Consider the following 69,271-nt stretch of genomic DNA (forward strand, 5'->3'; position numbering starts at 1 on the left):
GGCCACAGTCCCGTTCCTTCAAATGAGCTCAGTTATCACCTTGTCTACACAGCATTTTCACGGCCCAGCGGTCTCAGCCCAACCATGGCCAAGAAAATACGCAGAAAAAGGTCTGGGCTGGGCACTGTCAAAGTCAATGCCGACGGCCCAGCGCTCTGATACCAGGTTGCGCTTTGCACAAACCACAGCGAGGCTGGACCCAAAGGTGAGGCAAGCTGGGCCATGGCACCGTGTGGCCCCGGAGGGTCTGGCGGCAAGGCAGGTGGGGGAGAGCTATCAAAGGATGGCGTGAGAACTCTAAAAGTAAAGGAGGCTGGCTGGTCAGTGAGGGGGGGGGTCAGGTACCCCATGGCAAGTGGCCAGCCCTCCGGGGCATCACGGCAGAGTCAGCAACAGTGAGAAGCCTGGGACACAGCAGAGGGCGGCGGTTCCAGCAGCAGGCAAACAGGCTCACATTTCAGCGCTTGAGGGCCTCAGCTTCTGAAGGATGACTCTGGGAGCTCCAAGGGACAAACCTGCTCTATAGCCACTGGCCCTGGGTGGAGACTATTCTTGGAAGTGTTGCAGGTCTCATAAAATAGGAGAAAATTCCAAGGACCGCCTCCCACCCCTTAACCACTGTACCTCCAGGTAAGTCCAGGGTCTGAGTATGATTAATAACTGTATCAATACATTTGAAAACTTAGATGAAATGGTCCAAAACTTGGAAAAAATATAACCTACCAAGATGGGATCAGGAAGTAGAACACTTGAATACAACTATGTTTAAAGTACTTTGTTTATTTTGTTACTTTTGTTTAGTAAATTTTGTTATTTTGTTATTGTTCTGTGCTGAGTCTTCATTGTTGCTCAGGCTTTTCTCTCCTGGTTCTTCAAGGGCTTCTCACTGTGGTGGCTTTTTTTTTTCCAGAGCACCGGCCCTAGAGCACGCGGGGTCAGTATTAGTGGCTCTGCGGCAAGTGGGATCCTCCCCGACCAGGGATCAAACCTGTGTCTCCCGCACTGCCAGGCAGATTCTTTACCACTGAGCCACTAGGGAAGCCCCAAACAAAACTATGAAAAAGAATTAAATATCCTTTTAAGTATTAAGGAGTAAGAGAGAGAGAGAAAACACCAGGAGTTGATGATCTGTAGGTGAATTCTAGTGAACATCTAAGGAACAAATCCTTCTAATATCACACCAGGTTTCCCAGGAAATAAATGAGGGTGATTCACTCCACCAGGCTGATATGGAAACAGACAAGAACAGTACAATAAAGAAAAATTAGGGACACATGTCACTCAAAAACATAAGGATACTAAAGTACTAAATCTCTAGGTCAGTCCATGCCGCTGCAAATGGTATTATTTCATTTTTTTTTGATGGCTGAGCAATATTCCATCCTATATATGTTCCTCATCTACTTTATCTATTCCTCTGTTGATGGACATCTAGTTTTTTTTTTTTTTCTATGTCTTGGCTACTGTAAACAGTGCTGCAATGAACATTGTCATACTCAGTGAAGTCAAGTCAGACAGAGAAGCAGACATATCATATGACATCCTTGTACATGGCATCTAAAAAGATATGGTTCAAATGGACTTATTTACAAAAGAGAAGCAGACACATAGACCTAGAGAATGAACTTATGGCTGCTGGCGGGGGGGATGGGGTGAAGGGATAGGGAGTTTGGGATAGACATGCACACATGGCTGTATTTGAAATGTTTAACCAACAAGGACCTACCGTATAGTCAGGGAACTCTGATCAATGCTATGTGCAGCCTGGACGGGCAGGGAATTCGGGGGGAATGGATACATGTATATGCATGGGTGAGTCCCTTCACTGTTCACCAGAAACTATCGCAGCATTGTGAATTGGCTATCAGTTCAGTGCAGTCGCTCAGTCGTGTCCAACTCTTTGTGACCCCATGGACTGCAGCATGCCAGGCCTCGCTGTCCATCACCAACTCCCGGAGCTTACTCAAACTCATGTCCATCGAGTCGGTAATGCCATCCAACCATCTCATCCTCTGTCGTCCCCCTCTTCTCCTGCCCTCAGTCTTTCCCAGCTTCAGGGTCTTTCCAAATGAATCAGCTCTTTGCATCAGGTGGCCAAGGTATTGGAGTTTCAGCTTCAGCATCAGTCCTTCCAGTGAATATTCAGGACTGATTTCCTCTAGGATGGACCGGTTGGATCTTCTTGCTGTCGGCTATACTCCAATACAAAATAAAATGTTAAAAAAATACTACCTAAAATATTAGTAGGCTGAATACAGTAGTGTATAAAAAAGTGTAATACACATGATGGAATGAGCTTTATGCCAAGATTGCAAGGGATAGTTTAATGCTAGAGAAATCAATGGCATTTAACACATTAACTGATTAAAGGAGGAAACAACTACAGGATCATTTTAATAGATGCTGAAGAAGTATTTTCAAAAGTTCAGCATAAATTCGTGGTAGGAAACTTCTCAGTAAATCAGAAATAGAAGGGAATTTCCTTGGCTGATAAATGGGTAAACATTAGCAACATTTCCTCTGAGATTAGACATAAGAAACATCATGTTTCAGACTTCCTTGGCAACCCAGCAGTTAGGACTCTGTGCTTCCACTGCAGGGGGCGTGGATTTGATTTCAGGTCAGGGAACTAAGATCCCACATGCAGCATGGTGAGGCCAAAGACAGAAAAGAAACGTTATGCTTCCCATTATTGCTCTTGTTCAACAATGAGATTGGAAATCCTCCCTTAACAATAATACTGTAAAAAATTCATTAAAAAACACAAAGGTTGGGAAAGAGAAAACAAAACACATTATCTTCAGATATGCTCACCGACATAGGAAACCAAAAAGAAGAGTTTAGCAAGACACCTAGATACAAGAACAATACACAAAATATAACTGCATTTCTAGATACTAGGACTCTGGAAAATGTACTTTAAAAAAGGGGGTAGGGCCAGTCCTAAGAGTGCAAAAATTTTAAGTATCCAAGAATAAGTCTATGGGCTTCCCAGGTGGCATAGTGGTAAAGTGTCCACCTGCCAATGCAGGAAATGAAAGTTCAATCCCTGGGTTGGGAAGATCCCCTGGAGGGAGAAATGGCAGCTGATTCCAGAATTCTTGCCTGAAAAATCCATGGGCAGAGGATCCTGGTGGTATATAATAGTCCATGCGGTCACAAAGAGCTGGACACAACTGAGCAATTGAGCACTCAGATGCAAGAATACGTCTAATGAAATGAAGGTAAGAATTAGGCAGAAAATTATACTAGTCCATGAAAATAAGTTGAGGCTTAAAAGGACAGATATCCCATGCTTAAGGACAGGAGGGCCAGTTAGCATAAAAATGACAATTCTCCACAGATTGATCTGTGGACTCAATGCAATTCCAACTGAAGTCTTAATGGGGGCTTTTTTAGAATTTGAGTCTTCCCTGGTGGCTCAGTCTGTAAAGAGTCGGCCTGCAATGCGGGAGACCCAGGTTCAATTTGACCAGTGATTCTAAAGTTTAATATGAGCAAGCAAAGAATTGTGCTACTCCAAAAGAGGAGGAATACAGACAGGAATGTATCCCATCCGATATCAGGACTTATAAAGCTATGACACTTGCTGCTGCTGCTGCTAAGTCGCTTCAGTCATGTCTGACTCTGTGACCCCAGAGACGGCAGCCCATCAGGCTCCCCTGTTCCTAGGATTCTCCAGGCAGGAACACTGGAGTGGGTTGCCATTTCCTTCTCCAAGGCATGAAAGTGAAAAGTGCAAGTGAAGTCGCTCAGTCGTGTCCAACGCTATGACACTTGGGCAGCAGTAAATAAAATAATCAACAACCAAAAGCTGCAAACACACAGACGTCCATCAGGGGAGGAGTGGACAGCTGACTGTGGTCCGTCCACACAATGGAGTGTTGTTGTTAGTTGCTCAGTCGCGTCTGACTCTTCTGTGACCCCATGGATTGTAGCCTGCCAGGCTCCTTTGTCCATGAGTTTTTCTAGACAAGAATATTGGAATGGGTTGCCGTTTCCTCCTCCAGGTAATCTTCTGAACCCAGGGATGGAACCTGAGTCTCCTGCATTGCACTGAGCCACCAGGGAAGCCTCATTAGAATATTATTCAGTCATAAAAAGTAATGAAGTACTGATCTCTACCACAGCACGGTTGAACCTTGAAGACGTTATGCTAATTGAAAGAAGCCAGACACAAGAACTTGCGTAGTCTGTGGTTCCATCCATGTGAAATGCCCAGAACAGGCAAATCCATGGAGACAGAGAACAGACCGTGTCTTCCAGGGGCTGGGGGGAGGGAGGGCGAGGACAAACAGCCCTCCTGGGTTTCCTTTTTGGGTGATGAAAATACTTTGGAACTAGGTGGTGGTTGCACAACCTGATGAATGTGAGAAACGCCACCAAATTGTACCCTTTAAACTGGCTAATCTTATATTATGTGAATTTCACTGCAATTAAAAACAAACTGGTAGCCATCTAAATGTCGGAAAAGAAAAAGAGAGTCTCTTCCATACAAGGAATCACTGGAGGCTGCTCTCAGTCAGGATGGAGATGTTGAATTATTGATGCAGAAAGGTGATTCACAATATGTTATACAGGATAAAAGCAGGTCACAAAGCTAAGGCGTGCAGTGACTTTTGGGTCAAAATCACGTCACTGTTTTTAGGAAGGTAGAGAAAAATGTCTGCAAGGAAAAAGAAAAAAAAATTTTTTTTTGCTTTTGGTTTTCCATGAAATAATGAAAATGTCTTCTTATGTAACCAAAAAAACACAAGATAACCAGATACTTCCTTAGAAAAATTCATCCTGTTCTTTGTGAGGCTCTCGGGAGACTCATCACACATCTGCCGGCCCCGGGCTCAGGACGAGAATTCCTCTCTTGTCTGGGAGTGGGCGGGAGGCCGGCCAGGTCACGTGGGGAGGGGCAGGTCTGGGTCTTTCCCCAGGGACCCCCTCTCCCAGAGCTAAGCCCCTCCTAGGGCCTTGCCCGATCCTGTCCCTCTACAGACCTTTCTGGCTGAAGGACTTAAGCGGAAGAAACAGGATGTCAAGACCCTCTTGCCCTGTCTCGTCTCCCAGCAGTAGAAGCAGCCCCAGAATGGAGCAGCAGCCAAGCCGGCCTCAAGGGCCTCACGTTGCTTCTCTGACCCCAGCTGGACGTCCCTCCTCAAGTCCTGGCCCTACGATAACCGGGCTAGGGTGGGGTTCCCAGGGCTTGGCCGCTGCTGCCAGATCTCACAGCTGGGCTGTTGGTGAGAGGAGCTTTCCCAGGGTCCCAGCAAGCCGCCCCCGCTGGCGCGCTGCTCCTGCTGGAAGCCCTGCCTCTCCCCACTAGCAAGCCGGGTCCTGGGCTAGGTTGTTGAAAGCCGTAACTGGGGACCTGGAGCTCTGCTGAGGCCAGAGCTGGGCTCTAATGACCAGACTCAGAGAAGGTCTTAGAGGGTCTCCCAGGGAAACAGCATGTCCTGGACTGGGCCTCATGATGGCCTCATGAATTCATGTGTATGTGTGTGTGTGTGAATCTATACTACATATTAGGGTTGGGTTGCCAGATAAAATAGACACCTTGGTTACATATGTCAGATAAACGCAGTTTTTGAGTATCACTATATCCTAAAGATTGAATCCTCTATTAAAAAATTTTTTTAAGATGTAATAGAATTTATTCATATTTTTAATGTGTTTGACTGCATTGGGCCCTAGTTGCAGCACATGGCAATCTGTGTTGGCACACACAGGGTCCTTCATTGTGGTGTCTGGGCTTAGTTGCCCCGCAGCACGTGGGATCTTAGTTCCTGGACCAGGGATGGAACCTGTGCCTCCTGCATTGGATAGCAGATTCTAAACCGCTGGACCACTGGGGAAGTCCCTGATCCTTTATTTTTATTTGCTTAATCTGGTGAGCCTGATACCTGTCAACAATGGACATGCAGAGAAATTAGATGTGGTTAAGTGTGTACACCCTGCAAGAGCACACACGTGTGTGTATCAACATATGCAAGGCCAGGTGTGTACATCGTCACCAGGGTGCACGCACACCAGAAGACATGTGTAGAGAGATTTCACTGCGTGTTTGAGCCGGTGCACGACTGTGAAGTGTTTGGGATATGGAAGTGAATGTATAAATGTATCTGTGTGCAAAGATGATCATGTGTGTGTTTTCCTGTTTTGCATGCACATGTGTGACACCCAAGCACATGAAGTGTCCGCTGTGCGAGTGTCCACAGACACGCACATCACAGAACATTAGAACTGAAAGGAGGCTTGGAGATCTCCCGCACGTAATTGTACATGTGAGAACGTGGAGGCCAGCCAGTCTGCCCACGTGTCTGTGTGTCTGTGCGTGTGTGTCCGAGCTGGGGCTGGGGGCTGGGATGCATGGGGAGGGCTCCCTGGCTGTCAGCTCATGCCAGCCTGGTGTCGTCGCAGGCTCATGACAGCTCTCTCCCTACGAGGACCGTTTCCCAAGGGGAAGGTCAGATGGAGCGCGGCCCGGGCCCAGGCCCAGCCTCGCCTGCCTGCCTGGCGAGCCACGTGTGTCTGCACGCGGGTTACATAAATGCCGGGCCCAGCGCTGCGGCCAGATGTTCTGTCTCTTACTGGAGCCAGATGGGGGCTGATCCTGGAGTTCATGCATTTTTTGAGCTCCTGCTGTCCCCTTCTCCTGCCCCTTCTGGAGTTTTCCCCAGGCAGGGCAGGGGCTGGGACCTGGGGACTTTGAACTGGACCAATTGCCTCGGCCCGGAAGTGGCCTCCCCCTGGCAGGGGCTCAGGACAAGGTGACGGTGTCTTGAGAGGAGCCGCCCCCAGGGCAGCTCCTAGTTCAGTGGTCTCCCCATGTCGCCCAGAAGCAGCCTGTCACACCCGATCCCCAACTCACCTGACCTGTGTCCCATTCTCCCCTGAGGCTTGCTCTTCCTGTGGTGACAGGTGATGGCCAGCTGACCTGATAAACCAGAGCTGCCACCATAAGGGACCACAGACTGGGTGGCTGTAACCACAGAAATTCTTTCCCTCAATTTCCTGGAGGCTGGAAGTCCATGCTGGAGGCCTCTCCCTGGTGGCTCAGATGATAAAGAGTCTGCCTGCAATGCAGGAGACCAGGGTTCGATCCCTGGGTCAGGAAGATCCCCTGGAGTAAGGGAATGGCAACCCACTCCAATATTCTGGCCTGGGAAATCCCGTGGACAGAGGAGCCTGGTGGGCTACAGTCCACAGGTCCCAAAGAGTTGGACACAACTGAGCAACTAACAGTCTCGCTTTCTCCTTGGCTCGTGGAGGTCTGTGCTCTCCCTATGTCTTCACAGGGTCGTCCCTCCGAATGTCTATGTCCAACTTTCCTTCTTATAAGGACACCTGTGCTATTGGACAAGGGCCCTCCTAATGACCTCATTTTAAGTTAATTGCCTCTTTAAAGGTCCTGTCTTCAAATAGAATCACATTCTGAGGTCCTGGGGGTTAAGCTTTTGACATATGAATTGCGGTGAGGGGGCACAGTTCAGTCTGTTAACACCACAATAGTGTGTTCTTGGCAGTGGGCTTTTCCCAGGCCAGTTCGCCATCGCCAGGCCATAGCTGCCAGGGGTCTTCAGAGCCCCAACTTACTGTTCTTTATTTTACAACTAGGAATCCAGTAGAGACCCTACCAAGATGCAGAGTCAGCAGGGGTGACCTCCTTGGCCCTAAATCCCAGCTCTGTTGGAAGGAGGTTTTGGGCAACCTGGAGGAGAAATGAGACAGACTCAGGGTGGGAGGGGTCAGTTCACACGCCCTTCGCCCGCCCACAGCCTGAAGCCGGGGAGCACGAGGTGGGTGGTGGGGTTCAGAGCAGGCTGCATAGTGCTTGCATACTTGGTGTGGGCCGGACACCCCTCCTGGGCCTCAGTGCCCCCATCTGTGAAAAGAAGCCACTGGGTCCGCCGTGACACGGATAGGTGCCCATCTCTTGGTTCCAGTTCATCCGATCCCCAGAGTACCCTGCCCTGTGCCTGAGTGCCCAGCAGGGACATGTGGTTCTTGGGCGGGGGCGGGTGCAGCCCAAGAAGCTCTGTCTTCCTTTCTTGACCCTTCAGTGTGCCCGCCTGGGCCACACAGCTCTGGATGCTCCAGCGTTATGCAAGGTAGCATTATCCCCATTTTAGAGAGGGGGAAACTGAGGCTCAGAAGGGCTCAACAACTTAGGGCCCTTAGGGTCTGACTCCCATGTGTGCACTCCTTCCTCAAAATCACTCTTCCCAGACCACCCCCAGCCTGTCCCCGAGCCCCTCTTGGCTCACTATCCCAGTGACCTTGACAAAAGAAACCCAGGTGAACTTCTGTGTTCTGGGAAGTGGTCACATTGCCCATGACACCTGGGGATGATGCCAGGAGGCAGGAGGGCGCTGGGCAAGTTCAGGACTGACTCTGGGCTCGGGGAGGGGCAGGTAGGGGCGCACAGGGCTGGGGGTGGGTGTGGGTCGGAGTGAGGAAGCGGGGAGGACACACCGAGGCTGAGCTTTGCGGCTGCACCGGGGCCGGTGGGCCTTGTTCCCGTCTTACCCAACATCCAGTCTGGACGGGGCCCACAGAGTCTGGCCAAGGGCAAGCTCAGACAGCACCAGCGGCCATCCGGCACAGTGGGACTGGACTCTCTGTTGCAAAAAGAAGAAAGCAGGGGGCTTTCTTGGTGGTCTAGTGGCTAAGGCTCCAAGTTCCCCATGCAGGGGGCGTAGGTTCAATCCCTGGTCAGGGAACTAGATCCTGCATGTTGACTGAGACCTGGTGCAGCCAAATAAATAAACATAAATATATATATTTAAAAAGAGTGATAAAAGCCATCCCACCCCTGTGCCCAACACTTCAGCAGTCCAAGCCTCACTCCAAGGTTGGTGGGGTGCCCTGTGTTTCTGTTTTCCAGAGGATTCTCTGCTCCTAGGCCACTGGGTCCTGGGTTCCGATCCTGACTTGGCCAAGTCCTAGCTGAGTGATCTTGGAGAAATGACTTTCCCTCTCAGAGCCTCAGTCTCCTCACTTGTGAAGTAGGGACAAGGTCATGATGAGGAATCAGTGAAATGAGGCAGGTGAAGGACTTAGGAAGCCATAAACTCCCTCCTCGCCTCGCCCCAAGTCACGAGCTTGAATGCCAGTTTCACGGACAAGCTGATCTCTGAGAGGTTAAGAATGAGGGACAGATACAGAGGAGTGAAAAGAGATAAAACCAACTCGATACAAACTTCACCCTGGTAACCGAAGTGGACACGAACAAATCAAGGAGACAACGTGAACATCCCCTGTGGATAGACATTTTTAACAAATTCTTTTTTTTTGCCATGTGGGATCTTAGCTCTCACCCCTCCCCGCTCCAGGAATCAAAACTGTATCCCCTGCACTGGGAGTATGGAGCCTTAACCACTGGACCGCCAGGGACGTCCCAACAGAATCTTTATCTAATCCCATGCGGTGATATTTATTTTTTTAAGATTTTTTTTTTTTTGATGTGGACCATTTTTAAAGTCTTTATTGAATTTGCTACAACATTGTTTCTGCTTTATGTTTTGGTTTCTTTAGCCCCAAGGTATGTGGCCTCTTAGCTCCTCCACCAGGGATGAAAGCTGCAGCCCCTGGATTAGAAGGTGGAGCCTTAACCACTGGACAACCAGGGACGTCCCAAGGCGGTGATATTTAGAAAAGGTTAGGGCTTCCCTGGTGACTTAGAGGATAAAGTGTCCGCCCACAACGCGGGAGACCCGGGTTCGATCCCTGGGTAGGGAAGATCCCCTGGAGAAGGAAATGGCAACCTACTCCAGTACTCTTGCCTGGAAACTCCCATGGACGGAGGAGCCTGATAGGCTGTAGTCCATGGGGTTGTAAAGAGTCGGCCACGACTGAGCGACTTCACTTCACTTCACTTCACTTCACTTAGGGTAACCCCACGTGGGGTTTATCCCAGGTATGCAGGATGGGCTTACCATTAAGAACCAAATATTATAATTCACCATAAGAAAGTGAGAACGGCTGTTGGCTTCCATCACTGAAGTGCGTTAACCATAGGCGAGTGAGCATTCGCGTCTCTCCAGGAATGGGGTGTTCCTGAAGGAGTCACAGGCCCCTCCCTGCCCCCCATGCCCGGCTCTGCTCCTGCGGGCTCCCCCCGGCCGGCAGGATCCTTCCGGGATGGCAGGGTGGACCCTGCACCAGGTGCCCCTCCTCGGGGAGCACCCCTGGGTCACACACGACCCCACAGGGACCCCTGTCAGCCCTGTCTGATAGTTCAGGACACCAGGCTCGGAGAGGTGACTGCTGTGTCAGTGCTGGCTCTGGCCCGAGCCCCCGGTGCTGCTAACACTTTGCAGGACAGGATGTTTCTCCTGGGCAAGCTGCCCACTGCCTCTCCAGGGAGATTATCCTCCTAACTGTCTGTTAGGCACTTGGATTCTAATACCCACCCTGAGCTTAGGAGGTCTGCCGAGAGCCCTCCGTTCTTCAGAAAACCCTTCCTCATCCTAAAGACTCTAAAGGCCACCACCCACCCCTGCAGAGGCAGAGGCCCTGGGGGCCCATTGGAGGCGTGGGCCTTGCACAGCGGGAGTGTGTCCCCTGTCCAAAGCTGGAGCCAGATTCGCCCCATTGACAGGCTCCCAGGTTCCCAAGGGTGGGGGCGAGGGGCAAAGGAAGCCATCCTCACCCCTTCTGCTCAGCATCGCATGGACGCGCCCCCCAGGAGCGTCTGTGGGAGCATGCAGAATGTATTTTGAAGACCCCGGATCAGCCAGCATTCAAGAGATTGGAAGTTGAGGGTCTTCATCATAGTAGTCATGTATGGATGTGAGGGTTGGACCATAAAGAAGACTAAGCGCTGAAGAATGATGCTTTTGAATTGCAGTGTTGGAGAAGATGCTTGAGAGTCAAACCAGGCAATCTTAAAGGAAATCAACCCTGAATACTCATTGGAAGGACTGATGCTGAAGCTGAAGCTCCAGTACTTGGCCACCTGATATGAAGAGTCGACTCATTGGAAAAGACCCTGATGCTGGGAAAGACTGAAGAGGAGAAGGGGACATAAGAGGATGAGATGGTTGGATGGCATCACTGGCTCAATGAACATGAGTTTGAGCAAACTCTGGGAGATAGTGGAGGACAGGGGAGGCTGGCATGCTGTAGTCTATGGGATCGCAGAGGGTCGGACACCACTGAGCCACCGAACAACAACAACGATATCATGGTGGCCGGCCGAGTCTGGCCTCCCTGAGCTCCTTTAGGGCAGAGACTAGGGGCAGAGCTCTTGCACCCCCAGCAGGTCTGGATGAAAAGGAGGCTCCAGAGAGAAGCCTTGGGAGGGTGAGCAGGGGCAGCTTGGGGCCTGCCTACAGGGGATTGGCCCTGGGGAACCGTGACCCCTGAGGGTGTGGGATCTAGAGAAGAAGGTATTCAGGCTGGAGGGTTGGGCCTAGCAGAGGGGGTGGTGCTCTGGGCCCAGGAGACCCCGCCCTTCATCATCAGCAGCTTGTCCCTTAGGTAGGCTTGGGCCACATCTCTATCCACTCCCAGCGGGGCGGCGGGGAGAGGAAGTTGTCTCTCCCCCAGAGGATCCTGCCTCTTATGGTTCAATCGTGTCTTCCTGAGATATTGCAATCCTGACTCCCAGCACCTACGGACGTGACCATGTCCGGAAAGGGCCTTTGCAGACATGATTAAGATGTAAGTTAGGATGAGGCCATTCTGAGTGGGGTGGGCCCTAGTCCAAGAGGAAGAGAAGACGGACAACAGACGAGGGCAGAACGCCCCGAAATGACAGAGGCATGGGTTGCAGTGATGTAGCCACCACCAGAAACCGGAAGAGGTCAAAGTGAAGGGTTAGTCGCTGGGTCGTGTCTGACTCTTTGCCCCCCTACAGACTGTAGCCCACCAGGCTTCTCTGTCCATGGACTTTTCCAGGCAAGAATACTGGAGTGGGTAGCCATTCCTTTCTCCAGGGGATCTTCTCGACCCAGGGATTGAACCCCGGTCTCTTGCATTGCAGGCGGATTCTTTACGGTCTGAGCCTCCACGGAAGAGGTGGGGAAGGATTCTACCCAGAGTCTCAGAGGCAACGTGGCCCTCTCGACACCTTGAGTTTGGACTCCTAACCTCCAGAACTGAGAGAGAGCACGCTATGGTTGTTTTAAGCCGCCAGTCTGTGGCTCTTCCTTAACGGCAGCCAGGACAGGAATCCACGGTTGGTTGGCACTGATGTCTCCCTCGTCCCGCCTCCCCTGTCCTGGTACCGACCACATCCTTGGGTCAGGGCTCTGGCCAGCAGGGGATAAGGGGGCGTCTTGGCCCCCAGGGGAGATCTCCCTTGGCACCACGGTGGGGGCTTCCCAAACTGATCAGAACCAGGCCCTGGGGCAGAGTGGCCAGTGCAGGGCCTGGGGATGGAGGGAACCCTAGCACAGACCTCAGGGAGAAGGGCAACTCAGCCCTAGGAGCCCACTGCTCCCTGACCACCTGACCCTGTGGCCTGACTGGGGGTAAAGGAATCGGCTCCCCTACCTTCAAGTTAACAGGGACTCTCCCACCTGGAAACTTGCATCAGAGAAGGAAAAACACCCACACAGGCGAGATGGCTGCATGTCATCTGTATTGTCATGTGAATTGCACATCCGGCACGGCTGACCTGGACACGACCTATTAGGTCACACAGAGTCTGGCCCCTGGGGGCCAAAGCGGCACTGCTGCCCAAGGCTTTTCCTGGGCAGCAGCCCGGACACCTGGTCTCCCTGGGCTCCGGGGCCCAGCACCGGGAGAGGCCAGCTCATGCCTCAGGCCCTTCTGCTCCTGGGCAGCGTCTCCCCAAATGCCCCTGGAGCAACGCGGTTCCTTGGAGGGTTCCTAGCTGTTCCGTGAGAAAAGGGTTCTGTGGTCAAATAAGTTTAGGAAACAGGGATTAAACAGGGTTTGACAAGAAGCTTTTCTGCAGGACTTGTCAGAGCCTTTATGCCAGTCCCGGCCCCCGGGGACGTCCAGCGTGTATGCAGCATTTCCCAAATTTGTTTGACCACAAGACCATTTTTCCTCCCAAGGCGTCTTGCAGGCTGGTGTCCGGTGGGGCACCCTTTGGAAAGCGCTGCCCTAAGTAAGCTGTCGGTGACTGTTAATGGTGATGGCACCTGCGTTGGGCGGTGGGCCGTGGGTATTTCATCAGGCATCGTGCTACAGTGAGGTGGGCACAGCCAGGAACTCAACGGTCGTGGTGATGAAAGGACAAGACGAGACTTGGCCCCCCGCGTGGTTCTGGCCTGGTACCCTCCAGAGCAGAAGCCCAGCAGGGCTGCCCCACGGCTGGGCCCCAGCTCGTCTACAGAGGGACTCAGAGTCTGATTAAGGGGGCAGGGGGCGCCCCGCACAGTGGGAGGGATGGGATGGTCGCTGGCGGGTCGGCCTGACGTCACCAGCCTCCAACCACGATGGGGGTGAGGGGATGAGCTGGGGCGGCCCGGTTCCCCCCTCCCTTGCCAGCCCCGTTTCCTCCGACGGGCCACCCCGCGGACGGGTGGCTCACCAGGCGGAGATGAGCATCTGGCAGGTGTTGGAGGACATCCACACCAGCTCAACCAGGCGGAACTGGAAGTAGCCGATGGCGAAGCCGGAGAGGACATCGGTGATGTGGTGGCGGCCAATCATGACCCGCGACAGCCCCACGCACAGGGCCCAGAGCACCAGCAGGACGCGCAGCGGCACGGCCAGCACCAGGTGGCTCAGGAAGAACTTGGACACCATGGCCGCGCGGCTGGCGTGCCCGGCGGGGAAGGCATATACGTCCATGGTGAGGTAGTCCAGGAGGCTGGGGCTCGACTCGAACGGGCCACGCCGCTTGATGAGCTTCTGCACGCCGGCCACCGTCATGATGTCCAGGAGCAGGGCTGCGGGTGGGAGAGAGGGGGGCCCCCAGGTCGTCAGCGCCACCCTGCCCCCTCCCACCCTACCCCCTCCTCACTTGGGCCACTTGGACCTCCCAGCAAGGTTTCCACCTCGGGGCCTTCGCCTGTGGCTGTTCCCTCTCCCTGGAACACACTTCCCTGGGATATGGCGGTGGTGGTTTAGTCCCTAAGTCATGTCTGACACTTGCCACCCCATGGGCTGTAGCCCGCCAGGCTCCTCTGTCTGTGGGATTCTCCAGGCAACCATACCGGGGTGGGTTGCCATGCCCTCCTCCAGGGGATCTTCCCAACCCAGGGATCAAACCCATGTCTCCTGCATCTCCTGCATTGGCAGGTGGATTCTTTCCCATTGAGCAACTAGCGAAGCCCTCCCTGGGGTGTTTGGACAGGTAAAGGTGCTGAATGAGAGAGTGGTGAGCAGGGGTCTTGTGGGCCACTGTGGGCACCTTGGAGAATCTCATCCTGACCAAAGGGGCTCTGGACTGCTGGTTTTTCCCTAAGAACTTCAGTGAAGTCCCCTCCAGTACCAAGAACAGGATGTCACCATACCTATCTTTTCTAAGTTGAAGTGAGATTCATGTGTACAATTGCCTCCCTGGTGGCTCGGACTTTAAAGAATCTCCTTGCATGGCAGGAGATCTGGGTTCAATTCCTGGGTTGGGAAAATCCCCTGGAGGAGGAAGTGGCAACCCACTCCAGTATTTTTGCCTGGAGAATCCCATGGACAGAAGAGCCTGGTGGGCTACTGCAAAGAGTTGGACATGACTGAGCAACTAACACTAACTATTAATACAACTAACCATCCACAATGTTGGGCAAACACCCTCCTCCATCGAGTTCCAAAGCATTTTCATCATCCAAAAGGAAACCCAGTCCCCATTAAGCCATCGGTCCCCATCCGCCCTCCCCCAGCCTCTGGCAACTCCTGAGTTGCCTTCGGCTCTGTGGACTTGCCTGTTCCCTACATTTCATACGAATGGAGTCGTACAATGTGAGACCTTTTGAGTCTGGCTTCTTTCCCGTACCATAATGTTTTTGAGGCCCATATATGTTGCAGCTGGCATCAAAACTTCCACTCCTTTTTTATGGCTGCCTATTATTCCATTGTCTGGACCTGCCACAATTTTTTTTTATCCATTCATCTGTTGGTGGCATCTGGGTGGTCTGCCCCTTTCGGCTGTGGTGAATAATGCTGCTATGAACATTTGTGGACGAGGATTGGTTGAGAACCTGTTTGCAGTTCTTTGGGGGCACATTCCTACGGGTGGAATTGCTCCATCATGCAGTGAAGTGAAAGTCACTCAATTGTATCCGACTCTTTGTGACCCCATGGACTGTACAGTCCATGGAATTCTCCAGGCCAGAGTACTGGAGTGGGTAGCCGTTCCCTTCTCCAGGGAATCTTCCCAACCTGGGGATCGAATCCAGGTCTCCTGCATTGCAGGCGGATTCTTTACCAGCTGAGCCACCAGGGAAGCCCCCCAATCGTGCAGTAACGATGTGTAACTTTCTGAGAAGCCACCAAACTGTTTCCCACGGCAGCGGAGCCCTGTTGCCCTCCCTTTACAGGGACGAGACGGAGCCCCGGAGGTTGAGCATCCTACTCTGCTCCTCTTTCTTTCTGGATGCTCCCTTTCCCCTCCCTCTGACTTCCTCTCCGTCATCCTCACCGTGCTTCCCTGATGGGCAGTGAGCAGCTCCTCGTCAGCTCTCACTCCCTCCCTTGCATCATCCCTTCGTGGAAATGGGGCCAAGCCGTGTCTGTTTTGTTCACTGGCTTCTGCCCAGCATCAGACACAGAAGGCAGGTCTCCACGTGTTAGCTGAGTCCTGGCCGGGGGCAGAGGGGTGGGCTCTTTCCCATTTGGGGAGCCTAGGGGAGACATGAATCTGTCCATTCGGCCCCCGCCAGCACCCCGCTGTGTGGCCTTGGAGAGGATGCCCTGCCTCTCTGGGCCGTTAGACGACGGCCCCAAGCCAAGGCCCCCGTTTCACCCAGGCAGCCAAGGTGGGGGCCCACAAGTGTCCCAGAGACCCAGATTTGAGCCCCAGCCTTGGAGCCTCCTGTGACCTTGGGCAAGTCACCTAACTTCTTTCACCTCTAAGACAAGATCACAACCATCTGCACCCAGAGGAGGTCTGGCGCGGTGCCTGCAGGGCAACTGCCTGTCCCGGGTTTGCTTGGGACGGAAGGGCTTGGGGGACGTAAGAGGTTCAGGGCTACAACAGGGATTCCCCGGAAGACCAGACGAGGTGGTCCCCCCAGTGCCTGGCACACAGGGGGCGCCAGTGAAAAGTGCAAGATTAGTATCAAACGACAGATCAGGGCAGCCTGGCACTGACAGCTTTCCTGGAAACTTCGCAGGAGATAACTGAAATTGTTGCCCTGCAATCGTTCTTGTTCAGAAACGGGAAAAAAAAATCGTTGGGAAAAAAATGACACAATTGATGTTCACTGTAGAAAACTTACAAAACAGGAGACAAAATAAAATTTTAAATCGCCTGTAATTCTGCCACCCAGAGATAGCCACTATCCCAGAACCTTCTCTCCACCTACAGAGTGTTGATTTAATAAAAGCTGTGACGTGCTCCACACACACCGTTCTGTAACCTGCTTTTGAAACTGGCCAGCTGCAGTGTCTGGAGTGTCCCGGGGTATTTATCCGGTGGTCCCTGGGCTGGAAGTCCAGGCACCCGGTAACACTGCGCTCCCTGGGCAGAGCAGGAATCCTCTCTCCCTGCCCTCTGCAGGGTTGCTGCTTGCAGTCTGGGCTCTTGGTTGGGGATTTGAAGCCCTGCCCTCCCTGGGGGCTGCCCCTCTCATTAGCCATAGGGCCAGCTGATATCTGCCCATCCTGGACCACCCAGGGAGGGGGCAGAAGCAGGAAGTGGTGGATGCAGAGGCTGCCGGTCCATGAGAGGGGGAGGAGTCTAACAGAGGGAGCCCACCTTGTTGCATGCCCCGCCCCCTCCGCGTGGCAACTTGTTCCCAGGAGCTCAGACCTTCCAGTATGCAGGCTGCTAACCCAGGTTGAGGCTGGGAGAATCTGGAGCCCACACGACATGGAGGCCACAGTCCCAGCAGGACATAGGGGACCAAAAGGGCAGGTGGAAGTTGGAGGAAGGTGGTGGCATCTGAGCCCCGGGGACCTTGAGCCCAACGGAGCAGCGAAGGGACGAGGCCAGGCCGAGAGGAGGCAGCCAGTCCTCTCCAGTCCGGAAAGACCACTCCCCGACCTCATGACAGGCTGTCGCCACCTGGGGAGGAGGCAGTTCACAGGTAAGGGGTTAAACTTGCAGGTTTCAGAGTCACAGGTGGGGTTCCAGTCCCAGCTCCTTGGCTCAACAAGTGCCTTCACCTGTCGGAGCCTCAGTCTGCCCACCTGTAACAAGGGTTCTCGCAGGATGAGATGAGCTCCTAGTGCCTACCAAGTACTTAGAACAGCCCGGTACGTGCTGGTTGAGGGCACAACTGCTCTTGTTACTCCAAAGCCCCAGCCTGGCCTGAGCCAGGCATTCAGACCCTGGAGGCTGGGTGGTATTGAGCAGGTGCATCAGCAAAAGGACTTCCTTCTCTGAGGTCCCATCAGTGTCAAAATGATCTGGCCCAGGTTCCAAGACCCTCAGCACCTGAAGGAAGGCCACAGCATCCTGGGCTGGTGGCTTGGGGGTGGGACTGATGTGGACCAGGATGGGGTCCCTAGACAGAACCATGACACTGGCCACTACGAAGATGTGGGGGGTGTGTGTGTGTATGTGTGTGTATTAGTCACTCAGTTGTGTCTGACTCTTTGTGAGCCCATGGACTGTAGTCTGCCAGGCTCTTCTGTCCATGGAATTCTCCAGGCAAGAATACTGGAATGGGCTGCCATTCCCTTCTCCAGGGGATCTTCCCAACCCAAGGACTGAACCCAGGTCTCCCACATTGCAGGCAGATTCTTTACCATCTAAGCCATGTGGGCCATCTATCTAATTAGTGACCAAGTTTCTCAGCTGCAAACCAGGGCTCAGCAAGTTGGCAAACTCTCGCTGGCAGGAATCTGCTTTCCCAGACAAGTGTGAACTGCAGCAGAGGTGCCCAGAGGGAGCCTCTGGGTTCCAGGAGGAAGTAGGTGGGACGGACAGCATCTGCTTCTCCATGGGCTGCCTGGGACCGGGGAGCTGGGCTCAGGGCTTCAGTCTGATGTGGAGGCTGGAGGCCAGGTGGGCTTCTGCCTCGCTGCCCGCTGCCCCCAGGCCAGGTGTCCCAGCTCTCCTCGAGGACTGTCGAGACCAATGGGCCAGGAATCGAGCTAGACCCACACCTTTCAAACTTTTTTAGCAGCAAAACATTTTTTCCCAATGTAAGACAAAGCTATGATTTTTCCAGTAGTCATGTAATCAATGGGATGTGAGAGCTGGACCATAAAGAAGGCTGAGTGCCAGAAAATTGATGCTTTCAAATTGTGGTGCTGAAGGACTCTTAAGAGTCCCTTGGATTGCAAGATCAAACCAGTCAATCCTAAAGGAAATCAATCCTGAATATTCACTGGAAGGACTGATGCTGAAGCTGAAGCTCCAATATTTTGGCCACTTGAGGCAAAGAGCCAACTCATTGGAAAGGACCCTGATGCTGGGAAAGACTGAGGGCAGGAGGAGAAGGGAGAAACAGGATGACAGGGTTGGATGGCATCACCAATTCAATGGACACGAGTTTGAGCAACTCTGGGAGATGGTGCAGGACAGGGAAGCCTGGCATGCTGCAGTCCAGGGTCGCAAAGAATCAGACATAAGTTTGAGCAAACTCTGGGAGATGGTGAAGGACAGGGAAGCCTGGCGTGCTGTAGCCCAGGGTCGCAAAGAGTCTGAGCGACTGAACAACAGAGACTCAGGATATGAACGGATAAGAGAAGTAGCCCCATGGCTGTCACTGGGGCTATTGGAAATGGGGGACCCTCCTCTGTCCCCTGAGAGGCTTCTGAGGCTGGCTGTGTGCCATGATTTGAAAACCCCACATCTGGGCCTTTGGAAATCTGCTATTTTTGGCTGGCTCTGTCCCTTGAGGCCATAATGAGGTGAAAACTGCCCCTCCACCCTGGGCTTCTCGGGTCCTTCATTCATTCACTTGACCTATAGATCTTGGGTCCCACTGCTTCCTGAGTATGTTAGGCTAGGGCCAGGCCTGGGGCTGGTGCCCCAGGCTGGCAGGGTACCAGATGACTGGGGGCAGGTGGGGTGCAGAGATGGGCAGTAAATTAGACAGGGGGCTTCTCTACAGGTGTGATGAGCCCGTGGTCTCTCCCCCTACTATTGCCTGCTGCCAGGTTTTGAGGGTTGGGTGTAGAGGAGGCTGTGGGGGGATGGCTCCCCAGCAGAGCCGATGGCCCTGGGGCCTCCCCCACAAGCTCCTCCCACTGCCTCCCCAGGCTGCCTTCCCCTCCCCCAGCACCGTGGCCAGCCCTCTTATGACTGATTCTAACACGTCAGCACATACTCTGGCGCCCAGAAATAGAAGCAAATGGCTCCGTCACTCAAGGTTCCGTGAATTCTGCTCACATGGCAGGTCGAGGTCCCTGACCTATATTTCTTTCTGGACCGGGAGGGAGGCAGGGCGCCCCGCCTGTGGGGACAGGTCTGCTTGGCAGCAAGTTCAGGGGCCAGAACTGCAGCGCTGTGTGACCCAGGCTGGTGGCCTAACCTCCCTGGGCCTCTGCTCACCGCCATCAAGTAGGGCAGAGGCTGCGCACCTGGGCTCCAGGATCAGAGGCAGGCCTCAAGGTTGGCTGCTTGTGAATTTCATGACCTTGGCACAGCTCTCCCGCTGAGCTTCCTCCCTTCATTGATAGAATGGGGGTCATTCCAGAAGCTACTCTAAAGGCTGCCTGGTCTGCAGGGCTGGGCCCCACCAACAATCTCCACTCCCTGCCCCTCTCACCAGGCGGATGGCTCAGATGCCTAAATCCCCTTGCAGGAAGCACAACTATTACCTGCTGTGCGGATGCCTCAGAGGTGAAAAGAATCTGCCTTGGCGCTCACTTTCTCTCCCACTCTGGTGGGCAGGAGCGGGGGGTGCTGCTGGGGTGGTCCCTCCTGGTCCCTCGAGCTTGGCTGCTCCCCCTGAGATGCCCACCATGGGACTAGTTCAGCAGCAGGGCAGGCCGGGGACGGGTGGGGAAGGGGCAGCTGTGGACCCCGCAAGGAACAGACAGTACCGACATCTCTTACTGCCTGGAGCTGGGAGGAGGGGTACCCACTCCTCTGGCCTCTGCTCTCCCATTCCATTCCCTCTAGGAATCTGGGAAACAGCCCGGTTAGCGTTCTAGGATGGTGGTGGTGGTGTAAATTGGTCTAAACTTTCTGAAGGGCTTTGGATTCAGACTCAGAAGTCTCTATGGCAGGCCTCCCTTGACTCAGCCCTTCCATGGGTAGGACTGTCTCCCTGGGAAATAGTTAGGGATGTGCCCCACGATTCATGGTCAAGATGTCCACTGCAGCATCCTTCGTGATGCTGAAAACCCCAAACCAACCCGATGCCCTTGAGTCGGAGACAGATGGGCCAGACTGCGGCCAAGTCTAGACGACGGAGCGCTCTGGGGCCGCTGCGAATGATGAAGCAGATGTGTATTTATAGCCACGGAAGGACAGCTCTGGGGTTTAAGTGGAAAAGGCCAATGACCACACCGGATTTACAGTAGGATAATGCTGTTTTTGTAAAATTAAGATGTAAATGTGTCTATACGTGGTGAAAAAAGTCTGGAAGTCACCGCACTAAATGTTAACTAACTGTGATTCTCACTGGGTGGGAGGATGAGGCTCATTTTTGTTGTCTTTTTGTAATTCTGCATTAACATTTTTTTTCTGACCGTGAAGAGGCATGATCTGTGTGCGTTTTTAAAAAGTTATTTTTACAAAAGGACAAATACTGCATGATTCCACTTTCATGAGGTCCTTAGGACGGGCAGATTCATAGAGAGAGAAGATAGATTAGAGGATGCCAGGGGCTGGGGAGTTAGTGCTTAATGGGTGCAGAATTTCAGCTGGGGAAGATGAAAGAAATTCAGGATATGGGTGGTGGGCATGGTTGTACAACTTAATGCCATTGAACTGGACACTTATGGCAAATTTTATGCCTTGTGTGTTTTAGGGCGTGCGTACGCGCACACAACAGTTATTTTAAAAACCAGCGCACTGTTCTAGAAGAACACAGCTCTGGGGACGTGGGCAGTGAGCAGAGAGGTTGATGGAAGGGAAACCCTGAGAAGAGGCAGAAACACTCCAGGCATTTGGCACTGGGACCTCTGCTATGTTGGTGTGAGCAGTGTGTGTGTGTGTGTGTGTGTGTGTACAAACCAGGCATCTCTCCTGACCACAGTGGCCCTGTCTTCAGTCACACACCCTGCCCCAGCCCTCGGTGCCCAGGGTTGGGGGGCTGACAGGAGTGTCCCGGTCTGTCCCTAACTCCCCTGGCCGGCATGACTCTAAGCGAGTTCTAGAACTTTGCAGGTTTCCCTAATTCTCACCTGAAGAACCCAGATATTAAAGTGGCTTGATTCATCTCAGAAGACCTCCTGGGTGCAAGGAAAGCAAAACCATGGGTATAGATAGAAGTCGAAGGGCACCAGGCTTGGCTGGGGGAGTGCGGTGACACAGAAGAGGACCCCCCAGTGGCTCCCTCCCAACAAGGGGGCCCTGACCCCATCTGGGGGTGGCCAGAGGCCAACTGGAGGGACCTTTTAGCTGAGCCGCACTGAGATGATGAGACAGGAAGGGTGGAGAATGTTCTCTCTCTGTGGAGCTGAGCTGGCGTCTCTAGCCGGAGTGCTCCCGACAGTGAGGGTTTAGGATCAGTCTAAATATCCATCAACTAGGGACAGGCTATGCAAGCCTCGCAGAGGGCTTGTCACCTAAGCTGTCCCCCAGAGCAGGGCTTGGGGGCTGGAGGTGGGGGAGCTGACAGAACAGATTATTGGGGGGGGGTGAGCAGGGGCTGGGTGGGGGGAGGGGATGCTGTGAGATGCTTGTGGGGAGTTGGCGGGGGAGTGCTGCTAGGCTGAAGGAGTTGGTTCTGGTTTCTCAACCCCTCATGCTTGATGTGAAGGGATTCAGGGGGCCCAGATGGGAGGTACGTGGCCCAGCAGGCCTGAAAGGGCCGTGAGAACGAGGCCAAGCTGGGCAAAACACGGCAGGAGGTCATTTTAGAAGCAAAGAGAAACATCCAGAGGCTCATGACCCAAACCGCAGCGGTGGTTATTCCTGAGGAAGGGGCTTAAGGGAGACATTCTTTTTTTTTTTTAACTAAAATTTTTTTCTGGCCTCAAGGCATGCAGGATCTTAGTTCCCTGACCAGGTATTGAACCTTCATCCCCTGGTTTGAATTTTCCTCATCGTAAGGATATATAATGAAAAGGCGTTCAACACCACTTATCACTGCTGCTGCTGCTGCTAAGTCGCTTCAGTCCTGTCTTACTCTGTGTGGCCCTATAGACAGCAGCCCACCAGGCTCCCCCATCCCTGGGATTCTCCAGGCAAGAACACTGGAGTGGGTTGCCATTTCCTTCTCCAATGCATGAAAGTGAAAAGTGAAAGTGAAGTTGCTCAGTCATGTCTGACTCTTAGCAACCCCATGGACTGCAGCCCACCAGGCTCCTCCGTCCATGGGATTTTCCAGGCGAGAGTACTAGAGTGGGGTGCCACTGCCTTCTCCATATTTATCACTAAGGAAGCATGAGACACCACTTTTCACATCCATTAAAACAGCTATTTTTTTTTTTTTTTTAAGTGCTGGCCAAGAACACTTGTGGAGAAATTGGAGCTTTTGTGCACAGGTGGCAGGAATGTAAAACAGTTCTTCTGCTGTGGAAAACAGCCTGGGGGGTTCTTCAAAAATTAAACCTGGGGTTACCATCTGTTCCAGCAATTACATCCTGGGTGTACACCCATAAGAATCAAAAGCGTGGGCTTGTACAGATATTTGTACCCTCGTGTTCAGAGCAGCATTATTCACAATAGCCAGAAGATAGAAGCAACCCAAGGGTCCACTAACAGATGTTGGAGAAACAAAACGTGGTCCATCCACACCATGGAGCATCATTCAGCCTTAAAGAAGGAGACGCTGACATCTGCTACAGTACGGATTCACCCTGCGGACAGGGTACTTAGGGAAACAAGTCAGACACTAGACAGATGCTGTGTGGTGCCACCGACACAAGGTCCCTAGGTGAATCAGATTCACAGAAACAGAAAGTGTGGGTGCTGGGTGCTGGGGCAGGGGGAGTGGGGAGTTGGTGTTCATGGACATAGAGGTTCAGTTTGGGAAGATGGTCAGGCTCTGGAGATGATGGTGGTGGCTGCTCAACATGAATGTGCTGGAAGTTCCGGCCGTTTAGTCGCTAAGTCATCTCTGACTCTATGGACTGTAGCCCTGCTGGGCTCCTCTGTCATTGGGGTTCTCAGGGCAAGAATATTCCTTCTCCCGGGGATCTTCCCGACCCAGGGATGGAAGCCAGGTCCTCTGCGTTGGCAGGTAGGTTCTTCACCGCTGAGCCACCTCGGAAGCCTGTACTGCAAACTGGTGTACACTTAAAAATGGCTGGAACGCTAAGTTCTAGGTTATGTCTATTTTCCCACAATGAAAAATGACATAGAAAAAAAGGAATATACAATTTTCATAATCAGGGACATTTCAATTAAGATTATTTTATAGATCATGGAAGTAAGACATGGAAACCATTTCCTGCTGAGGATGGGCCCAGGGGGAAACCAGGATAGGTCTGGTGAACGGGAATGGCCCAGGTCCCCTATTACCTGCCTGCTTTGGGATCATCGAGCTGGGCATTGCAGAGAGAGGACAAAGCGGGGAATCAGGTCACGTCACAGGTGCCTGAAGCTTGGAGGGGACCTGGATCGCCCCTGGACCTGGGACTTCTTTTGACTATGGCAATAGTGATGAGGTTGCTAATGCTGATTGCGTTCCACAAGCATTAACTGGCGTGGGTATGTGCCATGTGTAATTCTTCAGGGAAGTATCCTAGCAACCCATTAGACAGATGAGGAAAATGAGGCTCAGAGAGGCCAAGTCACTTGTCCCAGTTGCCACAGCAGGGCTGGGATGTGCCCCCGGGTCTGGCCAACTCTGGAGCCAAGCCCGTGCCAGCTGCTAAGACCCCTTTTGGCTTTGAGGCTTCCAGAGTCTGTGTAACACATCACAGCCCCCGGCAAGGGAGGCGGATTTCAGGGAGCAGAAGGGAGGACTTCCTCCCGGCCCAGTTGGGACTCTCCCAGGTCCAGTGGCTGGAGTTCCATTTCCCAAGGCTCCTGAGTTTTCCCCTTTGGGGCCAAGGAGAGCCCAGGTCCCAGTGGTACTGTGGAGGCTCTGCCCCTAGGATTCTGCTGGATCCCTGGTGCTCAGAGTAGGCAGGCAGGACCAGGCTGGGCCCCTCATCCCTCTGGACCCTGCAGTGTCCACGTCCACCTGCCACCCACTGTCCCTGGTCCTTGGCCAGCTCCTCTTGAATCCCCACCACAGGCCTGATGCCCCATGTACAGATGAAGAAACTGAGGCTCAGCGATGGGACCTGACTTGACCAGAGTGAGTAAGGGTCAGAGTGAGGACCAGGACAAGTCCATTCCAACCTCAGAGCTCCAGGGTTGAAAGCCCCTGCCCCTATGCCCAGGGTCCCAAAGACTAAAGAATAGACTGACCTGTGCAGTTTTTCCCTCAAGGTTGGTCTGTCATCCCTGGGCAGAAGGCAGTGTGGGCAGCCGCTCTTGGCAGGCCAGGTCAGAGCCGTGGGATCAACCCACCTTAGTTATTTGCTGCTTTTCTGGGTCCACATCCCCACCAAGAATGCAGGTCTACAGACCACCCTGCCTGCTCTGAGCAGTTTCTCTAGGCCGGGCTCTTTTTTCCTCCGTGGTCTTGGTACCTGGATACGCCAGCAAAAGTGCTGGTAAAAGGGAGACCTCTCTGCAGGTAACTCCTCAATGTGCACTGGTCTGCCCGGCCTGCAGACCAAAAGTGAGCGGGAAGGCAAGGGGTTTGCAGCCTAGAGGACTTGTCTTGGTTCCTGGGTCTACCACTTACAGATATGTGGGGTTGGACAAATCCCTCGACTCCCCTGAGCCTCAGTTAACTCATCTGTGTAGTGGGTATATTGAAATTTACATTATACGGTCATTAAAAAGATTTTAACATCATAAAATACAAGACATCCATAGCATAGTACTTGGTATCTAAGTGGAGCTCACTAAATGATGTTTTAAAAACTGAGAGACAACTGTCCTTGTTCAAGAAGGGAGATTTCTCGAATCCTGCTCTCTGTCCTACGAAACAAACAACTTTGTGTCCATAGAATCTGGTTGCTGGTAAAAGCCAGAAGCCTCGTCCCGACCAGCCAGAGTTATGTCAGCTCCAGTACTGGCTCCATCACCAACTAGCCACATGGTTGAGGGCAAAGCATCTCTGTGTGCCTCAGTTTCTCCCTCTTTAAACAGGGAGCATAGCAGCTTCTCCCTGGGGGTTGTGGTGAGGATGATACATGATGATGTGGTTTATGAAAAACCAGGCATATAGTAAGTGCTGAATGAATCACCAGTACAGCTTCACCACTTCCAGCATCACACACGGACGAACCGTGCAGGTGGGTCTAGGGAGCGGGGTTGAGAGAGAAGCTCAAGGACACTTTCCCACGCTCGTCCTTGGACACCAGGCAACCTGACCGCACCCCCTTCCCAGTTTTCTTGAGTCACCGCTCTGTCTGAGGCTTCAACGGGCACTAGATGACAAGACCACGGTTATGCACTGCCCCCCAAAGCCCCCCGGCCTGGCACCTGGGCCACCGTGCTCTGCCCCTCCATCCCAAGCCCAGGGCTTTCCAGGTGCCCAGAAAGAGCACAGGCCAGGATGTCAGGCAGGACTTGGTGCAAATCTCAAGTTCTGAAGTCTTGGCCAGGTTGCTTTATTTACAGGAGCCTCAGTTTCCTCATCTGTGAAGTGGGAACGGTAAGAGCAGCAGCCACGTTGCGACTGCTTATTTGGGAATAACAGCAAGTAACATGGATCATTTAGGAATAAGAACAAGAAAACACTGATGTACCAGACCTGGCATCTCCTGCACGAACGTCTGCTACTTCTCCCTCCCCACATCCCACCAGCAGCACCCACCCCAGATGCTCTGAGACCCGAGCGGGAAGACTCACAGTTACTGTAACTTCCCCTGGATGGCAGTTCTCAGGGGCCCAACCCACACCCCTTCGGTACTGGGACCCCTTGTCAGTGTTGGCTTAGCCTGAGCCATGCCCCCTCGCCCCCCACTTGTGTCCCAAATGGTGGCTGTGCTGAGAAGGGCCCGGAGATTAACATGGCCCAGCTTGGAGGGTGGCAGCAGAGGGGCCCAAGCACCTCGGGGATCTGGAGGTGCCTGGAGGGTGGGCCAGATGGGGGCTGGGCATCACCTCCTGGGTAGAGGGGAGGGCCTGCCTTCCACATGGGCCCACGTGGCACCTGGCACGGGGCAGTGCTCGACTGAAAGACGCCGGTGGCAAAGACTTTGCAAACAAACCAAAGCTCCCCAGGTCCTCTCCTCCAGCGACTCGCCAAGGGAAGGGGCAGGTAAGCACTCCAGGAGGCCCTGAGCGGGTGGGAGCCCCAGACTGGACCCCTGCACCCACCAGGGATCCTGGGAAACTTTCAGGGTCCCTGAGCCAAGCAGGGTGGGGGGGTGGGCAGCTCCCAACTGCTGCCTGAAAGCAGCCTAGGAACTCAAGGACCTATCCATGGGATGGGAGTGACAGGGTTAGACACCCCACTCCAGAGCACCCGCCAGACTCCCAGACACATCCCTCAAGGCCTCCGGCACCCACTCCAAGTTGCTTCTGGGCAGCGATGTGCTTTGCCCAGGGCAGGGCTCTTCCTCAGAAGTTCCCGCTGGGGCTCTGCATTCTCAAGGCTCCCACTTTGCAGGGGACTATGGTCTGGACATCCTCAGCTCCCTCTTTCCCCAAGCCAGAGGCTTGCCTGTTTCTGGGGCACCCTTCCTGCTAACCTCATTAGATTGTTCCAGTCAGTTTCTGAGGGGCACCGCTGGCCCTGGCAGGGGCGGGGTGGGTCCAGCTCCCTCCACAAGGCCTGGCTGGGTGGGTGGTGGACGACGGGCGGGTGCACTCACCCAGAAGCAGGTTCATGAGCACCTCCTGGCCGGCCAGCGTGCTGCTCTTCACCAGGCAGAGGATGGTGCCCCCGATCCAGGGGATGCCGTGGCCCGTGATGCCGATGAGCTTGACCATGGAGCGGGCGCTGGCCCAGGACGCGGCCCGGCCGGCACACACCCCCAGGCGCTTGGACATGCAGATGTCAATGGCCAGCAGGGAGTTGAAGGCGATGCCCTTGAAGGAGGGGTTCAGCTGCATGCAGTCCTCCTCAGGCAACTGCTGGGACTGGCGCCGCTCGCGGGCCCCGTCCCCAGGGGCTGGGGGCTGCGTCGAGGGGCCCGAGGCCTTCCTGCCCGAGCTGCGGGGCTCCGGGGCTCCCTTGGGGGGCTGGTTCAGGGACAGGAACTCGGCTCGGTTGAGGACGTTGCTGCGGTCCCGGGCCCGGGCCCGGCTCTGGGAGGCGGGCATTGTTGACGATCTCCTGGCAAGGGCCGGTACCAGCCTGGCCGTGAGGCCCTTCTCCCCCAAAGACGCCGGAGCCGCCCCTGCTCTCTGCCTCCCTGCCGGCTCCTCAGCAGCTGTTAAATATAGAGAGCAGGCCTGCACATGGCTGTTTACCTCCGGCTGCCACCGGGCTCCTGGGGAATGTCAGTGCCAGCTGGGCAGCCAATCGAGCCCCCCAGTGCCGGCCAGCGCCAATGGAGCCACCGGGAGGCAGACGCGTCCACAGCTGGGGCCTGGCTGCCTCGGGCCTGGGCTATTTAAATCTCCCAATGGCTCGCTCTGGGCGGGGGCGGGGGGGGGGTACCTGGGGGACTCTGGGAAATGTAGTCCTCCTACAGGTCTGGCCTTGGCTGAGCCCCCAGCCAGAGGCCCAGAGGTGGGCCCCTGACTCACCCCTGCTTTGACCAGCTTCCCTCTGAGCAGCCCAGAGCCCGGGGAGCCAGGCCCACCTGCCCCACTGGCCTGGATGGCTTGGATCTGGTCCCATGGACCAGACAGCGGAGCCCAGGCCAGAGGCTTCTCCGGACACCCGATGGGGTGAATGACGTCACTGACAGCATCATTCTGGGTCTGCTGGGGGCGGGGCTGAGCCCAGCCCCTCCCCTCCGTGCCAGCATTTCATTAAGCTGGCAGGCTGGGCTTTGACATTTTTCAGTCTTGAATTTGGCTTCAGTGCACGACTGTTCAATCTGTAAGACTTGATTTCAGGGAGGGGTAATGAATTGGTTGGTAATGGATCTGCCCCTTGGAGGTGGCCTCCGCTGCCTGGAGCTTTGTGGAGGATGGGATCACTGTAGCAGCTTCGGGCAACCTGTAAATAGTTCCCAAGCTCCTGGTGCCACACGAGGTGCCTGGCACTGTAGCGAAGGGAACACACCACGTGCATCCCTGTCCCCCCGGAAAAAGTTATAGTTCAGCAGGGATTAAATGAATGACATGTGTGAATGATTGCAAGCATCACGCGGATGTGTTTCCGGGTCATACAACGGGGCTCCAGGCCTGGCCTGCGGGTCGTGGGGGGCTTTCCCCCAGAAGGAAGAGCAGGTGAGAGGCCCCGGATAGGGGAGAGCCTTCTGCTTCCTGTGAGGTCTGGGAGCCCGTGTGGTGGTACATGGACCGAGGGGGCAAGAGAGGCTGCCAACCCAGAGAGGAGCAGGCCAAGAGGGATTTGAGTTCAAGGATTCGGGGTTTGAGTTGGGCTTCCCCTGCTGCAGAAACCCAATCTGACAGCCCTTTAAGGTCTGACCGGGCCTGGACTCAAACGGAAGCCGCTGGTTTAGGGCAACCAGCAGAGTTAGAAGTGAATGCCCTGGTGTCATGATTTATTATAGCAGCCAAGGCCTTGGATGAAGACAGGTTTCCTCCCAAGCATGGAGCCCCCTCCTGTCCCTGGGAAGCCCCAGATCCACCCTGCAGCCTCCCAGGGAGCAGGTCCATAGACTCCCAAAGACAGGAAGCTGCCTGGGTGGGGTGCGTGCTCTCTGGTCGCCTGGAACCAGCCTGGGGGCTCCAGAGTCAGACAGATGGGGGATGACCTGCGGCTCTGCCACCAACTAGCTGTAGGACCTAGCAAGTCACTTGGTGTCTCTGGGCCTAGTCTTTTTTGTTTTTCCTCTTGTAACACAGAAATACTAGTGTCCACCTTCCAAGGGCTATTGTGAAGTCAAAGAGATGATGTCTCACTGACGCAAAATGCTGAGCAGGGTCCCTGCTATGTAGCGAGCCTTCAAGCTTCTGGATTAGGAACTGGTCTGTTTAACATATGAGGCAAAGACCTCTCTCCCTCTGAGTGACTCTTTCAGAAGCACCCACCTGCCCCCCGAAGTCTTGCCCCTCCTCCATACCTCGCTGGTGAGAAGCCAGACACCAGGAATCCTTAGTCTGGGGTTCCTTGTGGATTCCTGGCACTTCTCTTCCAGAATGTTCCACTCAGCCCATGCAGCCACAGAGGAGGATGTCCCAGACTGTGTCACATCCCACCTTCTTGGGTGTGGCCATGATGACCTGTGCGGCCCTGTCCTGAACTCAGACAGATGCACATGAAGTTGGGTGCAGAACGCATGGAGAGTGAGCAGTATACTGTGGTCTCTCTGTGTTCTAGCTTACTGATACCATGTAACCAGCCTTCCAGCAAAGTCATGATATCGTGCCCACTTTACAGATGAGGAAGCTGAGGCTCAGTGGGGTGAAATCCAGAAGAGGTGAGGCCCAAATCCCAAGAAGTCCCTGGGGCCTCCAGACTCAGATGTTGCAGACCACAGGGACTGGGATGTGCCCACTCAGCTTTCCAGCAGGGCATTCCCCCCACTCTTCCTGGGTGGGGCCCATGATCCAGGCTGACCTCAGGAGGGGAGGAGGAGCCCAGCCCAGAGAGGGGCTATTAATATCCAGAGGCCTGTGTCAGCATCTTGGCCTGGCAAGAGCTGCCGGCAGGTTCCCAGGGCTACAATGGGCTCCATGTCGGGGAGGGCCATGGAGTCCAACTGGACTTTGGCCCAGGAGTGGTGAAAAGTGGGCTTTGGATTGGGTCAACCTTGGGTTCAAACCCTAGCTCAGCTTCCTCTACTTTACTGACCACAGGCACATCCTGCCAGTGCTCCTGGCTTCTCTTTCTCCCTCAGGCGGCTCACTCAGACTGAGACCTGCCCCTCCATCTGTAAGCTGGGGTGACCCAGTTCACCTTCTCAGGCAACTGAGAAGCAGGCACCAATCCTTTATGAGCTCCTACCACAGGCTACACTGTCCCACTTCTGAGCATCTTAGAATTCATTTATCCACTGAATTGATGCTTTCATTGATCTCTTCCTGCTTATAGTTCTGTATAGTTGGGGAGATAGTATATACACCTGTGAAATAACTAGCCAGTTTCCAAAACAGTATATTTTTACCAATAGCCTTATTTTTTCTTATCATCAAATGTTACAGTCTTACAGCAATAAATTCAATGAATACAGATGATATAACATAGGTGTAACCCTGGACTTCCTTGGTGGTCCTGTGGTTTAGACTCTGTGCTTCCACTGCAGGGGGTACAGGTTCCATCCCTGGTCAGGGCACTAAGATCCTACACGCTGCATGTTGCTGCAAAAAAAAAAAAAAAGAAATTCTATTGCCTGGGTGCCACGCCTGTTAGCATGAGAACGGTCAGGTTACAAAGGAATTCGCACTTCTCATTTCCAATTATTGAAATGTTTTATGACAACCAAGTATTACTTTAACAATCAGAAAGAATATCTATTAAACTGTATCTATGTATAGCAAATACAGAGATAAACAAATATGCATTTAAAGTATGACTGTATTTATATATCCTTTTAACCTCTCCCTTTCCATATAACAATATGGACCTGGCAATGTCTCCATGACAACCCATCAGTCTTCAACCACTGCTTGGTATTTTTTCATGTGGCTGGGCCAAACTTTGTAGAAGCAATTCTCTGTTTTTAGACATGTAGATTGTTTCTATTTTGTGACTGTTCAAAACTATTAAGTATTAGGTGGCATAGCCATCCTTACACACACACCCCTGTGCACTGAGGCAGAATGTAAATAAGTGGCTATAGCAGCGAGTACCAGATAAAACGGTGTTTGGATGCAACCCCGTGAGATCTGATGAGTCAACCTAAGCCACCTACTGCAGCGCCCAGACCCAGAAAACCAGGACAGGGTCAGAGACACTTCTAGCCAACATGGCAAGTCTAACCACACTCTTCTAGAGCCGAGGAAGAAAAGGCTAGAGTGGTGACATCACCTATAAGGCCACAGAGCTGATCAAGCAAGACCAGAGTTAAGATGTGGGCTGGCCGATCCCTATAACTCTGAGCCAGAAGGCTGTCTTCCCAGCCATGAGTTTTTCCGTTTCCCACAGTTTTTCTGTTCCCTACCCACTTGGCCTCATTTGTCACTCACTCATTCGCTCTCTCCCTCTTCGAACATTTAATTTTTTTTTTTTCTGACTTTGTGGCAGGAGGGATCTTAGTTCCCTGACTAGGGATTGAACCTGTGCCCCCTGCACTGGAAGCATGGTGTCTTAACCACTGGACCACCAGAGAAGCCCCTGGAACACTTTTTGGGGTCTGCTATGTGTCAGGCCCCCCTCCCCATGCAAGACCAACGGGCAGGACAAAGGTGGTCGCATGCCTGCAGACCACCTGGCCTCTCTGAACCATCGCCTCACCTGGCCCTTGGTCCATATAACTTCTCTCTTCTAGCACTGTCCGTTACTGAGAGAGGAGTGTGTGGTGTGCAATGAAGTGTCTCAGGACTCAGCCTAAAGTCCTTGCCCCAACCGCTTGGCTACACTGCCTGTCACTTGAAGGCAGGAGAGATTTTCTGGCAACATCCTGGGGCCTAGAGCTGTTTATACATCATAGACCCTTGTTATTCATTGTCTTTAAATGTTTAAGATAGATCAGCTGCTACTACTGAGCTGATAATACTCAGTTATGATATGATAAATATGATAAATACTACTACTATTTATCATTAACTTGTACTTAACATTGCTCCTTGGCAGACTCAGAGCTAAACCCGCGTCTCAACTGTTGCCGCAGCTTCATAGGCTTTTAGTCCCTGAGGCACAAACGAGAACACCAGAGCTCAGAGGTGAACGGGTTCTCTCTGAATCATTGCGTGAGCCAGCAGGATACCTCGGAGTTCAAACATCACCCCAATACCCCTTACCTTCTCCTGCCCTTTAATTCTCTCCTTGGTCAGTTTCCTTTCTAACACGTCATACACTTACTTGCTCTGCATGGGTTTAGCAGAGTGAGAGCCCGTGAGGCAGGGCCTGTTGTCTGTTTGTTCCTTTGGGGGCACAAGTTGTCCAGGGAGCCTGGAATCTAGGTGGTGTTATTGCTTAGTCGCTCAGTCGTGTCCAGCTCTTTGTGACCCCATGGATTGTAGCTCGCCAGGCTCCTCTGTCCATGGCATTTTCCAGGCAAGAATACTGCAGTGGGTTGCCATTTCCCTCTCCAAGGATCTTCCCGACCCAGGGATCGAACCCACGTCTCCTGAATTGGCAGGCAGATTCTTTACCACTGAGCCACCTGGGAAGCCCATCTGGCACCTAGTAGCTCAATAAACGTATATGGAATGACTGGCTGGCTGGGCTCTGATCTACAAATCTTGCTGTTAAAGATAGATGGCCAAGCGGAGGCGGGCTATTTGGGGGTGATGGCCCCAAAAAGAGGAGGGGAGGGGTGAGAAGCTCCACTCTGGGGAGAGGCAGAGCTGGCGGGGAGAGGAGGGAGAGGCAGACTTGCGAAAAGCATCTTTCATCACCGCCTCCCCCAACCCCGCCAGCTCCCGCCCCGGATCGCTTTCTCAGTTCGCATTTCCAAGGCCGCTCCTGGGTTATTTCGGTCGGGAAACCTGATCCTTCGCTGGGTTTATTTTAGCACCTTGGAGAACTCCCAGTGCCGCACCCGATCCGAGGCCGCACCCAGCCTGCTGACCACGCCTCCGTCCCCGTTGCTCGCGGCGGCGGGGCGCGCGCGGGGAGCCGGGCCGAGCAAGCCTCGGAGGCGCGGCGTCCGCGTCCTCCCGCACCTGCGGCGCGCGGGACGGTGATGCCCAACCCCGCCGCCGCGAGGATGCCCGGGCGGGGTGGGGGCGCCGGGGGACAGTGCCAGGTGACCGGTGGCAGGCACCAGTGCTCGCTGCCCAGGCCGCTGCCAGGACCCGGGCGCCGCTGCTCCCTCCTGCCGGGACGGGGTACGTTCGAGAGACCTGAGAAGGCGTTTGTTGCACCGAACTGCGGCTCCGATGGCGAAGCCGGGGACACGGACTGGCCCTTGCGCTCCAGGCTGGAAGAAGCAAGCCCTCCCCCGCCCTCCCTGCTCATCCCACAGGCTCATTAAGGATCCTCTCCAGCCCCAAAATAACATCCTGCACGCACACGTGCACAGACATGCACACTCACACACGCCCCTACGGCCCACCCACTCACACCCCAAACGTGCTCCCCCCTACACTCACCGTCACACACACATCCGCACAGACACACACTCTCACCCACAGACACAGGGGCTCACATCCACCCCCACGCATGAACGTGCGCCATCGTGCACACTCACACAGACATACACTCGCACAACCAGCAAACTGCCCTCTGCACTCACACACTCACACACTTGTGTGACATACATCGTCACACAAGGCACACACCTCCATACACAATATACACACAATCTCATCTGCACCCACACCACTTGTGGTCACTCACATGACTACACACCTCATACACACACCCACATGGACACACGACGTACATACCCCTCCCAGACACAAAAACGCACCCCACAGTTATACACAACTGTCACATATACCAACTCACACTGTCACACACACCCATTTACACACACAGTCACCCACACACTCTGCCTGACACACCATCACACCCCTCACACCCCTGGAACATGCATCCTTCACCCTCCCCTCCCCAAGCTCGCTACTGGACACGCTCATCAAAGCAACTTACTCATATACGTCGTAATTTATAGCAATCAATACTTACTCATAACTGTTTCAAGTATGAATTTGTACCTATTTATTATTCATGTTAATTAATACCTCCATTCATCATTCTTGGCATCTCTGGGGCCCACGGGGATGTGAGTGCTGAGGGGAGCAGGTCTGTTGTCTGTCTGGGCCCTGGCTGTGTTCCCTGGTGCCTTCTGAGCGCCCAGCCCAGGTGTCCAGTCAATATGGGGGAGGGAATACACGGGCCTGAGATGGTGGGGAGGCCAGCTGATCAGACCTAGAAGAAATGTGTGCCTGAGCCTTTGGCTGGAAATATTTGCGGCCACCCTAGACACCTGGCTTTATGCAAGGCCCCATGACGCACATTTGCCCCTGCAGAGAGAGTGAGGCTATCACGGACCTGGGGGCCAGGAGGCCTGGCTTCTAGTCCTAGAGCCCTCCCTGTGTGACCTTGCCGGGCCCGTGTCTCCCTCTGTAGGGGAGGCTAGCTCAGAGCCTGCTCTGAGATCCTAGCTGTGCCGGCTTGGCCAGTCTGAGCCCACTCCCTGCAGAGGTGAGGTGTCTCAGTCATGCCAGGTGGGCCCTGTAGCCTCCTCACCTCTTGACATGTCCCCCTCCAGCCACCTGCCTGGCCCACCAACCCTGCCTGCCTGTCTCCCAGGTGGACATTTCAAGCCTCACCATTGGCTTCCTGTCTGGTCCCGAACAGTTAAGGATAGAACCCTGTCTCCCAGGGCAACAGAATTCCAGCACTTAACATTTCCATCTGCAAAACAAGGGCTTTCCCACCTGTGAAATGCCTTTCTGTTCTCATGATGACTGCACCCTTGAGGCTGAGAGCCCTTGGAGGACCAGCTGTGGCCTTGTGGATGGTGCCTGCAGCCATGAAATTAAAAGACGCTTGCTCCTTGGAAGGAAATCTATGACAAACCTAGACAGTGTATTCAAAAGTAGACACATCACTTTGCCAACAAAGGTCAGTATAGTCAAAACTATGGTTTTTCCAGTAGTCATGCATGGATGTGAGAGTTGGACCATCAAGAAGGCTGAGCGCTGAAGAACTGATGCTTTCAAACTGTGGTGCTGAAGAAGACTCTTGAGAGTCCCTTGGACTGCAATGAGATCAAACCAGTCAATCCTAAAGGAAATCAACCCTGAATATTCATTGGAAGGACTGATGCTGAAGCTGAAGCTCCAATACTTTGGCCACCTGATATGAAGAGCTGACTCATTGGAAAAGACCCTGATGCTGGTCTGAAGAGTGAAGGCAGGAGGAGAAGGGGACGACAGAGGATAAGATGGTTGGATGGCATCACTGACTCAATGGACATGAGTTTGAGCAAACTCTGGGAGGTAGTGGAGGACAGGGGAGACTGACATGCTGCAGGCCATGGGATCACAAAGAGTCGGATGACTTAGCAGCTGAACACCAACAACTGCAGGGAATGCTGGTGAGAATGCCTGCTACATCGAATCCCCCAGCCTCCAGGTCTCAGAGCCATTGAGGGGTTCTATCCACTCCTCCTTCTTCATCAGGCCTCAGTATCCTCATATGTGGAATGGGCTGGTGATGGGACTGGCTCACAGGGTTGTCATGGAGAGCCATGAAGCTGATGCATGCAGAGGCCCTGGCTCCAGTAATGTTCAATGAAGAGACCCTGCATTCAGCTTTCCTGCAGACCTGGGAGGGCTTTGGACTCATTGACACTGTGTTAAAACCCATCTCAGGGTGTTCCCTGGTGGTTCAGAGGCTAGGACTCTGAGCTCCGCATGCAGGGGGCCTGGGTTTGATCCCTGGTCAGGGAACTGGCTCCCACATGCCGCAACTAAGGATCCTGAGTGCCGCAGCTGTGACCTGGCACAGCCAATGAATGTGTGTGTGTGTGTGTGTTTATATATATAAACCCAGCTAGGTGGGGTCAGGCTGTTTCTCCCTCTGGTTTGCTGTGTGATTTTGGGTTTTCACAACCTCTCTGGGCCAGCGTGCTGCAAACTGAGGGACCTTGTCCTCCCACCAACGGCACTAAGAGCTCCTAAGTTGCCACGTTGGGGAGTTCACCATCCCCGAGGAGGAGTTGGGGTTGTGCCTCCTGACCTCTGCTCTTTCCCCTTCACCGGTGACATCAACACAGAGGAGTCTGGGGAGACTGAGGTCTGAGGGGGGCATGTGGGCGTCCCCGTGGTGCTGGGCACATCACAAGCAGATGACCCCTCCCTCTTTTCTGCTGACGCCAGCTTTTCAGTCTCGTGTGGAGGCCTCATGGGCCCTCACATATGCTGAGACAGCCGTGGGTCTGTGCCCAACACCCACAGACTCCAGAAAACGCTGAGCAGGAAGCAGGGCTGTGTGGAGAGGCAGGAGGGCTGGAGGGCCCGAGAGCTAGGGAAGCCACCGGACCTCAGAGGGCCCGTGGGGAGCCGGGGTAGGGGAGGCAGGTGTGGGCTGGCCCTTTCAGACCCTCCATCGCTCAAGGCGGGCCCAGGGGTGCCCGTCCTTAGCTCAGAGCCTGGGAAAAAGGCCCCCAGACACCACCTGTGCTCTCCCTCTGCAGAACTGGCCCTCAAACTAGCCCGAGACAAAATACAGCCTAGGAGGTGACGTGGAAGAGGAGGCATCTCTGGGATTGAGGGTCAGGGGTTTTCTATTTTTTGCTCACCCCATGGGCACCCAAGCAGTCTTCTGGTGGGACTTACCAGACACAGGGTTTTCTAGCGTCACTTCCCCCTGGGCTCAGAGGGGGCTGGCCCCCAGGCAAGGGGGGAGGAGGAGATAAGTGGGCTTTGAACTTGGCCAGATCTAGGGGCATGCAGACTCTGGAAAACCATGGTCACCTGACCCATGGGTCTCTCTGTCCAGCCCACCTCCTGGGGCCAAGGGGGTCGGAAGAGATAATATCTGCTCAGTGGTGTGGTGGGCTTCTCAGGTGATGCTAGTGGTAAAGAACCCGCCTGCCAATGCAGGAGACATAAGAGATGTGAGTTTAATCCCTGGATTGGGACGAACCCCTGGAGAAGCAAACGGCAACCCACTCCAGTATTCTTGCCAGAAGAATCCCATGGACAGAGGAGCCTGGCGGGCTACAGTCCAGAGGGTCGCAAAGTGTTGGACATGACTGAAGTGACTTAGCACGCACGCATATGGACACGTGGTGGACACCTTATCGTCATCATCATGAACGCAGGCCAACCGAGCCCAGAACTACAGGGTGTAACGCCACTTCTAAGAGGCATCGAGGACACTCGACTCTTGGAAATCATCTCCGGGGGCCTGGCTGCTTAGTAGACACTTTCGGGTTCTGACTTCTGTTCTTTCACGTAGGATGAGCAAGAAGAGCAGGCTTCCCCTGTGGCTCAGCTGGTAAAGAATCTGCCTGCAATGCAGGAGACCCAGGTTCCTTCCCTGGGTTGGGAAGATCCCCTGGAGAAAGGGACTGGGTATCCACTCCCGTATTCCAAGCACTAGAGCTGATAGTGTGGGCAGATGAGAGGGACACCCCCAAAGTTAATATCTCTATATAAAGTGAACAGCATAATAAATAATTCACCCACCAGCTGAAGTGGGTGAAGGCTGAAGTGCATCCAGAAGGGCAGGATGTTCTGAGGAGGCCACGAGTTCACAGCAGGGAGAGGACACTGTGGGTTGAGGCTGGGAAAGCTTCTTCCCAGAAGTGGAAATTTACACGGGGTCCCTCAGAGCCCTGTGGGGTTCCTCCCTTCTGGCAGTAGGCAGATCCCAAGGGCCACCACACCTTGGTCTCAGTCAGCAGGACCAGGAATAAACCACTTCCTAGCTGATCTGGAAAGGGATGCCCCCTCATTAGGCTCAGGGCCCATGGCAGTCATCGGGACAATGGCAGAGGTGCGGCTGGGCGCGATGCAGTGGCCACCTCGACTGGCCATTTCCTGCCTGTGGCCCAAGCTGGTTGCTGGTATGAGATGGATCATTTGGCTGGCTGATCACCCCTCAAAGAGGACCTCAGAGTGGTGGGAACCCTCTGCTCCTCCAAATCCTGCCCTCACTGTTGTCAGGATGCTCTGGCTGGAACCACCTGCCCTGTGCCTTGTGGTGGGCAAAATCATGGCAGAAGGGCATGGCTCTAGTGTGGCTACCAGATTTTCTGATGTCACAAACCACCTGGCCATTCCCCCTTTTCCTGGTGGCAGTTCCAAGGTGGGGGTTGGGGGTAGGTGGGTCCTGGTTCGAAGATGCTTAGAGAGGTTAACAGTGATCCCCCCTGTCCAGGGTCAAACCCCTCTAGGACCTCTTCTGCACGTAGACCTCCCGGTCTCAGCTGGGACACCCACCTGGGTGGGACTGGTGGGCAAGTCTTGGAAATCTCCCAGCTTTGGATTCCCTAGGCTCTGTGAAATACACACGATAAGCCTCCCATGGGGGCGCTGGCTGATGGTAAATGAAATGACTAGGCTTGTCCAGTGTTGATCACAGTTGGGGCCCAACAGGCCCTGACCACCTGTCGGGGTGCCTAGAGGCCCAGCACAGAGAACAACACAGGGACCTTTATCCCTTCTCCCCTCACTCCCAACCTCCCAGCCCTGGAGCCCTCCCCCAGAGTCCTGTGCTGTCTCAACCAGCCAGGCCAGGGCAACGCCCACCTCCCACCCCTCCGCCTGCCCAGATCCGGGGAAAGCCCACTGAGTTCAAAGGGCACGAGGAGCAGCCCACCTGGACCGGAGACAGAAGCCGAACTACACTACCCAGAATTCCCGGAGCTAGCCAAAAAGGAAATGTCGTTTCTGCAAGGAGAGGCTCGGCTCCCCCAGCAGCTGCAGAGACAGCGAGGGAGCGAGAGGGGGGCAAGGGGTGGGGGGAGAGGATCACCAGTGGGGAGGAGGGCTGTGTGCGGGGAGCGAGGGTGGAGAGCGGGGCGGGCGGCGAGGAGGAGGCGGCGCCCGCTCGCCCGCCCGCCCGCCGCCCCCTGCGGACCTGCACCCCCGCGGGGCCGGCGAGCGGGCGGCGGTCCCTGCGTGCGCTGCGCTCCCGGCCGGCGGCTGCGGGCGGACTAGGGGCCAGGCCGGCGCAGGGGCTGAGTTTCTGCAAAGTTTGACCTGGTTGCCTTTCCGATGCTGCAGCAGAGCGAGGCAGCGCGGGGCGCGCCAGGCGGCTGCGGCGCGGCGGCGGGGCTGAGCGGCGACAGCACGCTCACGATGATCATAAAATAAAGCAGGCGAGCGGGGTGGGGGCGAGAGAATCCCGAGCCTCACCCCTCCGCCCCCGGCCACCCCCGACCCCCGACCCCCACCCGCCGGGCAGCCCCGAGCTAGGAGGACTCGGGGGCCGGGGGGGTCGTCCACGCCGGCCCCCAAACCCCTGTAGAGCTAAAGGACACTTCCCCGAGAAAGGGGGTGGGGGCGCCCCCAGGACGTACCCGTTGTGAGGTCGGGGGCGTCCGGAGGGCGGCAGCCCGGGCACGCGGAGCGGCCCGAGGGGCAGGTGAGTCGGAGGCGCCGCCCGGGTGGGGGCGTGCGCGCCAAAGTTCCCCGCCGGCGGCTAGCGCGCCGGACGCGCGGGGATGGGGGGCCACTCGGGGCTGGCTAGAGGGGCATAAAAGCGGCGGGGCAGGGGCACTGCGCCCTTCAGGAGCCTGGGGAGCCCCGGCTCGTGAAGGGGCGTGCGTCCGACCTGACCCGCCTGTAGGGTGGCCCTGCGCCCCCCGTGGTGGGGAGGGCCCGGAGGGAGTCTGACCAGGAAGGGGCGCCGGCAGCGAGGAGGTGGGGGCAGTGCCAGGACCCAAAGTCCACGAGGCCCACTGCAGTGCCAGGCGGTGGCCTCCCCCTCCCCGACCCCGCCTCCGGGCCGCGAGGTGTCAGCGGAGATGTCACGGGCGGCGATTATTCGCTGGTGCGCGCGGTCGTGCGGCCGCCACTGACGGGGCGGGCGGGTGTTGGGGGGGTGGCCGCCGCCTCCGGGGAGACCGCCCAGAGGTGCGCGGTCAGCTCCGCAGCCCGCGCGCCCCGCGCACACGCGTCGCCGCCCAGCGCGTCCCCCGCAGCAAAGTTCGGTTCAACTTTGAGGCCGGCCTTGACGCCCTGTCCCTTCCACCTCCCCCTCCAGGTCCTCGGCGGCCGCGGCGAACCAGGCAGCGGCCCGAGCGCAGCCCCGGGGCCCCCCGCACGGCGGCGGCGGCGGGCGGCGACAGCGACAGCGGCGAGGGGACGCGGCGCGCCCGCGTGGGGGCGTCGGCCCGCGCCCGCGAGTGGGCGCCGACGGGGACCCCGCGGGCGGCCCGCGCCGGGCGCTCGCCCTCCTGGAAGCCCCCGAGGGCCCCCGGACCTTGGACGACTGAACAGAAACTGCTCTCCCATTGATTCGACCGGGCCGGGCGAGCGGCCGGGTGCGTGTGCCCGAGCGCGTGCGGAAGGCAGAAGGGCAGGAAGTCGGTCTCTGGCAGCCAGGGTGGCGGCACCGCGCAGGGGACGCAGCCTTCCTTATTTATGTGTCTGCCGGCGTTTGCCTTCTTCGCCCGAAGACTTCAGGGAGCGTCTCGGAGCTGCGTTCCCCGCGTGTGAGGCACGGGAAGGGCTGGATGTCTGAACAACATGCTTATCCATTAACCTCCAAACTTTCCTTTTTTTAACCCAAAGAATATCGGTGATTTTTGTTCACTGCTCGCAGAAGAGAGAACCCAGGGCCCTTGAAATGCAGCAAAATCCTTATTTATAAAGTGGCCCCGCGGTAGTGATATGCGAACCCCCTGGACTCAGTGAATCTTCTATCCTATGGATATCGGTCTTGGGATTTGAGATTAAAGAGCTGTACCACTGTCTGCACTGGGTCCGGCGGCCTCCATCCTGTCAATGCCCAGCTTCCCCTGGGACTGCTGGTCTTCCCTGGAGATCAGAGTGGTCCTGTGTGCCATGGGCTGCATTCAGAGCATCGGAGGCAAAGCCAGAGTCTTCCGGGAAGGCATCACGGTGATCGATGTGAAGGCCTCTATCGACCCCATCCCCACCAGCATCGATGAGTCCTCCAGCGTGGTGCTCCGCTACCGGACACCCCACTTCCGTGCCTCGGCCCAGGTGGTCATGCCGCCCATCCCCAAGAAGGAGACCTGGATAGTCGGCTGGATCCAGGCATGCAGCCACATGGAGTTCTACAACCAGTATGGGGAGCAGGGCATGTGAGTACTGCTCAAAAGCAAGCTTCGGGGAGGGGGCCGCTGAGGGGGGGAGAAGGGGGGGAGGTGGGGGGTGGCTACAGAGGGGTCTCTCCAGGGCCAGAGGGAAGCATGAGGCAGGCGTGGAAGTGCTCTCTGAGTCCTCCTCGGCCAGGCGACCTAGAGGGCTTGCCTGTTGATTCAGATCCGGGTCACAGCTCTAGGACCTTCCCTTCCACTGTCCCTGGTCCACCCAGGGTTCCCATCTCCCTCCCCGCAAGATGCCCAGGAAGCAGAGGGACACTCCATCGGGTGCCTCTTTGGCAAAGCAGGCGTGCTGTCCCGGGTCACTGGAGGGGCAGGGGCTTGGCCTGGCTCAGGCCTCCGCCAGCCCACGTGGTCATAGTGGGCACTCAGGGAAGGAGAGATGGGCTTCCACAGCCTCCAGAGTTAGCGTGCAGGGCTCTGTGTTGAGCCTGATCTTGTCCCCCTGCATTTTCGGAGGCACATCAAGACCTGGGGGGATGCTCTGCTCTGTTCAGGATAGAGTTTTGTTGGAGAGGGTTTTAGAAACTTGGTTTGCGTTGCAGTGCAGTGTTCTCTCTCTCTGGGGCAGCAGGCCACTTTCTGTGGACCTCCATCATCAGTGTGCAGAGGGCTCCAGGGGGCCCCTAACAGCTGAAAGGAGCCCACTGGCCTCTTCTCTCCAGCCCGGTCTCTAGAATGTCCTCAGGGTAATGTAGCGCTTGGTGAGGCCTCTTAGGATCCTGGCAGGTGCCCTGATCTTAGAGATGGTCACCCTGAGTGTGCAAAGAGCAGTGGTAGACAGAGAGGGAAGTGACTTAACTTGAAGGGGTGCCTAAGACAGGGCGATGACAATAGCTGTTTCTGAGCACGAGGAGGCTTCTGAAGGCACCAGGCAGCCCCCCAACTAGACCCCTGGGAGTGGCCATGGATGCTCGCCCACAGCCTCTCTCTCGGGATCCACCCCTGCAACACACCTCCCCCGTCCTGTAGCAGACTTGCCCTCAGACTTGAAACTGATTTAAGAACCCCCGGAGCCACCTGAAATTAGAGAGGATGGGGAGGGGACACCAAATCTTGTGGCTTCTCCACCTGTGACTCTGATGTTACAAGGGCAACAGGAAGATCATGGAAAAACTGAAAACTAGGTGTAACCACGGCCACCCCGAGAGGCACGTGGGCCATATCTGGACACTCATCGGCTCCCCTCTGTCTACCTGACATCTATGCTCTGGTCTGACTCTCCAAGTGGTTATTAAACCAGGCGGGGTTGGCGGCGGTGGCGGGAGATGGTACTGACTTTCCATCCCAAGAAGGGAAATACGCTTCTTAGTTACTTGGTGTGGACCTTCCCTAAGAAGTCTTAAGCCCAAAATATTCTCAGGCTTTGCAGGGCATCTGGGACAACTGGCAAGACACAAGGGTTTTTCTAGGCTTTTAGGCTAAGCTTGTTTTCTTCCCGAGAAGGAATAGGGAAGTCAGAGGGTCCTTCTGAACTTGGAAAGTTCCGTCCTCCTGTGAGCACCAGGAAGAGGAAAGTTGCGGAGGGTTGAAGGGACTGAGTTTTGCTGTGTGGTGGGGAGGGAGCAGGCCTGGCCCGGAGCCTCGGTTTCCCCACCCGTGAGTCTTCAAGGCCTTGGGCTACCTCTGGTGGCTCCAGGTCCGTTCGGGCACTATGGCTGGAGGCAGGCCTGCGTCAGGAGACCTGAGCTGACCTTTCTCTGTCTGTGCCAGTCCTTGGTTCCTGGTTAGAGGAACCGAGCGCACACCTAGACTGCAGTCAAGCGGACCTGGGCTCCAGTCCAGGCTCTGTCACTTTCCAGGGTGTGACCTTAGCCACTCTGACCCTCGGTTTCCTCGTCTGCAAATCGGGGCCAGTCATAGGCCTTGCAGCATGGGCTTATTGAGTTACGGGAGGTGACATTGGTCAAGCTCTCGGCCCTGCGCCAAGCCCACAGTAGATACTTACTGCAGGTGACTATTGTCTGTAACGCTGTCGTTACTGTGATGATCCTCCTGTCAGACAGGGAGTGGGTGACGGGACCTGTAAAAAGAATTGTGGCTGAATTCAGATAGATGTAAATTACTCCTCGTGCTGAATTTTCTCCCCAGCCCAGGTCTTCCTCTTTCACACAGAGCCTATTCCCTGACTTAAGAATTTAACAGTTAACAGTGTGAGTCGCGTGATTTGAGTTTTCAAGTGGTTGAAAGCCGTTTTCCTCATTCTGTATGTGTTTCCTTTTGTTCTCTCCCCTTCTCGGAACACATCTCAGCGTAGGGACCCCTGTGTCCTACGGACCTCCTTATCCAGGGTCCACTGAGGTCCCGGTGGAGATGGGACCAGCCCCAGAAAAAGAGCAGAGTTGGAGGCTCCCTGGAGGGGCAGGAGGGACTGGCCATTAATGAGTTCAGTCTCTGGGGTCAGGATGACCCCAGTGCTGGCTCTGGGGCCTCAGCAAGTTGCCTCTTGGAGGTTAGGCTTTGCCATCTGTGGATGGGGAGTTAGAAGTGCCTGTAGGCTGCTGGGAGGATTCGAGGAGAGGACAGCTGTAGGTGACTGCCCTGTGGCTGAAATGCACAGTTGGAAACTGCTTGATTATTAATCAACAAAACTGTATTAAGAAACTGAATTAGCAAGTAGCATGGTTCCTCTGGCCGGTGGGGAGGCTCTGGCCTCCAGGAAAAGCCTGGACAGCTGTGCCTGCTTGAATACCAACGGAAGCATTTTGTTTTTGCTACGCAGCATATGGGATCTTCGTTCCCCAACCAGGGACTGAACCCACGTGCCTTGTATTGGAAGCTCAGAGTCTTAACCACTGGACTGCCAGGGAAGTCCCAGATGGAAGCATTTTGATGGGATGGAAAGACTCTTCCCTATCCCAAACCTCCTGTGATAACGAGGCTTCTTCACTTTTTTAAGCCCCGTGATGTGAAGGAAAGTCAGGGGTGGTGAGAGGTGGGGTGACCAGTGGCCTCAGGCTGCCCGGAGCTGCCCCTTAACTTTGCTGGGACTGGGGCTGTCCTGCGCGTTGCAGGATATTGAGCAGTGTCCCTGGTCTCTACCCACTCAATGCCAGGAGCCTCTCTCCCCCAATCCTAACAGCCAAAAATGTCTCCAGACACTGCCCGATGTCCCCAGAAGGGGTGAAAAGTCACCCCTGGTTGAGAACTGCTGGGCTAGACCCAGGCAATTTGAAGCCTTAAAATGAAGCCCCCCTGGGCTTTAAAGGCCTGGGGAGTGGATGGCCAGGTGCAAAGGTTAGGTTAGGGTTTCTGTTCTTGTATTAAAAATATTAATTCCAAATACTTAACCAAAACCCGTAATACCCCCAAACATTATCCCTGCTTGAAATTAATCTCTAATCCAGGAGGAGAACCCTTTTGAATGACATTGTGGGTTGGAAATGTTTGCAGTGAAACAATGCCACACGCCAAACCCCAGTAATGCCCCAGCTTAAAGAGGAGAGCTAGAAAATGGTGAGTTTCTTGTGCCAGCTTGAGAGGATTCTATATCGTTTGGGGTTCAGCCCACATTGCTTTAAAAGCTACCCCCCCCAAAAAAAAAATACTGTTGGAGACGCCTGCCTCCACAGCCCCGTCCTCCGCAATCCTTAGCCGCCACCTGTCAGCTGGCACAATCTTCCAAGTGACAAGTCCCAATTTCTCCCTTGTGTGTGGGACGCTTCACATTATCCCTAATTTGCCCTCCCGCTGGAGCCCCCAGGGAATCTGGCTCACGACCAAAGTCAAAGTCAAGGCCGGCTCTGGCTCCAGGTTTTGCCAAAGGGCAGGCTTGGGGTGAGGGGAGGAGAACAGCTCAAGACATGGGGGTCTCTCTGGATTGACAATGCCACCTGCCCGTGCCCTTGTTCAGCAGGGCGTGGCCCCCCAGCTCCACCATCCACAGGTACGGCAAGCTCAGGCCAAGTTCCCAACCTTTATGAGCCTCACTGTTCCCATCTGTGAAATGGGGTTGTTGAGGGACTAAATGAGATAGTGCCTGATGAGGACTCAGCACAGTGTCTGCGTATACAAAGCACTGGTTGCATAGTTGCTATCCCTACCGTAACTAGCATTCATTCATCATCAATTACACAGCGCCCGGCAAGGAATCAGCACAGATTGCTGTGTTAGAGTCGTTGCTCTTCTTCTTTTGGGTTCGGCTTCCCATACCCGCCTAGAGCATGGGAATCTCTGGCGATGAGACCTCTCAGGGTTTTTGCAGCCAGACCTGCGATGACTTGAGCAGGATGACGAGGCCAGTGGGAAAGGGCCTGGCGGGGGTGGAGGGGCCTCTGCCTGGCTCCCCGGTCTCTCTCTGGTCTCCCAAGGAGTCCAAGAGGTCCTCACTGATGCTGAGGCTGGGGCTGCTCAGACCCGAGGCCATTTGCCCTAGGAGGCTTGCTCTGCTCCAGCAGGTCTGGGGCCGGGTCAGGAGGCATGGCCTGGTGACCACGTGGCCTCTTCCTGCGGCCTGGGCCTGCCCGGGGGGCCGGGCAGAACAATTGGGGACGGTACTTCCTCTCTGCACCCGGAAGGCGGCCTCCCCCATCTGCGGGGCCCTGGTGGAGGCCGGAGAGGGAAGTCCTCGTTTCCAGGCTTTGGGGTGGGAGGAAGTTGGGGGCGGGGGTACTGCCCGACCCCAAAAGAACTGCCCCTGGGCCGGCCCCCGCCTGGCGATCATGCCCACCCTCGCCTTCTGAGGGCAGAAAACAGAAGCTGGCGTCTCCCGGGCTGTGCGGGGAGGCACCGGCCACCGCCATGATCAGGGGAGTGGCAAATGAAATGGGGAGATGCTTTTTTTCTCCGCTGGTAGAATCTGGGTTAAAAATGGAAAGGATCGGTAATGCCCGGTGTGGGGGTACAATGTGGGCAGCTTCTGGAAGGTGAGCTTTCAGAATTATAAGCACACGGGGCCTGCAACTCTGGTACTGTTGTTGGGGTTCTTTGTGTCGCGGACATGCCTGAATGAACTTTTTGGCCAACCCAGTAGTTCTGGCGTCTCTTAACAGAAACTGAGCCCCTGGCCTGGTGCCTGGCAGGTAGTAAGCACATAAAAATGTCTACTGAACAAATGAGTCAATGAATACATGAATGGAAGGAGCGGGGCAGAAAGGACGTGTGTGCGGGCAGAAACTCCAGCCCCGGCCATCGTGGCAAAGAGCCACGAACACCCCCAGTGTCCTGTCTCCAGGGCAGAGTATGGCGAGGCTGCTACATAGGACGAAGAGGGGCTCGCATCAAGATTCTGTCACTAAAAACCGAACATATACTGGGTATGTGCAGGGAGAAAGCTTCACAAGGATGTTCACCAGAGTGGGGTGTGGTGAGTAACCTTGCCGAGGAAGGGGGCGGCCCAGAAGGCAGGATTCACGTTTCTCACTTTGGGTACTTCTCTATGGCTTGCTTTTTAAAAACAAAACAAAACACAGCTTTTAAAACTGAAAACTGAAACAGGTGCTGTTGGGCCCTTTCCCCACGTGGCAGGCCCTGGGACCGCGGCCTGGGCAGAGGGAGTGGTGAGGTGGGAGGAAACAGTGCCCACAGGAGGGTCACACCTCTGGTCTCTGGGCACCTCTGGTTTCCTTCCCTCTCTACCCACAGGCCTTTGAGCACAGCCAACTTCGGGCTGGTGGCTGGGCCTGGGGCCATAGGGTGACCCTCCCCAGCCTCTGTGGGTGCCCTTTGGCACAGCCTCAACCCCTTCTCTGGCCTGCAGGGAAGGCCTTTTGTAACCCCTTCAGACTCACTCCCCGTCAGTCGTACTGCTTGGAGCGTCTGCACGCTGCAGACTGTGTGCGCACGCGTGCAGGCATGCACCTGGGGGCCCTCAGCTTCGCCTGCATCTGACTTTCAGGGCCATGGGGAAGAGGGGTCACGGCAGATTTAAAGGGGTTGGAGGAAGGAAGTGTGCCATCCATTTTGTGTTTTTAAAGATCACTTGTGTTTCAGGGAGGAGAGCTTGGCAGAGGGCAGGAGGAGACCTGGGAGAGGTGAAGGGTTGTGGCCAGGGACGAGGCGGGGGGGTACGGGGGGCAGTCTGGAGGTGAGGAGGGGGCAATCAGGGATGGATTCGGGCGTCCAGAGGGTGCAGGGCCCCCAACATCGCCAATGACCGGGTCGCCACGGCGGGGTGGCCAGCGCCCGTGGGGGTTCCTGCAGACGTTTGTTGAGTGGCTTTTGGATGGCGCTGCAGAAGGAGTGGGGTTTGAGGGGAACTCAGGAGTCTGGCTCAGATGTGCTGCCAGCAGGCCCCAGAAAGCATCTGCAGCCCGGCTTGAAGCTTGGACTTGCCTGCCGTCCTCTGCTTTCCCACACCTCCAGGATGAGGGCGGGAGAGTGACAGGAAGCGGGCCAGTTTCCTGGGCGTGGGCACAGCGGGGTCCTGTGCTCTGAAGGGCCCCCGGCCTGGTGCCTGGCTCCACGGTTACCACGTGGCAGTTCTTAACTTTTGAACAACTTTCACTTTGTGCTGGTGCCACACATCCTGTGGCCACTGTCGCCCTGAAGACCTGTGTAGGCCGGCGAGCAAAGGGGGAGAGGACATGGGGGAGACCATGTCCCCTGCTCCCCTGTGGGAGGCCTGATAGGACCTGCCCTGGGGTCTGGACAGGAGGCGCTGGGCAGAGATGGGCGGTTGCTTGTGTTCACAAATCCCCCTCCTCCACCTAGATCTGGTGCTGGCTGGGCATCCGTGTGGACCTGAGAGCCTTGCCCAGACCTTTCGGTGACATCTGTAGCTGTACTGTCCTCACCTTGCAAACCAGAAGGCTCAGGGTGTGCTGGGAGCGGAAAACCAAGGGTCTGCCTCGAAGCCCGAGGTCCCTGCAGAACAAACAGGAAGTCTTCAAGGCAGGAACTGTATGAAACTACTCCTTTCAGAGCCCAGATAATGTGGAAACATAAATGAGGTCAGAAGGCCTCAGGTCGCATCGGGGCTGGCCAATCCGTTAGTGTGAGAGGCACGCCTCCCTCGGATGTTCTCCGGGGGTTTCCACGTTTTGCTGTTTATCGCGTACCAGGTGGTATGTGTCGACAGGTTTAATCATCACAGAAACCTGGAAGGTGGGTGTGATTACCACGGTGGACCCATGTGGAGCTGACAGCTGTGACTTGACCAGAGCTGGTAGCCAGGGTGGTGCTGGCCCCGGGCTGGCCCACATCCCTCAGCTACTGTGCCCTTACCCACGCCGCCTCGTACCGCCTCGACTCGGAGACTGGACCGAGACCACAGCTAGCTCAGCTGGCCTGTGATGATGTGAAAACAGACGCCCTTGGCCCTGGTTCTGAGTAATACGCCACGTGAGACAGGGCTGTCTGCTCGCTCATGGGGACGTCACCCGTCTGTGACTGAGCCAGCGCGTGGGCATCTGGGGGGGCTGGTAGGGGAAAGGGAACCTGAAGCTTTGGGGTCAGAGGCTGAGACACAGAGAGAGGGGGGCCATGCGGGTACCAAGCCCCACTCCCCCAAACAAGCCAGCTCTTAGGAAGTGAAAGGGGGCCTTTGGCGAGATGGCTTTCTGCCTTAAAAAAACCCAAAAAACAATTTTTAAGAGTGAAACACCATGAGAAGGTAGAGTAGGTGCCTTCCAGGAGGCTGGATGCAGGTGGGACACGGGCTTCTGAGAAATTCAGGACAGGGACCCTGACCCTCTTCTCTGGTCCGTGGCGGCCATCCCCCTGGGACAGCTGAATCTCCAGGTTCACAACTGTGACCTCCTTCCTTGGAGTCTGACGAGCTCAGGGCCCCGGGCTGGAGATGGCCTATGAGACAGGTGTTACGCTAATTTGTGACCTTTTTAATGAAATAAACAGAAAAATTAGCAAAAATCACATTCCTAATTATCCCTCCAGTAGTGACCACATTTACTAATTGCTAACATTAAATGATCGGAGAAGGCAATGGCAACCCACTCCAGTACTCTTGCCTGGAAAATCCCACGGACTGAGAAGCTTGGTAGGCTGCAGTCCATGGGATCGCTAAGAGTCAGACAGGACTGAGTGACTTCACTTTCACTTTTCACCTTCTTGCGTTGGAGAAGGAAATGGCAACCCACTCCAGTGTTCTTGCCTGGAGAATCCCAGGGACAGGGGAGCCTGGTGGGCTGCCGTCTATGGGGTCACACAGAGTCGGATACAACTGAAGCGACTTAGCAGCAGCAGCAACATTAAATGCTACATCTCAGGAATGCATTTTTAATTATGATTAAGTTATACGTGGGCTTCCCTGGTGGGTCAGTGGTAAAGAATCTGCCTGCCAATGCAGGAGACGCAGCTTTGATCCCTGTGGGAAGATCCCCTGCAGGAGGAAATGGCAACCCACTCCAGTATTCTTGCCTGGAAATTCCCAAGGACAGAGGAGATTGGCGGGCTGCAGTCCATGGGATCACAAAGAATCATACACGACTGAGTGATTAAACAAAACAACAAAGATATATATAAAATTTATCATCTTAACCATTTTTAAGTTCAGGGGTATTAAAAACATCCACTCTGTTGTGCATCTATTTCCAGAAATTTTTCATCTTCCCCAACTGAGATTGCACCCGTGGGACCCTGGCTGTCCGTGCCCCTCCCCTAGCCCCCGGCAACCACATCCTGCTTTCTGTCTCTGAATCTGAGTCCTCGAGGGGCCTCATATATGTGGAATCACACAGTGTTTGTCCTCTTGTGTCTGACTTATTTCACTTCGCATGACGTCAAGGTTCATCCATGTTGTAGCGTGTGTCGGAATTTGCTTTTTAAGGGTGAATAATATTCCATTGTAATGGACAGACCACTTTATCCATCGTCCAGTGATGGACACTTGGGTTGCTTCCACATTTGGGCTACTGTGAACAGTGCTGCTGTGAATAAAAATACATTTTGTAATATATATTCTGGAGAGAACTGCTAGTGTACACAGGTGCAGAATTCTGGGGGCAGAGCGTCTGGTGTGGCAGGCGCCCAGGTCTCACTGCCCAGCGGAATCACTGAGGAAAAAGACCCCCACCCGCAGCTTTCCTTACTTTATCTGCCTAGTGGGGTGGAGGTGATTGTTGGTGAGTCTCTAACGGGTGGGTTCCCCGAATGCTGCTATCCAGCCACACGTGTCCTCAGAGTGACTTGGGACAGGCCAGTGTCCTCTTCTGTCTGAGAGCTATTATTATAGCAATAGCCATGGCGACAGGAGTGCCAGCAGACACCAGTCACTGGCCTTTGTCCTGTGCCCTGCCCTGGGCTGGCATGTTCCTGCCTGAATCCTTCCGTGACCCCAGGTGGGACAAGGTGATGAGTCTGGGGCCCAGGGGATATAGGGACTTTGCTCAGGTGTCACACCAGTGAGAGGGTGGCTGAGACTTTGAGCAAGTCCAGTAGGTTTCTTGAGTCTGAACTCCACAGACAGCCCAGCCGCCTTCTTCCACCCCAGGAAGACTGAGACCCCTGAAAGCAAGATGGGCTGACCAAGTACTGCTGGTACTCAGCTGGGCCTGAAGCTGCAAGTGCAGGTTCCCCGGCAGCTGCAGCAAGGCCAGGAGGCATTGATTGTATAGCTGGCCCGGAGGCAGGGACTGAGTGTGGTGTTTTGACATGGGCTGTTCAGGTTTTCTTGGTTCTGCTGCTCCGAAGATGGGCTGACTGGGTGGGAGCAATTCAGGCCATACTGTGCTTCTTCTTCTAGGCTGACATGAGCAGAAAGAAGGGGGTACTACCTATGATGCTGGCCATGCTGGGCAGGGGGCCAGGGAGCCCAGACCCACACGTGGTGGAGGAGACTTGGAGGGGAGGGGACAGAGTCTGAGCGAGGGCTCTGGGCACTGGTTCCTGTGCCTTTGGTCCAGGTGCTAACACCAAAGCTCAGGGAGCGCAGGCATTTGACCTAGGTCACGTGCTGGTCAATGGAGGGACTGGAATCACTCTTAGAAGTGCCGACCTCACAGCCACTGGGCCCTGAATCTTCCTGTCAGCCCCTAAAGCAAGAGAAAGAAACTCCCTGCCCTCTGCACTCCCAGGCAGGGTGCCCTGATGTGCTGTGTGTTCAGGAGAGGCCCCTCGACCCCCAGCCTCTCACGATCAGTGGCCTCTGCCCTCACTGAAACCACAGGGCTGCATGTGGCTGATCCACCAGCCACCAGGACCTGGGGTGGGGGGCACAGCGTATGTCAGGGCTCCCCATTACTGTGCGCTGCCCCCAGGCCCCTCCCTGGGACACATCCCCTTGAGGCCAGGGGCAGCCAGGGCTTCCCAAAGTCCAGCCCCTGTCTAGAGTGGTTTCCGGGGTGGGGAGGGGGGAGACCAATCTGAGATGATGCAAGAGAACAGGATGTGGCTTTTGGGGGGGGGTGCCAGGTCTAGGGGAGCCCCAATTCCTTGACCTGATGCTGGGGTGTCTGTTTCCTGTCGGCCCACCCCAAGAGGTGAGCCCCCAGGACAAAGGGATGCAGACCAGCCTGTGGCTGGCTGGTGATGTAAACTGCCTTCCCATCCTCAGGTCCAGCTGGGAGCTCCCGGACCTCCAGGAAGGCAAGATCGAGGCCATCAGCGACTCGGACGGGGTGAACTACCCGTGGTACGGCAACACCACAGAGACCTGCACCATCGTGGGCCCCACCAAGAGAAACTCCAAGTTCATCATCAGCATGAACGATAACTTCTACCCCAGCGTCACGTGGGCCGTGCCCGTCAGTGAGAGCAACGTGGCCAAACTGACCAACATCTACCGGGACCAGAGCTTCATCACGTGGCTGGTGGCCACCAACACCTCGACCAATGACATGATCATCCTGCAGACCCTGCACTGGCGCATGCAGCTGAGCATCGAGGTGAACCCCACCCGGCCCCTGGGCCAGCGCGCCCGGCTCCGGGAGCCCATTGCCCAGGACCAGCCCAAAATCCTGAGCAAGAACGAGCCCATCCCACCCAGCGCCCTGGTCAAGCCCAACGCCAACGACGCTCAGGTCCTCATGTGGCGCCCCAAGTTTGGGCCGCCCCTGGTGGTGATCCCGCCCAAGCACCGGTAGCGGCCGAGGGCGCCCGCGTGGTGACACCCGGATGAGGACACCGCTCAAGCGACCCCCCACACGGACTCTGTGGTCATTCAGCGAAATACAACCTTTCTACCTTCTCTGGCGGGGCGGATCTCACTGTGCGAATGCCCCTGGGATGGCCCCTCCCCACCCCGCCCCGCCCCCGCCCTTCTGGCACCTGCTTTCCTGGGGGAGGGGGAGGCCCAGGCAGGACCGACCCCTCGACGTGTACCGTCAGTGTCGCCCTGGGTCTCCTTTCCTCTCCTCGCAAGTTCATTCATTTGCAACAGACACCCTGAAACAACTGCTTTTTCTGTTCTTCTTTTTTTTAAATGCCTCTTTACGAGGTTCAGGGTCTGAGGAGGAGCTGGTGATGAGCCTGGTGGGTGCGGCGGGCCCCTCCAGGGGAAAGACCCACCCCCCTGCCCCCGCCCCGTCCTCCGTCATGCGGCCTTATGTAGACTTGCTTTGCCAAACTTTTGCCTTAAGCTGATTTTAAAGGAAAAAAAAAAAAAAACCCGGAACAAAGAAAGCAGGATCTCTTTTCTATTGGACTTTGTATCTTCTGCCAGAGGCGAGGGAGGAGGGGATGGGGAAAGAGAGAGATGCCCCCAAGCCCCTCCTCCTGGGTATTGCCCACGTGGTCGGGGGTGCCCAGGTAGATCTAAAACCAGCTGCTCATTCTTTCGTTTTAGCTGAGCCGAAACCACAGACCAATTCTGCCCCGGAAGTTCCTTCTCTCTGCCCCAGGTAGAACCCCATCCCCTAACCACTGCCTGCAGAGAGGGCTCTGAGCTCTGAGCCGGAGGTGTCCCACCTGTCTTTTCTGGAGCCAGAACTTGCCTTGGGTGGGGCTAGGAGGAGAGAGGGCGGGTCCTGTGAGTTGCAGGTAAGAATTTCCAGCATCTTGGTCCTTGGATGGGTCCGTTGGCACATCTCAGCTTTTCTCTTTCATCCACACTGGTCCCCGATGCCTGGAGGGGGCCAGCCACCCTACCCAGCTGTAGTTCAGAGGTAAGAGGGCCTGCACCTCCCTGCAGCATCTTCTCAGGGGACGCCCCTCCCAGGTACTCTGGGGGAGGGCTGCAGACAGGCTCTGGGCACTGCAGTGCTGGAGGTGGGGGCCCCCACAGATGGGCATTCCTGGGTCTGGGAAGGCAGAAGGCAGACCCCCACCCCCACCCCGCCTCCGCTGCCTGTCCTCACAGAAGGGAACGAGGGCCCTCTGGGGGCCCCAGGACCTGGTCCTGAGTGACGCCAAGCTGTTTTGTTTTTTTTTTTTTTTTAACAATGTCTGCTGCTTGCAGGAGCTGAGGGACACCCAGCTGAAACCCTCTTCCTCCAAGCTTGCCAGACCCACAGCGACGTCACCTGGGTCCCTCATTCTAACGGATGGTAATCAAGCACAGAAAACTGTCAGATGAGTGAAATAAGGCATTTCTGCTGCAGATGAGCCACTTGGAGGAGCCCCAGTGACCGTGGGAGGGCGTGGGTCACTGAGTCCTCGTTCTGCTCCTTTATCCGTGGGATACTGCGTTTATTCAAGGGGTGCTTTACTGTCCAGCCATCTCCCGAGCCTGCTCCCAATGGGAGGTGAGCAGCTCTCCTGGAACCACTGGACGGGGGGAGAACTTGGTGTGGCTGGCGGGCCACCTGGTGCTCGGGGACCCCTGTCAGGCCCCGGGGTTGGGGGGTGGTGGAGGGAGACAGCCAGCTTCCCTTGGTGTGTTTGGAGGGAGGCCTGCCACCCAGAGAGGCCACAGCCTCCAGCGAGGAGGATACGAGGCCCCCTACCCTGGGGACAAGCTGTGGAGGCGCCGGGGTGGCCAAGTCCGGCTGCCGTGGACGGGACCTGGCCTCTAGGCGGCTAGGCCCTTCTCTGCACTCAGGTCTTTCTTGCACTAAAAAGGAGAGAGGGCTCTGGGCGAGGGGTCAGGAACCACAGCGCTGCTTCTGGGCTGGGCCATCGCTGAGGAGTTCTGACTGGGGGAGGAGTGGTCCTGAGCTGTTCGGGGGGTAGAGTCTCCCAAGCCCACTCCCCCTGAGAGGGAGCAGGGCCCTCTTGGAGGCCATCACTGCTCCGGCTGCCTCCCCCCTACCTCCATGCCTACTGCATGCCTGGGCTCCCAGTCAGCTTGCTGCCTGGCTCACTCCCCACCCCCATCCTCTACCCCTCACCCCTTTTTCTCTGCCCCTCCCGGCCTTTCTAAAGAGAGGGCTGGGAAGACCCTGGGGAGGCTGGAGGTCCAGCTAAGGATGCTCGACTTAGCCTGGGTCTGGTCCCTCAGCCTCTCGGATCAGGAGCACAGACCCAGGCTTCTCACCTGGGCTCCCCAACCCTATCCCTCCGGTGTCCCCACTCCCCGGCGTGGACACACTCCTTCAGCAATAAGGACCGTCCGCCGTCGTGGAGAGTACTGTGAAAGCAAACCAGTGCACTTACCAGGAGGCACAAGACTCTTGAAAAAAAAAAATGTACCGTGAACATTTTTAAAACAACAGCAACAAATACAAAGAGAAATAAAATGGAATTTTAAAGTAGGCCTGGCTAGGATCTGGATGTTTCTGAAGCAGTGGGTTCATTGGCAAGGGGGCGGGATGGTGTTGATGGCTCTGTATTTCCAGCCTCGCGGGTGAATGTGTTTGGGGGTGGGTACATGGCTGGAGCCTGGGGATTCTGGTGCTAAGGGCCTGGGATGAGAACCCAGGAGAAGGCGAGTCACTTTGCGGACGCATCCTCTGTGGTCCACAGCCTGGGGACCTTGGTTCCTCACCCACAGCGCCCCCGGGTTGGAGCAGGAGATTGGAGATGGAGCTAGGACTTGGGGGCAGCTTGGTTTTCTGGCAAACAGTAGAAAGTGTGTGACAGGAGGGTTGGTGTGTGGACTGGGTCCTTACACACAGATTTGCAAACCCATCTTCACATGGAGACACAGCTGCTAAGTCAAGGTCAACCGAGGACAGGGCCCTGCATCCTGCCCACACCTGCAGCTGCTGAAAGGGGCTGTGTGGGGCCAGAGCACTGATCCTAAATACCATCTTCTATCAGAACTTTCTTATGGAAGTATGGGAGCTGGGGCAGCCCAGAGGTCCTGGAGTGGGTGTGGGCTCTACAGGTGGGCCATGGACTCAAGGCCATTGTCGAGCACCCCATTCCACTGGGGTTCTGGGTGTTAACTTACTGAACCCTCTCTACACCCCAGGTGTTATCTTGGTCCTCATTCCACAGATGGGGAAGCTGAGGGAGAATGCAAGTGGATAAGCTGCCCAAGACCACGCATCTGGGGAGCAGCAGAGCCAGAGTTTGAACCCCACCCCAAAACTCCGCTGCATGCTCTCAACAGTGCGTCACTGTGGCGCACACATTTGGTGCCCAATAATGGTGCCTATCAATAACAAGGCCCTGCCAAGGGACTCCCTGGCGGTCCAGTGGTTGGGACTCCGCCTTTCCACTGCATGGACCGCGGGTTCGATCTCTGGTCAGGGGACTAAGGTCCTGCTGGCCCTGCTGGGCAGCCAAAAATTAAAAACAAAACAGAAACAAAGAAAACAATAAGAAGGCCCCCCTGCTTGTGGCTCAGTCCATCCTGGGTTCCCCAGGCAGGAAATGCCTTCCTCCCCCGACAGGAAGTCCCTGTGTGGTCAGTTCTCTGGGCCACGGTGAGCCCGCTGGGTCCCTGCCTGGGAGGGGCCGCCCGGTCAGCGGGCTGCAGAGATCCCGGGGCCCCGTTCACTGTGGTCGCTGGTTTGGTGTCTTCCTGGGCTTGCCGCATTGCAGCATCCCAACGGCACTCTGCATCCTGTCTCTGGGGTCTGAAACACCAGAGCAGGAAATTGCATAATGGGCCTGGCCGCCCTCCACCCAGATGGCTTATGGGTGGTGCAGTTTGCTGTCGTGGTTTGGCTTTCGACCTCAGAGTCAGCTCCTGCGCTCTGCCCATGAGACCGTGGCGTGCGTGTGTGTGTGCTTGGACGTGTGTGAATGTATGCGTGTGCACGTATCAACAGACAATGGGGTTCGGCCCTGGCTCACGGCAGGAGGAAGCCGGGCTGGACCCCATCAGGGTCTGCAGTTGCTCGGACATTCGAATCTTCACACTGACATGCGAGGATGCTCAGATGGCTGCCTGCGTTTGAGGGTGACATTTGGGAGGAGATTGTGCAGGGGGAGCACTTATGAGCATACTGGATTCCAAGTGGCATTTCGTCACTCGGTGGAAGCCTCCAGCCTCTCAGGCTGATAGCAGGTTAAATTTAGAAGCCCCAGACTGGGGTGAGACACACACCCGGCTCCCACCGGCTGTTGTAGCGTCCCACCCCCCAGGAGCCAGGGCGTGAGGAGTCGGCTGTCTGGACCGGGCCAGGCCCACCTGCCCCAAGACACCAGGGAGGAGCAGGTGCGCCAGCCCCCCACACCCAGCCTGCCTCCCCCTCTAACGCCACTTTTGGGTACAGCCCAGCCTCTGCTCTGGACAGAGTCCCTCCAGTTTGGGCCCTGAGGCCTGGAAAAAAGAAAGAGAAGTTGCTCAGTTGTGTCTGACTCTTTGCGACCCCATGGACTGTAGCCTACCAGGCTCCTCCATCCATGGGATTTTCCAGGCAAGAGTACTGGAGTGGGGTGCCATTGCCTTCTCCAGGGGATCTTCCCGACCCAGGGATCGAACCCAGGTCTCCCTCGTTGCAGGCAGATGCTTTACCGTCTGAGCCACCAGGGTTTCCCTTGTGGCTTGGCTGAGGCCTAGAGGAAACCCCATTTGGGTCCAAGAGGGAGACAGCTTTTTGTCAACTGCAGAAAGCCAGAGGCTGGTGATACTCTCAGGCCCCTGGACATTTCTAATGGCTCATGTACTCACTCTCTCCTTGGGCTTGTGTAGTCTCTTGGTCCTTATCTATCCTGCCTGAAAGGCCCTAAGGAGACTGTTTCTCTTCTGGTTGGGATCTGGGCCCTCAATTAAGGCAAACGTCATAGGTATGGACCATAGTGTGCACACACTGTCCACCGAGGATCCATCCGAATCATCAGTAGAACGAAATCCCACCAAGACGGGCATCTAAAGAGCGAACACTTGGTCTGCCACCACCCCTTCCCATCCCTGTCGTTGTTTGGTCGCTAAGTCGTGTTCGACTCTGTGAGACCACCAGACTCCTCTGTCCATGGGATTCTCCAGGCAAGAGTACTTCAGTGGCTTGCCATGACTTCTGGGGACCTTCCCTACCCGGGGATGGAATCCGTGTCTCCTGAATTGGCAGGCAGATTCTTTACTGCGGAACCACCCGGGAAGCCCCTTCCTGTCCCTATACATCATCAAATGGTCTTCTGTGGACGAGGAACTGGCTCTCCGAAAGGGCTGAGGGCCTCGCTCAAAGTCCCTCAGCTGGGAAGGCCCGGAGCTGGGCTGCTTTCAAACAGCTGCCTTTTTCTTTTTTTAATGATTTATTTATTTACTTATTTATTTTTGGTTGCACTGGGTCTCTATGGCTGCAGAGGGTGGGGGCCACTTCCTAGTTGCGGTGCGTGGCTTCTCCCAGCTGCGGCCTCCCTGCTTACACAGGCTCCAGGGCGCGGGCTTCAACAGTTGCAGCACAGGGGCTCACCCATTGCAGCCAAACAGCTGTCTTTTGACTTGGCTTTTTTGGCTACCCCACCCCGCCCCCCATTTTCCACCACACCCCATTTCTACCACACTGCCCTTAACTGTTCCTTCATTAACTGGCACACAAGGTCCCCAAGTATGAGGCTTGGTAGGCGTCATCAGCAGCCCCTCTGGCGCTGGAAGACAGAAATTATCCAATGCAAAAAAAAAAGTGCATCTTCGTGATGAGCTTGGCCTCTGTGCCTGTGACCAGAGAGACAGAGCCGTACGGTTGACACCCGTCCTGGCAGAAGCTGGCCCAGCTCCGAGCCACCGCGCCTTCCCCACGTGTCCCTGCAGACTGGGAAACGCCGAAATTCTCCATCAGCTTGAGCCCAACTCAGGTTTCAGGGCTGCTGCCCTGGTTTGTATTTTATGGTCCTTTTTAAAATCAGACAGATGAAGGGTGGCGCAGCTGGCTGTTTACAGCAGGCGGGACGAAGTTAGACGCCTTGCGCTATTCCTGGCTGCCACTTGTCTCGCTGAGAGAGGTCAGGCTGCTCGCCCATGCCCGTCTCCTAATCTGCAAGCTGGGACATGCACCCCCGCCCTCCTGCCATGCCCTGAGGGTGGTGCTCAATGTTAAATGTGCAGAGGGGGCTGCCTGAGAAGGATTACCCTGGACCCCGGTTTACATGAGAAACCAGAGATTCCTTCTTTCAGTGTGGCTAAAAGTCTCGACAACATCCCGATGACAGGAGTTGGTTATTTAGGACTCAGCATCCTCAACAAATAGAGGCTTTCCTGATGACTCAGTGGTAAAAAACCCACCTGCAACGCAGGAGATGTGGGCTTGATCCCTGTATCGGGAAGGTCCCCTGGAGGAGGAATTGGCAACCCACTCCAGTATTCTTGCCTGGGAAATCCCATGGACAGAGGCGCCTGGCAGTCTACATTCCTTGGGCTCATGAAAGAGTTGGACATGACTGAGCGACTCAGCACACACACGTCCTCCACAAATATACACTGAGGGCTAGCTGGTCTTCCAGATGGGTGTCTTAAACTTTTTTTCCCATAGCTTTATTGAGATAGAGTTCACATACTATAAGAGTCACCCATTTAAAGTGTCCAATTCTATGATTTTTGGTATCTTTACAGAGTTGTGAATACATGACCAGTGAATTCGGGGATATTTTCATCTCAAAAGGAAACCTGCACTCATTAACTATCGCCTGCCCACCCGCTCCCCAGCAATCCAGCCCTGGCAAACTCTCATCCGTTTTCTGTCTCTATAGATGGCCCTATTCTGGATATTTTGTGTGGATGGAATCATGAGAAAGGTGGCCTTTTCTGCCTAGCTTCCTCACGGAACATGTTTTCAGGTTCCCCGTCCTATGGCACACACCGGCGCTCCCTTTTTGAGAAACACACTTAGAAAACATTCACTTACTTATCTACTTGGCTGTGTGTGTGCCCAGTCGCTTAGTCAAGTCCGATTCTTTGCGACTCCCTGGGCTGTAGCCCACCAGGCTCCTTTGTGGGAGTGTGGGAATACTGGAGTGGGTTGCCATTTCCTCCTCCAGGGGATCTTTCCAACACAGAGATCAAACCATGTCTCCTGTGTCTCCTGCGTTGGCAGGCAGATTCTTTACCACTGAGCCTCTGGGGAAGCCCACTTATTTGGCTATCCCGGGTCTTAATTGCAGCATGCAGGATCTTTGATCTTCGTTTCAGCCTGCAAAATCTTATTTAGTTGCAGCATGCGAACTCTTAGTTGTGGCCTGCGGGATCTAGTTCCCGGACCAGGAATCAAACCCGGGACCCCTGCATTGGGAACACGGAGTCTTAGCCGCTGGAGCCCCAGGGCCGTCCTGACAAACGCACTTTGGTCATCTCCTGTGTATGAGGTCGTTTGTTCTGTGCCTGAGAGGCAGCAGCCTGGAGCCCACAGTCCCGAGGAGAAGACAAGTAAAAGGCTTCAGAGGATGAGCAGGGGGTGGGCAAGTCTTCCCAGAGGAGCAGGAGCAGGCTTTGTCAGGGAGACTTGGAGGATGAACCAAAGAGTCTGAGCCTCGTGAGAGTGGGGTGGGGAAGCAGCACTGCCTGGAGAGTCGGAGCTGGGAGAGCCCCCCGGGGTGGGTTGGTGAGGATCCCTTTGGAGAGATGGTGGCCGGAGCCAAGCCTGGGGAAGGAATGCTCGTTATTTTAGGAGCAGAGAGGACAGGGGGTGCTTGGCTATGCCTGGGGTTAATTGTGCAGCGGTGGCAGCAGCTCTCCGGAAGGTGCCATCACTTGGGAACCAAGAGATGATTCCGGGAAGGACAGTGGTGGAGGCCGTGTACCAGACCCCCTGCGTGTCGGGAGGAGCTCTCGGGTCTCTGCAGATGGCAGCAGCTCCTGTTCCATCCCAGCCACTGAGGCAGAGAGGGTCACAGTGAGCTCATTGGGGCCACATGACCTTGAGCAGAATATGTGGGCGTGGGTACGGAGAATGGGGATAAACATGATTGCTTAACGAAATTCTGGTCCAAGATGGCAGAGTAGGGAGACCCTGAGCTCATCTCCTACCAGGCTATGGTGCTTAGTTGCCAGGTTGTGTCCGACTCTGTGGCCCGCATGGATTACAGCCCTCCAGGCTCTTCTGTCCATGGAATTCTCCAGGCATGAAGAATCCTGGAGTGGCTTGCCATTTCCTTCTCCAGGGGATCATCCTGACCCAGGGATCGAACCTGGGTCTCCTGAATTTCAGGCAGCTTCTTTATTGACTGAGCCACCAGGGAAGCCCCTCCTACAAGGGAAACACTGAAAATTCCAGAACAACCATTTCCAGAACCATTCAGCAGAGAGACCAGAATCTAGCCGAAAGGATCTATAGCTGAAGATACAAGGAGAGAATCACGATGAGGTGGGAAGGAGAGATGGAGTTGGGGTGTAGTAGGAAAGACACTCAGACGTACCCCTGAGTGGGGGGGTGACCTGCAAATGAGAAAATAATTGCAACGGCAGGGGTTCCCCCGAGGAGTGAGGGGGTCTGAATTCCACAGCAGGCTCCACAGCCCTGGGGTTTGCAATGGGAAGAGGAGCCCCCAGAACCTCTGTCCTTGAAGGCCAGAAGGGCATTGTGCATTTGGGAAGCCCAGAGGACTCTGGGAAATAGAGATTCTGCTCCTAAAGGGTGCACACAGGATTCTCACACGCGGAAACCCAGGACGGAGGCAGTCATTTGAAATGAGCCCGGATCAGACCACCTGCTGACCTTGGAGAGCCTCCCGGAGAGGCAGGAGGCGACCAGAGCACACCCTGGGGACACAGGTGCTGGCTGCGGATCCCGGGGCTTCTTCGCCCGTGTGGACATTGGCACTGGCGAATGCCATTTTGGAACCCTCCCCGAGGTCATTAGTGCCAGGACCTGTCCCTGCCCGCCAGCCTGTCGTCCCTAGGCCTGGGACGTCTCAGGCCAAGCTGCGAGCCGGGTGGGGACAAAGCCCCATCCACCAGCGGGCAGGCTGCCTTAAGATATCCTGAGCTGGGACCTCCCCAGTGGTCCAGTGGCTGAGACCCCACACTCCCCACGCAGGGGGCCTTGGTTCAATCCCAGCTCGAGACACGAGATCCCACCTGCTGCAACTGAAGATATCCTGAGTGCTACAACTAAGATCTGGTGCAGCGAGATAAACACAGTAAGAAAAAACCCCTCAAGCCTACAGTGTGCCTGGACAAGGCCCTGTCCACCAGGGTGGACAGGCTCAAGGGATGGGCTCAAAGGACAGGCACTAGACTCAGGGCTCGTAGGGCCCTGGCAGCCGGGGATTCCAAGGCTAGGCTCCACCCAGCAGTGGGGAGGAACCAATCCCAGAGTCCCTGAGGCCCTGGCTCTGCCCATAAGCAAGCCAGATCTAGCCTGGGGACCAGCCTCACAGATGAGTGGGCAAGTACTCAACTCAGGAAACCCTGGGCCCTGGCCTGCCCACCAGTGGGAGGCCCAACCCCAGTCCCAAGACCACTACAGTCCTACAACTTGCTACCGTAGGACTCTCTACCTACTGGCAGCCTGGCACCAGCCCTGGGACGCGGCGGGAAGCAGAGACAGAGTTGGGGTGTAGGAAAGACACATATCCCTTGTTGGGTGACCCGCAAATGAGAAAATAATTGCAGCTGCAGGGATTCCCCCAAGGAGTGAGGGGGTCTGAGTCCCACAGCAGGCTCCACAGCCCTGGGGTCTGCCATGGGAAGAGGAGCCCCCAGAACGTCTGTCCTTGAAGGCCAGCGGGGCGTCGTACATTTGGGAGGACTCTGGGAAATGGAGACTCTGCTCCTAAAGGGCACACACAGGATTCCCACACACGGAGACCCAGGGTACATGTGGTCATTTGAAAGGAGTCAGGCCTTGGCCCTCCCCACCGGGCAGGCCGCCACCAGTGCCGAGACACCTTGGGCCCCTCAGTCAGCTGCCCTGGGATTGGGCCCCACTCAGCGGTGGGCTGATATAAGCTCTGGGACCCCTGGGCCCTGCAGCCAGAGACCCCAGGACCAGGGTCTGTCCACCAGTAGCCTGGCACTAGTCCTGGAATCTCCTGGGCCCTGATCACACCCACGATCAGTTTTCACCAGCCCCAAGACCACTGCAGCCTGCAGCCCACCCCTCCAGGCCTGGGCCCCACCCCACCGCAAAGCAGGCCCACACCACCTCTGAGACACCTTGGACCCCTCAAGCAAGCCACCTGGGGACCCAGCCCCCCTCACTGGTGGGCCAGCACCCACTTTGGGGCACCTAGAACCTGCGTCCAGCCCTTTCAGGGATCGGTCCCGCCCACCAGCAGGGGTGACAGTACCTCCAGGAACCCTGGCCCCAGGACCACCCACCTCAGAGCCTGGTTCTGGCCACTAGTGAGCCAGCACCAACACCAGGACCCCCCGCCCCGCTGGGATACCGCAGCCTGTGACCTGGACTTGGCGACAGGGGCTGGCAGCCGCCACCCAGGCAGGGCCTGGCAACCAAGCAGACTGGGGGCCAGCCACGCCCACCGGACCACACTCAGCAGTCAGAAGGACTCATGCCGCCCACAGAGGGGGCGCCACTAGAAAATATACAGCTCTGGTGACCAGAGGGGAAGATGTAGGACGCCTCCTGCAAACGGCTATTTCTCCAAGGTCGGGAAACGGAACCAAACTACCAGATACTTGGCAATAAAAACAGCAAATTAAGAAAAATGAGGCAACAGAGGAACATGTTGCAAACAAAGGAACAAGATGAAACCCCAGAGGAAAAGCCAAGTGAAGTGGAGATAGGCAGTCTACCCTACAGAGAGTTCAAGGTAATGAAGCAAAAAGATGATCAAAGAACTCGGGAGAAAAATGGATGAACACAGAGAGACTTTTAACAAAGAGTTAGGAGATACAAAAAAGAACCAAGGAGAGCTGAGGAATACAGTAACTGAAATAAAAAATACACCAGAATACGGAATTGACAGTAGATTAGAAGATATAGAAGAACGGATCAGTGAGTTGGAAGGCAGAATACTAAATATCTGAATGACAACAACAAAAAGAATAAAGAATGAAAAGAAATGAGGACAATTTAAGATACCTCTGGAACATCATGCATACCAACAGTCCCAGAAAAAGGAGAGAACATATTTGAAGACACAGTGACTGAAAACTTCCCTATCCTGGGAAAGAAAACAGATATGGAGGTCCAGGAAGCACAGAGAGCTCCCAAAAGGATCAACCAAGAGAGGGCCTCAACGACATACACTGCATTAAAAAATGATTTAAAAAAAAAGAGTATTAAAAGCAGCAAGGAAAAAGCAACAGTTATGTACAAAGCAATTCCCATAGGCTAACAGCTGACTTTTCAGCAGAAACCCTGCAGGCCAGAAGGGAGTGTCATGATACAGTTCAAGTGATGAGAGGGAAATACTTATAACCAGTAATACTCTCGCTGGTAAGGTTTTCATGTAGATTTCATGGAGAAGTAAAAAGCTTTACAGATAAGCAAAAGCTCAAAGGGGTTTCCCTGGTGGCTCAGTGGTAAAAAAAACCCACCTGTCAATGCAGGAGACTCGGGTTTGACACCTGGGTCAGGAAGATCCCCTGGAGAAGGAAATGGCAGCCCTCTCCAGTATTCTTGCCTGGTAAACGCCATGGACAGAGGAGCCTGGTGGGCTACAGTCCAGGGGGTCGCAAAGAGTCAGACACGACCTAATGACTAAATAACAACAAAAGCCAAAAGAGTTCAGCGTCACCAGAGCGACTTTACGAAAAATGTCAAAGGGACTTCTTTTTCATTCCAAGAAATGAAAAAGAAAAGGACACAACTAGAAACATTGCCTGAAAATTACAGAGGGAAAAGGTCAATGGTAAAGACAAGTACAGAGTACAGGTAGCAAAGCAACCATGTCCACAGCTAGTAGGAAGGTTAAAAGACAAAAGTAATAAAATCTTTATATCCGCAATAAGGAGTTAAGGGATACACCAAACAGAGTTACAAAATATGATATCAAAACCAGTAATCATGGGGGGAGAAGACTAAAATGCAGAGTTAAAATGGGTTTGCAATTAAGAGGTCAACAAGTTAAAATAATTATGTGTGATTATTAATAGAAATAAATCATATATATATATACACACACACACACCCCCTTATCATGGTAACTACAAAGCAAAAATCTATAATAGATATACAGAAAAAACATATTAAGCATCTTTTCCAACCATAATGCAAGGAGACTAGAAATCAACTCTAAGAAATAAATTGCAAACAAAACAAAAACATGTGTTGCCTAAATAATGTACTATTAAACAACCGATGGATCACTGAAGAAATCAAAGAAGAAGCAAAAAATACCTGGAGACAAATGAAAGCACAATTATTAAAAATTTTGTGGGATGCAGCAAAAGCAGTTCTAGAGAGAAGAGGGAAGTTTATTGCCATACCTCAGGAAACAAGAAAAATCTCAAATAAACAACCAAACTTTACAACCGAAGGAACTAGGAAACAAACAAAGCTCAACGTGAGAAGCAAAGAAATCATAAGGATTGGAGCAGACATAAAGACCAAAAAATTACGAAAATCAATGTAACTTAAAAGAGCTGGCTCTTTGAAAAGCTAAACAAAACTGGTAGATCTTTAGCCAGCCCATCAAGAGTAAAAGAGAGAGGCCCAACTCAATAAAATCAGGAGAAAAAGAGAAGTTACAACCGACACCCCGGGAACACAGAGGATCATAAGAGACAACTACGGCCAACCAGCAGTAACTGAAATTAAATCAGCAATAAAAAGACAACTCTCCACCAAGTCTACCACCCCTCCTTGGGCAGCCTCCCTGGGATGGGCAGCCGGCCTGGCTGCGCCTGCCCGGCTCTGTGGGCTTTTTTACCCTGTGCGCCCCAGGCACTGAAGGCTACAGAGAGCGTTCACCATGGTCCTGAGCTCAGACGCCTGTGGGCCTGCAGGAGAACACTGCCTTCACCTTGGCTTATGGGCTATCCTCCCCGAGCACTGTTAGCATCCTTAGCTAAGAAGGCCAATGGCATGTTATTGATTGCTGTTATTATTGCGATAACATACACGTGGGGTCTTCCCAGGTAGCTCAGCGGTAAAGGCTCGGCCTGCCAAAGGAGATGCAGAAAACACGGGTTCGATATTTGGGTCAGGAAGATCGATCTGGAGGAGGAAGTGCCAAGCCGCTCGGGTGTTCTTGCTGAGATCATCCCATGGACAGAGGAGCCTGGCGGGCTAGAGTCCTTGGGGTCGCAAAGAGTCGGCACGGATAAAGGGGCTGAACGTGCACACGTATGGTGTGCCTCCTTACCCGTTTTTCGGGCATCCAGTTCTGTGCCATTCACATCGCACTTCACCTGCATTGTGGCACAGCCCTCACTGGTCTGTCTCCAGACCTCTTTCATCTTACGCGACAGAAACTCTGTGCTCGTTCAGTGACAACTCCCCAGTCTCCTCTCCCCAGCACCCCCTGGAAACCACCCTTCTTTCTGTCTCTATGCATCTGACTAGTCTAGGCACTCCAGATGAGTGGAATGATACATTATTTGTCTTTTTGTGTCTGCTTTATCATCACACATAGCATCCTGTCTTCAAGGTTCATCCACACTGGAGCGGGTGTCCGCATTTCCTTCCTTTTTAAAGCGTTTCTGTCTGACCCGTTCCTCGTTGGGTCCTGACTAGGTGGACATGTCCCAGGGTACAGCCCCAGTCCCTGCTGCCCGCAGTGAGTCATCAACACATGGGCAGATCTAGAGCTGTGCATGGAAGTCCCTGTGCGGTCCACTTTGAAAGAGTTCCCTCCAACTGGTTAAATTAAAAAGATCCAAGGGCTTAAAGAGAGAAATGTTTCTTACCTGAAAAACTCACTTACCTATAAAAGGTTCTTCTCCATGAAATGAAGTTATTTTGATGCACGTAGAAGGTAAGAGGATGAGGAAGCCCTTTCCCAAGTGCCATAGTGAACCTGGACTTCAGAGTGACCTTTGAGACGGTCCTTTATTACACCCAGGGTTTCCCTGATAGCTCAGTTGGTAAAGAATCTACCTGCAATGCAGGAGACCCCAGTTCTATTCCTGGGTCAGGAAGATCCGCTGGAGAAGGGCTAGGCTACCCTCTCCGGTATTCTTGGGCTTCCCTTGTGGCTCAGCTGGTAAAGAATCTGCCTGCAATGAAGACCTGGGTTCGATCCTTGGGTTGGGAAGATCCCCTGGAGAAGGAAACGGCTCCTCACTCCAGTATTCTGGCCTGGAGAATTCCATGGACTGTATAGTCCCTGGGGTCGCAAAGAGTCGGACTCGACTGAGGGATGTTCACTTTCACTTTTATTACATCCTCAGGGGCGGGTGCTCACAGGTGAACCTTGAGCATCCCTGGTTCTTTTAATCTGGACACGGCCCATCATAAGAGGTGGCAGGGACAGGATGGGACCTAGTGGCCAGGGTGTTCCCACTTGGTCATCCGATGGCCTCGTTGTGGGTCAGTGGCCGGGGCATCTGCCCTGATTTCTGATTTTCAGCCATCGCTCTGTTTTGGCTGCAGATCTGGCTGTCAGCAGTGGAAAAGGAGTTCCCTTTGGGACTTCTGGTGTCTCTGATCAGTGGGGAGCTCTGCATGGCGGGGCCTCAGAGATTAAGCCTGGCAGCCGGCGAGGTGGGTTGAGGGACTGAGGCAGCCCTTAGGATGTTGTTACCTGCAAGGCCAAGGGATTTCCCTGTAAACAGCCTGACATTTCCAGCACAGATACACCAGGGGAAGCTGACCAGGCTTCTGAAGCTGTCCTCTTTTTTTCCTAAACTTTAAATTTTGTATCACGGTACAGTTGATTCAACAAGGCCATGGTGGTGGTGTAGTCACTAGGTCGTGTCTGACTCTGGGACCTCGTGGACTGTAGTCCGCTAGGCATCTCTGTCCTGTACCTATTAGCAAATTTTAAAAGGCTGTTAATTAGCAAGATATGAGAGTTGCAGGTGAACAGCAAAGGGACTCAACCGTACATACACATGTCTCCATTCTCCCCCGAACTCTCCTCCCATCCCGGCTGCCACATAACACTGAGCAGAGTTCCCTGTGTATACAGTAGGTCCTTGCTGGTTATCCATTTTTTCATTTTTCTTTCATATATGTTTTATTTATTTATTTTAAAAAACATTTTATTTTGTATCGGGGCATATCCAATTGACAACGTTGGGTAATTTCAGGTGAACAGTGAAGGGACTGAGCCATATATACACATGTATCCATTCTCCCCCCAAACTCCCCTCCCATCCAGGCTGCCACATAACACTGAGCAGAGTTCCCTGTGCTATGCAGTAGCTCCTTGCTGGTTATCCATTTTAAACACAGCAGTGTGTACATGTCCATCCCAAACTCCCTGACTATCCCTTCCCACATCCTTCTCCCCCACCCCCTACCCCTGGTAACCTTAAGTTCTAGGTTCGCTAAGTTTGTTCTCTTTCACTGAGTCTCTTTCTGTTCTGTAAATAAGTTCATTTGTATCATTTCTTTTTAGATCCCACATATAAGGGATATCACACAGTACTTCTCCTCTCTCTGCTTACTTCACTCAGCATGACAGTCTCCAGGGCCATCCACCTTCCACAGGTGTCCTCTTGACACACGGCTCCAACACAGAAATACATCACGGCAGTTCTGACACATGGACACATTCCTCCACTCGCTGATGGTGATGGAGGAGGAGAATCCAGCTCCCCAACCCTACCTCATGAAACGAAGCTAACGATCCCATAGGAACGACAGATGTAAAAAATGGTGCAGTGTTGGCAGAATCGATGGGTTTGATGGCCAGGGAGCCCAAAAAGGTCTGAATCCTGCTCACAACCCATCTACTTCCCTTGGGGGCTCTGAGGGAGACAGACACCCTAGGAAGAAGCACTGCCTCCCTGTTAGCTGGACAGGGGTCCTGAAAATTCAGCCTGAGAATCCAGAAACCCGGGTGCTACAGAAAACCCTTTGGCTGCTAGTTCCACCCACCTCACCCCAGCTCTCCACGGCCAAGGCTCAGCCATATGACATATCACTGTGGCCGCTTGGAGGGCAGAAGAAACAAGACAAAGATGTCCACTTTCAGCACTTCTGTTCAACCTTGTGCATAGAGCAAAAAAGAAAGAAAAATATAATGTGCAAAGAGTTGTTAAGGAAAAAGAAAACTATTTGCTATGAAATGAAAAATGTGTGTGTGTGCAGAAAATGCAAAGAAATCTACATACACACACAGAGAGATAAACACAATAATAGAATTAATAAGCAAATTTAGCTCAGTTACAGAGCACATGACCAATTAATAGAAATTATCTTTCTATATACTATCAATTGTTCAGCATCATTTGCTGAAGATTATTCTTTCTCCATTGAATTGCCTCTTCATCTTTGTCAAAAATAAATTGATTGTATATGTATGCATCTATATTTGAGCTTTCTATTCTGTATCATTGATCTATTTGCTTATCTTGACACTGGTGTGGAATGGTTTTAAATATCATAGCTTCACGATAACTTTTGAAGTCCAATAGCTTAACTTCTTTAACTTTTTCTTTTTTAATGTTGTTTTGACTATGGGCTTCCCTGATAGCTCAGTTGGTAAAGAATCCGCCTGCAATGCAGGAAACCCGGTTCGATTCCTCGATCAGGAAGATCTGCTGGAGAAGGGAAAGGCTACCCACTCCAGTATTCTTGGGGTTCCCTTGTGGCTCAGTTGGTAAAGAATCCACCTGCAATGCAGGAGACCCTGGTTTGATTCCTAGGTTGGGAAGATCCTCTGGGGAAGGGAACAGCTACCCATTCCAGTATTCTGGCCTGGAGAATTCCATGGACTGTATAGTCCATGGCGTCTCAAAGAGTTGGACATTGAGCGGCTTTCACTTTCACTTTTGACTATTATAGGTTGTTCGCACTTCAATATGGATTTTAGAATCAGCTTCAAAAAAAGAGAGCCTACTGTGACTTTCATGGGATTGCACTGAATCTGTAGATCAGTTTGGAGAGAATTAACATCCCTTAACAATATAGAGTCTTCTGATTCATGCATATATATCTCT

The 69,271-nt window shown here is 54.4% G+C and overlaps 2 protein-coding genes and 1 long non-coding RNA gene across 9 annotated transcripts; 1 reads left to right on the plus strand and 2 right to left on the minus strand.

Annotated features, from left to right (window-relative positions):
• Positions 1–829: 829 nt before the first annotated feature.
• PLPP7 (phospholipid phosphatase 7 (inactive)) lies at positions 830–27,755 on the minus strand. 4 transcript variants are annotated; one of them, XM_086324504.1, is made up of 4 exons: positions 27,025–27,566; positions 13,502–13,862; positions 6,863–6,973; positions 830–1,053 (listed from the first exon to the last, which is right to left on the minus strand). In XM_086324504.1, exons 1-4 carry the CDS (start codon positions 27,473–27,475, stop codon positions 942–944), a joined length of 1,035 nt encoding a protein of 344 aa, XP_086180630.1. In that variant the 5' UTR covers positions 27,476–27,566; the 3' UTR covers positions 830–941. The 4 variants fall into 4 exon arrangements, with proteins under 4 accessions (XP_086180630.1, XP_086180627.1, XP_086180628.1 ...); XM_086324501.1 differs by lacking the exons at positions 830–1,053; positions 6,863–6,973 and having other exon boundaries at positions 12,564–13,862; positions 27,025–27,755; XM_086324502.1 differs by lacking the exons at positions 830–1,053; positions 6,863–6,973 and having other exon boundaries at positions 12,564–13,862; positions 26,902–27,755.
• A 2,621-nt stretch (positions 27,756–30,376) lies between these two features.
• Positions 30,377–36,740, minus strand: LOC147362390 (uncharacterized). 2 transcript variants are annotated; one of them, XR_015136185.1, is made up of 3 exons: positions 34,784–34,956; positions 34,085–34,271; positions 30,377–30,592 (listed from the first exon to the last, which is right to left on the minus strand). It is a non-coding gene; the product is annotated as an uncharacterized LOC147362390 (long non-coding RNA). The 2 variants fall into 2 exon arrangements; XR_015136184.1 differs by lacking the exon at positions 30,377–30,592 and having other exon boundaries at positions 34,038–34,271; positions 34,784–36,740.
• Positions 36,741–38,931: 2,191 nt separating this feature from the next.
• Positions 38,932–54,680, plus strand: FAM78A (family with sequence similarity 78 member A). 3 transcript variants are annotated; one of them, XM_086324497.1, is made up of 3 exons: positions 38,932–39,446; positions 40,068–41,133; positions 51,605–54,680. In XM_086324497.1, exons 2-3 carry the CDS (start codon positions 40,811–40,813, stop codon positions 52,131–52,133), a joined length of 852 nt encoding a protein of 283 aa, XP_086180623.1. In that variant the 5' UTR covers positions 38,932–39,446; positions 40,068–40,810; the 3' UTR covers positions 52,134–54,680. The 3 variants fall into 3 exon arrangements, with proteins under 3 accessions (XP_086180623.1, XP_086180625.1, XP_086180624.1); XM_086324499.1 differs by lacking the exon at positions 38,932–39,446 and adding an exon at positions 39,473–39,724; XM_086324498.1 differs by lacking the exon at positions 38,932–39,446 and having other exon boundaries at positions 39,893–41,133.
• Positions 54,681–69,271: the final 14,591 nt, after the last annotated feature.

The sequence above is a fragment of the Bos grunniens genome, chromosome 11 (assembly GCF_055505025.1).
Source record: "Bos grunniens cultivar Pamir isolate PY7600 chromosome 11, Bosgru_T2T1.0, whole genome shotgun sequence".
NCBI lineage: Eukaryota > Metazoa > Chordata > Mammalia > Artiodactyla > Bovidae > Bos > Bos grunniens.

Excerpts from the sequence above, each read along its gene's own strand:
- PLPP7 (XM_086324504.1), bottom strand. The coding sequence starts at position 27,475 with ATGCCCGCCTCCCAGAGCCGGGCCCGGGCCCGGGACCGCAGCAACGTC. Across the intron at positions 13,863-27,024 it reads GCTCATGAACCTGCTTCTGG|CCCTGCTCCTGGACATCATG; the intron begins GTGAGTGCACCC and ends TCCCACCCGCAG. Across the intron at positions 6,974-13,501 it reads CAGATGCTCATCTCCGCCTG|CCACCCAGTCTGTGGTCCCT; the intron begins GTGAGCCACCCG and ends CTGTGGTTACAG.
- FAM78A (XM_086324497.1), top strand. The coding sequence starts at position 40,811 with ATGCCCAGCTTCCCCTGGGACTGCTGGTCTTCCCTGGAGATCAGAGTG. Across the intron at positions 41,134-51,604 it reads CAGTATGGGGAGCAGGGCAT|GTCCAGCTGGGAGCTCCCGG; the intron begins GTGAGTACTGCT and ends TCCCATCCTCAG.